Genomic DNA, 72089 nt, shown 5'->3' with positions numbered 1-72089 from the left:
TACTTTTGTCATTAGATATAAGGACGCCGTGTGCATGAATCCAGTGCAGCCCTAATTGATATTACTTTCAGTTGGCAGATACTGACCTGATTCATAATTTAAATATGCGTAGTTATATATGCCTTTTCTCCTCGCTAATGAAAAAGCAAAGCCGCTCTCATCTTCTGCAACGCATCGAACATCAAGGAAAAATATCTATCTAGCGCTGCTTTTTATATGCGCAAAAATCTAATTGAAAAGCGCTCGCTGGATCTCAACGTTTTATGATGCGATTGTCTATTAGCCCCTTTTAATTGAAGAATCTGCTGCACAGCTGAATTAATATTGTTATGTGGTTAGTTCCTCTGCATCATCTGTGAGATGAAATAGAACAAAAAAAAAATCATGCCAGAGACTTTAAAGTCGTGTTTGACACGAGTTCTAGTAATGTGAAGTATAGAGAGGGGATAACAACCCCTGGAAATGTATGCTTGGAGCGTGTTGTAATCCTAATACTATAGCCATAAGGCTTGCTAATTGCCACATCTGTGGAACAGCTGTCAGATGGAGGCCATATGTTGACGTGGATATTACAATGGAGTATGTCACAGGCCGTATTACAATTTGCGGCATCTACTAGTCGTGTGGTTACAGCCAACTGTGCCTCAGTGTGGACGGAGCACTCATAGATTTGGCTAAGTCTCAACTCTCTCTCGAAGGAAGATAGTACAAGATCCTATTTGTTACAGCTATGTAGTCTTGAATTATGACCACAATGGCTTAAAGGGACAGTAATCCTATAGTAAAAAGCATGTGATACAAAATACTAGGCTGTATAATTGTATTTAAATATACCATAGGAAGATTTATTAAGCGGAATGAACAAGAGTTAAAAAAAAACTGGCATACATGCTGTGTGCCAAATTGTATGTTTGAGACACTTATCTGACACAGTATTATACAAAGAAACAAAGTAAACAAGTTTGGATGAAGTCACAGGTCCATCAAGTCCTACCTATAACCCTATCGTGTTGATCCAGGGGAAGGCATAAAACCTTATGAGGTTGATGCCAATTGCCCCATGTCAGGGAGAAATTCCTTCCCAACTCAAACTCTAGTAATTTGTATAAAACCCTGGACCAACTTGTCTTTAAAATCTAAAACCTGTTACCTTTTTGGACTTGCACAATGAGTTCACCATTACAACATCATGTGAATTCCATAGCCTCACTGCTCTTAGGGTCCATTCACACGGGCGCGCTCATTTTGGCAAAATACACATGTAAAAATAAGACTCCCATTGACTTCAATAACATTTTTTTACACGTGTAAAAAAACACGCCAAAAAACACGTCAAAATACACATGTAAAATGTAATTGAAGTCAATGGGAGTCTTATTTTTACACATTTTTTTAAAATGTAGATTGTGAGCCCCATATAAGGATCACAGTGTACTTTTTTTTTTTTCCTATCAGTATGTCTTTGTAGAATGGGAGGAAATCCACACAAACACGGGGAGAACATGCAAACTCCTTGCAGTTGTTGCTCCTGGCAGGATTCGAGCCCAGGACTCCAGCGCTGCAAGGCTGCAGTGCTAACCACTGAGCCACCGTGTTGCCCCCTCATGTATTCTTTATATGTGTATTTTGCCAAAATGAGCGAGGCTTTACTCGGTGTTAATGGACCCTCACAGTAAAGAATCTATATTGCTGGTGACATGCTCTCTCTTCTAGACAACAGAGGATGTCCCTTGTCACTGTTACTGGCCTAGGAGTAAAAAGATCATTAGGAAGGACTTTGTACTTTCCCTTCATGTACATTGTGTAAATTAGATCTCCCTATAGTTGTCTTTTTTCTAAACTGAATAACCTCAAATTTAATCTGCCATTGAATTCCCATCCGCCCATTCCTCTATTTGTCTTGGCCGCCCTTCTCTGCACTCTTTCTAGTTCAGCTATGTCCTTCTAAACTACACAAGCTCTCTACACTGTACACATATCAGCTGATCAGTGGGGTTACCAGGTGTCAGATTCCCACTGATCTGATATTGATGATTTATCTTAATTGTAGGCTATTAATTTCTACTCTTCTAAAACCCCTTTAAGGCTGGGGCCACATGTCACGTAAACACTGTGGAAAAAATGTGGATGAGTGAACCCCATCTACACACTGCAGAAAAATATGTATAGCCATTGCGGTTTTGGAACTCACAGCATGTTAATCATATCTACGGAAACGCCGGTGGTTTCGCTATAGGTATAATGGAAGCAGAAAGTCTGCAGAAACCTCAATGCATTTCCGCTGCGTTTTTTTCCCACAGCAATTTTTCGCAGTGGCCGGCTGTACGTGAGGCCTTAGCCTAAAGGGAGTTTGTCACCAAGGTTGACCATATTAAACCAACAGTACAATTCTATAGAGTAGGGTCACCTTAATTCAATGCCTTCTCTCTTGCAAATCTGGGTCTCTGTTGCCGAGACATGCTTACAAATGTAAGTATTATTTAGATTTAGTCTGGAGTAATAAAGGTGTTTGTGGTACTCCAGGCTACAGGTACTCTGTAATTCACCTCCTTCCCTTCCTTGATTGGACGGACAAGGGAACGATGTTCAAGTCTCTGCGGACTTTCTGTGAAAAGCACTCTGGGAAAAACAGCAACACGTTGGCGCTGCAATTTTTGTAGCGGGGCATTTTGTTGTGGCCCCATGCAACAGTGTGGAAAAGACCACGGCGGAAACGCATTGCGTTTTTTTCCACAGCATTTTCACAGAAATTTTACAGCATTTACGGGAGAAATCTTTCTGCCTCTATTATATTTATACGGAAAACACCTGCGTTTCCGTAGATATAATTGAAATGTTGCAATTTTCAACATTTCTGCAATGTGTGTTTGGGATTAGCCAGAATCCCATCCACTTTGCAGTTAATGTAAAATGCTGTTTTTTTTGCTAAGCTGTTTCAGCCACGGCCAAAAGTGTTTGTCTAATTCATATTTTATTATTTAATACTGCTGCTACTGGGGATATAAACATAAACAAAAGAGTACTCAGCTTTCCTGGGCCTCTGCAGCTCTGTTGGTCTGCATACAAGTTCCCTGTCTCACGTCACCAGTGATGTCCCGTTTGTATTAGGGGACCACAGCAGGCAATCAGAGGTCTCACGGGTCACCCCTTGACAAATGTCAAGTAACTGTTGTGACATGCTGTTTGTCAAGACCGGTGGTTGACTGCAGAAGTCCCCTGGCACAAACAGCCAGCATATCCCTAGTCCCTAATACAAGACATTGTAGTGGAACAAAATACAAGATACAACAGTGAGTATTTCAATGGACTATCCATTACATAGGAAAGCTAGAAATACAACATACTACAGTGAGTATTTACATGGACTATTCATTGTCTTAGGAAAGATAACCATTACATTGCTAGGACACAGAACCCCATCTAGTGGTAGATACACAGAAGCACAGCTGGACACTATATCCAGGTTCACACGGTTACAAAATTACCTAATCGCATGGTTGTAACTCCTCAACCTCTATGCTTCTAATGAACTAATAGAACTCGTAGGTCTTATGCACACAACCGTAACAATTGCAGATAAAAGTACTGTACTTTTCATTGCTATGGGGCCACAAACACAACTGCAATTTTTGTGGCCGTGTCTCTGTGCTGCATTCAAGGACTGCAAATTATGAAGCATGAGCTATTTTTGGCCATATTTGCGGCAAAGACCAGTGTAGGGAATCATACAGGATCCATGATTGTGGATGAGATATTGATGCTTGCAGACAAGTTGTTGTGCAAATTTTGGATCAGTGTTTTCAGACCGTAAATCCACCATGGTTATGTGCAGGAGGCCATCATTTTTTTTACTTTTATATGTTTAAATATTAAGAAAATGTATAACTTATTATGATTTGTCTATATCCCATTATGCAACTGGTGCAAGACATCAAAAAACTATTTCAATTTTCAATTCTTTGTACAAAAAATCCTAACCCAAAACTATTTTATGAACATATTTATTTTTTAAGTAAAGTCAATAGAGACCAAAACAAAGTTTCAAAAACCCTAAAATCCTATTTGCCAAAAAGAACATCCCACATAATACTCATCTCCAACCCACTAACATGAGACCCAATTTTTTCTTGCTCAATATATACCCAGGTTGAACTTTTTTCTTGCTGACTATATTATAAAGCGAAGGCCACATGTTGCAGAAACGCAGCAAAAAACACAGTAAAAACTTAGCTCAAGAAAAGCAGCAAAAACCCTTGCAATTTTCACTGCATTTTCACTGTCTTTTTCATTTTTACCTTCACCACCCTAAGTCATTTTAAAGATGCTTATTTTTTGTAAAATATACATCCTGTGAACATAGGCAGTAGTCTAGATAGGGTGATAGTTCAGCACTTGCATCTGACACAGAAAACAGGGTAATGTGACTCATGAGACAAGAGAAGGGTGTACTGTGACACGATTAGAGCATGAACCGCTCTGAATGAGCCAGACCATAGTGGGTACACAGAGCATGGCCGATGATGATATGATCCAAATGTAAGAGGGCTAGGACTTCAGCATCACTCCCTGAGGGCCCCTTCACACGGAGTTTACGCTCCGTGTATTCTGTCTATGCGCTGTGTATTCTGTCCATTTTACCGTGTAAAAATACACGTGTACAATGTAGTTAGCCATTGAGTTCAATGGCTTTTTCGTATAATGTGCATATTTTTGCACGCATCTTTTTGCGCCCGCGTCTGCACGCACGCAAAAAAGACGCGTGCAAAAAGACGCGCTTTATACGAAAAAGCCATTGAACTCAATGTCTAACTACATTTTACACATGTATTTTTACACGTGTAAGGCTGGTCTTACACGACCGTAATTTAAGACCGCAAATGGTCCGCAATTGAGGGTTTTCAATTGCGGACCATTTGCGGACACATTATACTCAATGCGGACTCTTACACCACCGGATATTTTATCTGTGGTGTGCCGGGCCGCAACCGAGGTCCGCACTTTTTAGAACATGTCCGTAATGGCCGCAATTCACGGCACTGCACGGACTCGCCCATACAACTCTATGGGTGAGTGCGGCAGTTTACGGGCATCTGCGGAGTGTATGTTGATGATTAGCAACTAGTGTTGCGGACCGTAAAAGCATTACAGTCGTGTAGGACCAGCCTAAAATGGACAGAATACACAGCGCGTAGACAGAATACACGGCGCGTAAACTCCGTGTGAAGGGGCCCTGACTCTGTCAATCAAGGACCTAGATTTGTAAGAGAGCGAAGGCACTAACTTCAATCTATATAATTGTACTGTTGTTTCATATGGTCAACCTTGGTGACAAACTCCCTTTATGCTAGCCCCACATATAGCCGGTGTGGGGAACCGCTCAGGTATATGCTCAGTAGCAGTACAGGAAATAGGGACACAGACACTGGATTGCACACAAGTTCAGGCTTTATTCACTTGCAGTGCATTGATTGCCTTTGCAAAGGCACAAGTAACCAAAACAAAACCCTTCTCGGCAGAGAACTAAACTAAACACAAACAAACTTTTCCCTGTGTATACAGAAGCCTGGCTACCAGACTCCCACCTTGGCAACAACAACAGGTGGCACAGTACCTGCTTTATATGTTCAGTCTGACCAGGTCAGCTCTGTCAGTGTGGTGCCACACTTCCCAGTCCTCACACACAGACTATTATCAGGCCTTGATTAGTCAGCTGACATCCCTGGTGTGAGTCTTTACCAAACACCCTTTAGCTGCCTGGCTGGAATGTACCTGTCTTCCCAGACCACACCCTTCACTCTCTCACACCGGCCACATTGAAAAGGCGCTGCGAGACAAATTGCGGCAAAAATGCATAGCATTTTTTTCTGCAGCGCTTTTCACAGTTAGTCCGCAGAGATTTCCTCTGTGGGCTTTCTGTTTCCATTGTAACTATAGGGAAACCACCAATGTTTCTGTAGGTATAATGACTTGCTCCGATTTCCAAGACTGTGACAGTTTTGGATATCGCATCATTTCCATTGCAGGTATTTTTCTGCAATGTGTAGATGGGATTCACACATTGCCCTGGCCTTACAGTAGGCATGTGTCCGTGTAGTTTTAAACAACCATAACAATAAAGCTTGAGTGACAAACAATCCAGGGAAATTGATATTTCATTGAGTGCTCCAGGATTGCTCAAGCCAGGATCAGGGAGTTGGTTTGACACTCTTACATTGAAATTACCTTAGGATCCCCTTGAAGTTTTAGGACTTGGCTTGGTGCTGCTTCCATGGGAAACTGTATGAGAGACAACCTGAAGTGTAAAAGCTCTGAGGAGAGAGGTTGTCCCCAAGAGGAGTGTGGCAATGCACTGGCAAGCGTGGAGCACTTCTCACTTCATTAATACTGTAGTGTATAATAGGGTGGGTGTTTACAGTTGACGCCGGTTGACTGGTCTCTCTTATGTGGAGTGGGCCTATAAAGTATTCAGAAACCTGGGTGGTCAGGACCAATGCACATTATTATTATTATTACTTCTGTAGGTACTCTTGACTTTCGCTCAAAAAAGCACAGCAAAAACTGCAAACAGCTGAAGATATGTCAAGGTGAAAGTGACCAGATTTTGGACCAGATTCTGAGGCGGCCTCCGCATATTGAGGGATCTGTGGAAACGTAAAAAAATAATATATGAGCTACACTATACTACCAGTGCATGATGGTTAAACAGACTGTCAAACAGACAGTCAGAAATCTGGTCTTGCGAATAGCCCCCATTCACATACACTGAATTTAATGTCATGTGAATGTAGGCTAACCCCGCATTCACACGACTGAGTTTCACCCATGAAACTTGGTCCATGTTTTGGCTAGATTTACAGACCTGCACATTCTGCCGGGAGAGGAACTCCTAGGAATACAGTTATCTATGCTGCTAGGAGTCCCTGCCCCCCAGCGACATACTGTTCTGTACCGATTATAGTATAGGACAGTATATCACTAGGAGGCAGGGACAAACATAACTATTATGCTAGGAGTCCCTTTCCAGGGATACTGTTTAGGCCAGTAAATCCAGAAAACACAGTCGTGTGAATGTGGGATAACATAGAATAAAAAGTAAAGCTTGGATCATTATATTTTGGGAACATGAATGGGGTTTATTGGGTCCCGAGGTGCACCCTACGTAGCTCAATTGGTGATCAGAGTTTGGGTGAGTAACGGGAATGTATTTAATCTGTACTAAATAGCCAACCTAAACCTCTGCATAATGCGATACTACAGACAATCTGACTTCAGCCATAAATCCAAGTACACAGGGCATTTCCAAGCAGCTAACGAGTTGATGGTAAATTAGCTGCCAGGAAATAGCCAATTAATGCAATACCAAAAGAAATGCTCAGCATTTATATCTACACTTTTACATATGTGACCTGAATAGAAATCCAAGAAGTAACACAAAGAGAGAGATGGAAATTGTGGGCAGAGTTATTAAGGCAGGAATAGGCCTCTTAACCCCTTGTAGCTCCTTTTTCACTGCATGGTAGCGGATTGCATCAAGTCACCTTGACTCACTTTTGTGCAAAAAAAGTACCAGAAAGTACCCGGTTATGGGTTCTTTTTAACCCCTTAGCGACATGTGACGTAATAGTCAAGTCAGCAAACACACTGCTGTACTATTATGGCACAAGGCTTCCGCTTTACACACTAAGCAAGTGGCCTCTGGAGTGGGTGTTAGGGTGCATTCACACGATGTAATGCGGCACTGATTCTTGCATAGATTTCAATGTGCGTTAAACGGAACCCATTGAAGTCAATGGAATTCTGGTTTGCAGCACTGATTCTTACGCGAGTTATCGTGCAAGAATCAGTGCCGCATTACATGGTGTGAATGCACCCTTAGGGTGAGTTCACACTGAGTATACGCCAGCTTATTCTGAACGTAAAACACGTTCAGAATCAGCGGCGTATAAAGCAGTTCCATTCATTTCTATGGGAGCCGGCATACGAGCGCTCCCCTTAGAAATGAATGGGCTGCTTTTTTCACTACGAGCACTCCCATTGAAGTGAATGGAAAGTGCCCGCGTGTACGGCTAGCTCTGCTCATGCCGAGCCGTACACGCGAGCACATCCCATTCACTTCAATGGGAGTGCTCGTAGTGAAAAAAGCAGCCCATTCATTTCTATGGGGAGCGCTCGTATGCCGCCTCCCATAGAAATGAATGAGATCTGCTTTATACGCCGCTGATTCTGAACGTGTTTTACGTTCAGAATAAGCTGGCGTATACTCAGTGTGAACTCACCCTTAGCTGTAACTTACAGCTTGCACCCTGCTCCAGCACACTCAATCAAAGCTGTGCTCCGTTCATGGATGCCACATTCAAGCATGTCCACAATATCTAATGAGATTCCGTAGCTATACTGCCCTACAGGGACAAACAGGAAAAATTGTTTGAGGGGCAGCTTGTGAGACTGCCCTGGTTAGGACCGGAGCAAATGTGGATCAGTTTCAGTACTTTATTGGGGGGAAGTTAGGAAATTTCATGTGCCCAGATGAGCCTTTACACTCATGTCTCACACTTGGTTTTTTACTTCCGGGTAAGATCAAACTTAGTGTGCATGTTTTGTTTTGTTTTTTTACATGTGATTAACACTCAACAATTTTTGCTATATACCTCTAATGTTTTTTGAGTAGGCTTCAAATGTGATGTCGCGGAGACGGAGAATAGGCATACCGCAGCTTACAACCTTCCTGGACAAGTGCCCTGCTACTTCCCATTACGGCAGGGCAAAATCTGATCACCCAAATCCCACCCCTTGGCTACTACTATGCTGAGCGCTTAGCTACCTATGTGACCAGATATCAGGTGCCACCACTGCTCGCTCCCACAGACAATCCAGTACAGCAACCTCTTCCCCCCCCCCCCCCCTTAGCATAAAGGAGAGGGGATACAGAGCGCACACAAAATGTTCAGAGAGAGAGTGAGGGAGTTTGTTTAATACCCACTGCACGATCAATTGTGAATGTAAATAAGATAATCCTTTAATAGTCTCACAGTGGGGAAATTTCAGTATGTTACAGCAGCAAAGTAATACAGATACAGGATAATACACAGTAATATATTACGGAAGTAGACACACATATGCTGAGAAGAGAAGATGTACTAGGAGTCCATAGCAGCTAAGGAACAGAAGAAGAAAGAAGGAAGACTTCATAATCATAATCATTAGTTTTCTGTATGGAGTGATCTTCGCTTGGTCTGATGTAGATTATACAGCATGATCGCGGTTGGGAGGAAGGACTTGTGATAGCGCTCCTTCTCACACTTGGGGTGAAGCAGACGGTCACTTACAGTGCTGCTAAGTGCCATCAAGGTCTCATACATGGGGTGGGATTTGTTCTCCCGCACGGAGCTCACCACTGACAGTGTCCTTTTGTTACCCACCACCTGTACTGGGTCCAAGGGGCTCCCCAGGATAGAGCTGTCCCTTCTGATCAGCCTGTCAAGTCTATTTCTGTCCCTGGTTGATATACTGCTCCCCCAGCAGGCCACACTGAAAAAGATGGCTGAAGCAGCCACAGAGTTGAAAAAGGCCCTAAGAAGTTGCCCCTGGACTCCAAAGGCCATCAGCCTCCTGAGCAGGTAGAGCCTGCTGTGACCCTTTCTGTGCAGCGCCTCCAGGTGATAAACCCAGTATAGTTTATTATTGAGAAGCACACCCAGATACTTGGGTCCTGACTATCTCAATGCATGTCCCTTGGATCTCCACCGGGGTCGGAGCACTTCAGGTAGTCTAGGATCCAGTTGGACAGGTGATGGTCCACACCACCAAAGTTCAGCTTCTCCCTCAATAGCCCTGGCTGAATGGTGTTGAACGCACTGGAGAAATCAAAGAACATTATTCTCACAGTGTTTCCGGGTTTCTCCAGGTTAGAGAGAGCTCTATGAAGAAGGTGGATGATGGCATCATCTATCCCAATGCCCGGTCGATAGGCAAACTGGAGGGGGTCCAGAGCGCAGCAAACTAGAGGGCGTAGGTGTGTCAGGACCAGTCTCTCTCGGACCTTCATCAAGTGGGATGTCAGTGCTATAGGTCGGTAGTCATTGTAGTTCATCGGGTTGGGTTTCTTTGGGACTGGTACCACACAAGATGTTTTCCACAGTTGAGGTACTACTCCCAACTTTCGACTCACATTGTACATGTGCGTAATAACACCACACAACTGGTCTCCGCACATTTTAAGACCTCTTGTGCTCATCCCATCAGGTCTTCCGGCCTTGTCTGCTTTAATCCTCTTAATTTCCCTACACACTTGAGACTCCTTGAGGATCAGATAGTCAGATTGCAGTTGACTGCAGGTTGGTGGGGGTTGGGTCTTGTGTGTGACGGAGGGGGTTGACTGACATGCTGGTGAAGGGAGAGTTGGTTTGGAGTCAAATCTGTTGAAGAATAGATTAAGCTCATTAAGCCACTTCCTGTCACCTTCTATCTGGTGACCAGCCTTTTGTTTATGTCCAGATATCACCTTCAGACTATCCCACACCTTCGAGACTCTACCTTCCCCATCTGTATTTCCATCTTCTGCCTGTAGTTGGCTTTCCCCTTTCTGATCAGTTGTCTCAACTGTTTTTGCACCTGCCCCAGGCCATTTTTGTCACCAGACCTAAAGATTATCTTTTTCTGCTTGAGAAGAGCTTTAATCTCAGAGTTGATCCATGGTTTGTTATTGGAGAAACACCTCACCTTTCTAGTTGATACTGTGCTGTCCACACAGAAATTAATGTAGTCCGTTATGCAGTGTGTATGTCCCTCAATGTCACCTGGAAATGAGTCTTGAAACACTTCACGCTTGTTTATATTGGTCCCATTGTATTACCGCTTGTTTATATTGGTCCCATTGTATTACCGGAAGTAATGATTTTTCACAATCTCACCTCTCAAAATATGGTATAAATAGTGATCAAAAAGTCATATGTACCACAAAACAGTACAAATAAAAAGCCATCAACCAGCTCTGTCAACAGAAAAATATAAATGTTACAGCTGTCAGAAGATAACGATACAAAAATGATTGATTTCTTTTGCAAATGGATTTTTATTCTGCAAAATTAGTATGTGAATGTCAAAAAAATTAAAAGCTATAAAGTAATGCCAGAATTAATGTTTGTGGCTTTTTTTTTGTTTGTTTGTTTTTTAAATCTACCACAAAAAAGTTAATAAAATTTAGTCTATTAACTTATAGGCATCCAAAAATGGTGTAATTGCAAAATGCATCTCAGGGCTCGTTCACACGGTGTAACGTGCCGCGTGATGTGGCACGTGTACGCCGCGTGACCCTTTGCGTGTCGTACACACTCCCATTCATTTCAATGGGAGCGGGGATCGTATGCGCCGCGCTAGTTTGCGGCCGTGAATAAATGCACGGCCGCAAACTAGCGTGGCGCATACAATCCCCGCTCCCATTGAAATGAATGGGAGCGTGTACGGCACGCAAAGGGTCACGCGGCGTACACGTGCCACATCACGCGGCACGTTACACCGTGTGAATGCACCCTCATTCTGCAAAAAAAAAAAAACAAGCCCTCATATGGCTACATCACCAGAAAAAGGGCAGGTAACAAAGGGAATGTTTAAGCTGTGTGAGCACATATTAGGATAGACCCTAGATTTAGGGAGTCTGCACACAGAGTTTATGCTTGCTCATTCTGAACTTAAAACTCATTCAGAGTGAGCGGCGTAAAAAACAGATCCCATTGACTTCAATGGCTGCAGGCATACGCACGCTTCCCATTGAAATCATAGGTAGAAAAAGCCTCCAATTGATTTCAATTGGGGAGCGTGCGTATGCCGGCACCCATTGAAGTCAATGGGATCTGTTTTTTACGCCGCTCACTCTGAACGAGTTTTACGTTCAGAATGAGCAAGCGTAAACTCCGTGTGCAGGCTCCCTTAAAGCATATGAGGGAAAAGACACCAGAACCCACACAGTTTGTTTTTTTGGACATCATGCCACTTTTGTCGAGCCCCTGAAATGCCACGACACATGACCTCATTTTGTAAACTATACCTTGTGAAACAAGATTCATTAATGCTGTTTTGAATTATTTGAGGAGTGAAGGTATTAAAATGGGGTGCTTTATGGAGGGTTTCTAATATATAAGCCTGTAAAATTCCCTTCAGAGCTGAAGTGGTCCCTAAAAAATGGGTTTGAGAAATGTTCTTGTAAATCTGGAAAATGTCAGTTACATTTGCCTTCTAACTTCCAAAATAAATTGAAAGACAATTAAAAGACGATGCCAATAAAGGTAGATAATATTAATGCATTTGTATGGCATGACTGTCTGAAAATCAGAGCGTTTCATATTTTGAAAATCAAATTTCCTATTTTTTTGTAAATTAATGCAAAAAATATTAATCAGTGTTTACCACTAACATGAAGTGCAATGTTTTAAAAAAAAATAATCTAAAACCGGAAATATTGGACCGTTCGACCCTGACGCTGCTTAAACAATGGGGTGGTATGGGGCTTCCCGACCCTCATAGATACTACGAAGCCTCCATGCTCCAAAGAGTACTGGTTTGGTGATACACCTCCCCTTCAAGCAATGGATCTCCCTGGAACGCATCTTCGTAACTCCATTCCCCTCCATTTGCTCCCTGGCTAGTGTTAGGATAGCAGGTGCAGTTCTGAGCCAATAGTGAGAACCATTACTCGACACACTGAGCAAAATGGTTAATACAGTGCTAAGTGTCCAGCACCCCCCTGGGCCACACCAACTCCAACCCCACAGTGGTGTTCACCAGAGTCCCAGATGATGGGGATGGACTTGGCAGCACTGCTAGGCAGAACGGTATGGGTCGGGAAACGCCAGACACACAGCACATCACAAATCACAGCAGAATCAGAAACTAGGAACTGTTACCAGTAGATCTACAGGGTGATGTGCAGGTCCAAGGAACCAGAAGGCAGCGGCAGGTTGTGATCAGCAAGTGGCAGCAGAGAGTCAAAGCGTAGTTGTTCAGTCCGAGTCGTCAACAAGTGGGCAGCGCAGTACAGAGGGTGATCCAAAGGGAAGGTCAGGCAGGCCGGGTCGGTAACAGGAGAGACAGCGCAGTACAAAAACAGATTCAGGAAGCAGAGGTCGAAAGACAAGTTAAGGTCATAAACAGGAGCAGGCACAGTACACAAATCAGGAGGCAAGCGTCAGATGTCAAGGCAAGGGGTCAGAAACACAGGCAATCAGAACAGGAGAATAACCAGCGGCAGCCTGGAGCAAGAGCCCATCCTTAAATAGGCTCCGGCCCACCACTAGGCCTAAAAAAAACCCCAGAAGTACCCTGTCAGGCTCAGGAGGAGACCGGCAACCCCCGCATGTCACTGCAGAGGTTCCGGCCTGCCTCCTGAGACCTTGAAGCAGGTGACTCGGGAGAGCAGAGAGGAGAGGGCCTGCAGCCTCTGCACAATGTTGCAGAGGCTCCGGCCCTGCTCCTAACAGCTGGACTCACAACATACCGCGGCTCGGAGATGCCACCACACCATAGGACCTACACTTCAAGTGTGTAAGAAGCTTTTCCCTAAGGAGCAGATCTCCCCCTCCCCTTATGTTGGCTATACTGGGTAATCCTGCCTTTCTGGCAGGCCTGGCTTTTGGTCCATTCAGGCAGTGGCGTGAGGCGGGCAAACAGAGAGCAGTGCACTTCCAATCTCACGGTCACTAGCTGTCCCATCAGAAACTACTTGTGGAACTGAGTCTCCCCTTGCTGGGTCAGTGGCGAGTTTTCCAGCCCACTCACTTTCTTAACTCGTTGCCCGATTCCCTGGGATATGACAGATCGCTTTCACAGTTTGAAAAGGCCAGTTCCTGGTCAGGCATGCCCTCTCTGAATTTTACTTGCTGCTTATCTCCCTTTCTTCGGGCCACAGACCTTCCTGCTTGACTAAGTGGGAAGCTGATTTGGATATCGCCTTCTTCGTATCACAATGCTCTAGGATTCTTGAATTTGCTCAGAAGAGTTCATTAGCAAGTGAATACCAAGAAACAGAGTACAAACTCCTAAACAGATGGTACCGTATTCTGGCCAAGTTGCCCAAATTCAAGTTGCTTCTTCAAGGTGTTGGTGCTGTGGCATGGAGAAAGTGACGCTAAACAAAGGAACTGGGTTTTTCACTGAGGCTGCTGATTGTAGTCACGTGTATTTGTGGATTTTCACCAGTTTAATTAGGAAAAAAAAAAAAAAATTAATCGGGGACCACCTATTTAAGTACCTGCTATAGAGTAAGCCATGTGTTCAAACACTGCATTTATTTGTTGCAGTAGAAGACAAACTACGTAGTACTCAAACTGAGCTTAGTGGATATATCTATCTACTGTCTCTCTATATTATAAAAATGAATTCTTGTCTGTCTGTCTGTCCGAATGTCTGTCTGTTCTCTAATGCGAACCAAACGACTGGACCGATCTTCACCAAATTTGGTACAGAGATACTTCAGATATCCGGGAAGGTTTAAGACGAGACTCCAACTCGCTCAGACGTACCGTTGCTGAGATACGGCATTCCAAACACAGTCCCCCCCCCCTTAGCCAATACAAACCTGCAAGACTTTCACTCATATTCCAACTGCAATACACACGGTCACTCCACATGCACAATACAACAATGATATCCAAACTGAGATACACGCATCAGAGGATTAGATACACAGATCAGCACACAGTATCACACGCCAGAGGATTAGATACACGGGTCTGCACACAGTCCCACACACCAGAGGATTAAATACGCACTTCTGCACACAGTTCCACACACTGAAGGATTTGATACGTGCGTCTGCACACGGTTCCACATGACAAAGGATTAGATACAGGCGTCTGCACACAGTTCCACACGCCAGAGGATTAGATACGCGCGTCTGCACACATTTGTACACTCCATAGGATTAGATACATGCGTCTGCACAGAGTACCACATGCCGTAGGATTAGATACATGCATCTACACACAGTTCCACACTCCAGAGGATTAGATACGCATGTCTGCACACAGTTGTACACACCATAGGATTAGATACACGCATCTGCACACAGTACCACATGCAGTAGGATTAGATACGCACGTCTACACATAGTTCCACACGCCGAAGGATTAGATACGCGCCTCTTCACACAATACCACACAGGGGAGGATTGGATACGTGTGTGTGCACACAGTACCACACTTTGGAGGATTAGATACATGCCTCTGCACACAGTACCACAAGCCAGAGAAATAGATACGCGTCTCAGCACACAGTATCACACGGGGGAGGATTAGATACGCGCGTCTGCACACAGTACCACACGAGGGAGGATTAGATATGCACGTCTACACATAGTACCACATGCCATAGGATTAGATACGCGCATCTGCACACAGTACCACATGTCGGGGGATTGGATACGCGCGTCTACACACAGTACCACATGCCGTAGAATTAGATATACGGGTCTGCACACAGTCCCACACACCAGAGGATTAAATACGCACTTCTGCACACAGTTCCACACACTGAAGGATTTGATACGTGCGTCTGCACACAGTTCCACATGCCGAAGGATTAGATACAGGCGTCTACACACAGTTCCACACTCCAGAGGATTAGATACGCGCGTCTGCACACATTTGTACACGCCATAGGATTAGATACATGCATCTGCACAGAGTACCACATGCCGTAGGATTAGATAAACGCGTCTACACACAGTTCCACACTCCAGAGGATTAGATACGCGCGTCTGCACACAGTTGTACACGCCATAGGATTAGATACACGCGTCTGCACACAGAACCACATGCAGTAGGATTAGATACGCGCGTCTACACATAGTTCCACACGCCGAAGGATTAAATACGCGCCTCTTCACACAATACCACACAGGGGAGGATTAGATACGTGTGTGTGCACACAGTACCACACTTTGCAGGATTAGATACATGCCTCTGCACACAGTACCACAAGCCAGAGAATTAGATACGCGTCTCAGCACACAGTATCACACGGGGGAGGATTAGATACGCGCGTCTGCACACAGTACCACATGCCGGGGGATTGGATACGCGCGTCTACACACAGTTCCACACGCCGTAGGATTAGACACGCGCCTCTTCACACAATACCACACAGGGGAGGATTAGATACACGTGTCTTCACACTGTTGTATACGCCATAGGATTAGATACACGCGTCTGCACACAGTACCACATGCCATAGGATTAGATACGCGTGTCTGCACACAGTACCACATACCGTAGGATTAGATACACGCGTCTACACACAGTACCACATGCCGTAGGATTAGATACGCGTGTCTGCACACAGTACCACATGCCGTAGGATTAGATACGCACGTCTACACACAGTTCCACATGCCGTAGGATTAGATACGCACGTCTACACACAGTTCCACACTCCAGAGGATTAGATATGCGCGTCTGCACACATTTGTACACCCCATAGGATTAGATACACACGTCTGCACAGAGTACCACATGCCGTAGGATTAGATACACGCGTCTGCACACAGTTGTACACACCATAGGATTAGATACATGCATCTGCACACAGTATCACATGCAGTAGGATTAGATACGCGCGTCTACGCATAGTTCCACACGCTAAAGGATTAGATACGCGCCTCTTCACACAATACCACACAGCGGAGGATTAGATACGTGTGTGTGCACACAGTATCACACTTTGGAGGATTAGATACATGCCTCTGCACACAGTACCTCAAGCCAGAGAATTAGATACGCATCTCAGCACACAGTATCACACGGGGGAGGATTAGATATGCGCCTCTTCACACAATACCACACAGGGGAGGATTAGATATGTGCATCTGAACACAGTACCACACTTTGGAAGATTAGATACAGGCCTCTGCACACAGTACCACATGCCAGAGAATTAGATACGCGTCTCAGCACACAGCTCCACATGGGGGAGGATTAGATACGCGCATCTGCACACAGTACCACACACCAGAGTATTAAATATGCGCATCTGCACACAGTACCACACGCCAGAGTCATGAGATACGCGCGTCTGCACACAGTTTCACTTACTGGAGGATTAGATACGCGCCTCTTCACACAATACCACACGGGGAGGATTAGATATGTGCATCTGCACAAAGTACCACACCAACAAGGATTGGATACTTGCATCTAAACACAGTACTACACGGGGAAGGATTAGATACAGCTTTACTCCAGGTATTCATAACAACTGATCACAGGTTTTTCACTGACATCCAAAATGAGATACACATAATCACATGACGCTTATGGACATACACACAAACCACATACAAAATACATCAGTTCAAAATTGGACAATTCTTATGGGGCCACTACACAAACATAAAATGTAATATACCCGTGCGAAGCCGGGTCCTCCCTCTAGTATATTATAAAAATGAATTCTTGTCTGTCTGTCTGTCTATCTGTCTGTTTGTTCTCTATGCGCGACCAAACGACTGGATCAATCTTCACCAAATTTGGCACACAGATACTTCAGGCATCCGGGAAGGTTTAAGATGAGGCCCCAACTCACTCGGACACACCGTTCCGGAGATACAGCTTTCCCAACACCCTGACCCCCCCCATTAGCCAATACAAACCTGCAAGTCTTTCACTCATATTCCAACTGCAATACACACGGTCACTCCACATGCGCAATCCAACACTGATATCCAAGCTGAGATACACACATCAGAGGATTAGATACACAGGTCAGCACCCAGTATCACATGCCAGAGGATTAGATACGTGCATCTGCACACAGTTCCACACGCCAGAGGATTAAATATGCGCGTCTGCACACAGTTCCAAAAGCCAAAGGATTAGAAACACACGTCTTAACACAATACCACACGCCAGAGGATTAGATATGCATGTCTGCACACAGTTCCACATGCCGCAGGATTAGATACGTGCCACTGCACACAACACCACACGCCGGAGAATTGGATACACGCTAATGCACACAATTACACACGCCGCAGGATTAGATATGCACATCTACACACAGTTCCACATGCCACAGGATTAGATACGCACGTCTGCACACAGTACCACACGCTGGAGGATTAGATACACAGGTCAGCACACAGTATCACACGCCGGAGGATTGGATACACGCCAATGCACACAGGTATACACGCCGCAGGATTAGATACGCGCATCTACACACATTTCCACACACCGGAGGATTAGATACATGCATCTATACACAGTTACACACGCCACAGGATTAAAAACGCACGTCTGCGCACAGTCCCACACGCTGGAGGATTAGATACGCACGTCTTTACACAATAACACATTTTGGAGAATTAGATACGCATGTCTGCACACAGTTCCACATTCCGGAGGATTAGATACATGCGTCTACACATAGTTCACACGCCGCAGGATTAGATATGCATGTCTGCGCACAGTTCCACACGCCAGAGGATTAGATACGCACGTCTTTACACAACACCACTAGATGGAGGATCAGATACGCGCCATTGCACACAATACCACACGCCAGAGGATTAGATACGCGCTACTGCACACAATACCACATGGGCAGGGTTAGATTCAAGCATCTGCACACAATACCATATACCAGAAGATTAGATATGCAAGTCAGCACACAGCATCACACGCCGCAGGATAAGATACGCGCGTCTGCACACAGTTCCACGCACCAGAGGATTAGATACGTGCCTCAGCAAAAGAACCACACACTGGAGGATTAAATATGGAGACCCATACAGAGTATCACACATTAGAGTTTCACTCCAGGTTTCCATAGCAACCCAGCCATTTTTCTGCACTGTATTACGTCAACTTTAAAGGGGCAGGGCGCTGTGGATGACACTGCTACACAAGATCACAATTACACAGCTTTACTCTACGTATCCATAAAAACCGATCGCAGGTTTTCACTGATATGCAAACTGAGATACACATGATCACATGACGCTTATGGACACACACAAATGATATACAAAATACACCAGTGCAAAACTGGACAATTCTTATGGGGTCTCTACACAAATAAAAAATTAAATATACCCATGAAAAGCTGGGTCCTCCTGCTAGTTTATGTATATTTATGGCCTATCCTATGTTTCAAACTGTATGGTGCCTCAAATTTTCACTGACGCTTCATTTTTTAAAATTTTATGCTCAATGTCCTGCTTTCCAAAGAAGGCTTTTGCAGACCTTCAGGTCTGCCATGTAACATGGCTCCGGTTGTAGGGTCAGGTTATATACAGATGCGCATTGTGGGTACTTTCTGGTGCATTTCCTTAGGATAAAACCTCTGGCGCTTTATCTGTTCATGCCATGTAGATACACTGTACGGTGCTTTAGGCAGTTTGTCCCTGAGTACTAGTCTCTTTGCCCTCTATTTGGTGACATGGCCTGAAGAACTGGACCTGACCCTACATCTCTGGCTGGATGCCAGAATGCTCCACAGGTGCTCTGACCCCCAAGCATGCAGGAACAGCAAGACCTCTTCCCTTGCCTTCCTCCACCATCTTGTTCATTGGGCAACTGATTACGCCAGGATATACAGACATCCTGCTGACACCACCAACAAAGATTTAAGGTGGGTCTCCCTCATCTGGAAGCCAAACAGGATTGACAAACCAAAGGTGCTAACTCAGCCAGGTCCCCGCTACTCTATTGGTCTGATTGTCTCCAGTACTTTACTGAGTAGTTGTTTGGCACAGGAAAGGTTTGACGCAGTTTCTCAGACACAGCAGGAGTAGAGATGGACATACCTTGTGAGAGTTGGTTCATGAATATTTGCAAGGTTTGAAGGCCATTTTTGTTTCAAGCTTGTCCAAACTGAACACACTATTATTATACCATGGAGTCTCTTCAGAGCCCCGAGTATAATAAGCAGAGGCCCAAGGGAGGTGCAGAAAAATACGATAAGATAATCCTTTAATAGTGCAACCATGCGGAAATTCAGTATGTTACAGAAGCATGGATAGTACAGTAATATATTACAAGAAAGAACACATACAAGCTCAGAATTGCAGATAGAAAAGATAATAGGAGTCATAGCAACTAAAAGAAAAAGAAAGGCTTCAGGATCATTTAGTTCTCTGTGAGGAGTGATCTCCACTTAGCCTGATGTTGATTATACAGCCTGACTACGGTTGGGAGGAAGGATCTTCGATAATGCTCCTTCTCTCACTTGGGGTGAAGTAGTCAGTCACTGGCAGAACTGCCCAGTGCTGTCACGGTGTCATACATATAATTGGAGTTGTTCTCCCGCATGGAGCTCACCACGTTTCCTTCTGTCACCCACCACCTGTACTGGGTCCAGGGGGATCCCCAGGACAGAGCTGGCCCTTCTAACCAGCCTGTCAAGTCTATTTCTGTCCCTGGCTGGTATGCTACTCCCCCAGCAGGCCACTCCGAAGAAGACTGATGCTACCACAGAGTTGAAAAAGGACCAATACTCACCTTCCCTCACCTCTACTGGGCTCCCACATCTGGCACTCCTTTGTGGGTGTCTTTAGTCCTCTTCTGACTTCCTGGGTGATATCTGAGGTCCCAGGTGACCACTGTGACCTATGATTCTACCCCCTAGGCCTCTGCTTATTATACCCTAGGGTCAGAAAAGACACCAGGATATAATAATGATTTATGGATGGTGAACCCCCCCCCCAAAAAAAAAATTTTACTGAACCCAATATTTCTGAAAAATTTGTAATGAACCTAGCTTGATATGAACTGGTTCGCTCATCTCCAAGCAGGAGTTAATGACAGTTGCTTGAACACAGTGCAAGTTAACAATAATTTCTCAATGCTCAGCAATCTTCTAAGAGTACAAGGGAAGTGATCCCATGGCAATACACAGCAGTCTCTGTGTTCACGCAGTTGTTGCACTTCATTCACACAGGTCCCACTTCTCAGACACATGCCCATGTTAGCTTTCAGGCAAAACTTGGACTCCAACCCAGGAGTGACATGAACACTTTGGCCTGATGAAAATTGCAATGGTTGCAATGGAGGCCCAGCCAGAACTGGAATGTGTTAGAAAACTTAATTTCATAGGAGACTTTCACACTTGGCATGACATGTGGCACATGTGAATGTGAATGCTGTACCTTGAGCATCGCAAAAACGACATTGCCCGCTGTACAGCCAATAGGACCAATCAGGTTTCACCTTCCAGAAAATACCCAATTGAAGATGGCGTGATGAATCAGCAACACAATAGTTAATGTGGCAATGGAACAAAATACAAAGCGCAGTCATTAAATTCACAGCAAGGCATACAAATATACAGTATGGCTGAGGCCCCACATTGTGGAAACACAGCTTTTTTTGTTGTAAGTTTTGTTGCGGTTTTTTGAGCCAAAGCCAAGAATGGCTAAAAAAGGAATAGGAAATTTATATGAAGCTCTTATACTTCTTAGACTTCTCCCTTCTACTCATTCCACTCCTGGCTTTGGCTCAAAAATCTGCAAAAAAAAAAAAAGCTGTGTTTCCGCAATGTGGGGCTTTAGCCTAAAGTAACTCATGGTTACCATGCACAACCAAAACACATGCACATAACCAGTACACGTAAGATGGTTAGATAACAGGCATAGCCTCCTGCCTAAGGCCATACTCATGGGAAGTGGTGGCTTCCACCACCTGACAGACAGCAACATGACTTATCCAAGTTCTATGGATCTGTCAACAAATATGTAATGTCTACGGACAGCTTAACCCTTCCAGCTTATTTAACAGAAGTCATTTGGGGGTCAAAAACTTGTGCCCTGGAGAGTCTCACATGACTGACAGGAGCAGATTGCTTTAGGTCTTATCTAAATAGACTGAACTATCTTGGCTGATACTATACTGTGGTGCTGCTGAATCACTTGGGTTGTTTGTTCCTTGGATTGATGGACTGGGGGGTAAACTGCGGAGCGAACATTCATCAGTGCAGCCAGGAACAGGATATCCACGAAAGGTGAGAGGTTAATGGAAGAGTGTAAAACAAGTTGTAATGTACGCTAAGTGCTAATAACGAAGATGTTATCGGCATCATAAAAGTGGAATTAATCATAACTCCCAACACCAGTGACATAAATCACAACGCTGATGTCACTCACTTGGCACTCACCGGCGGCTGCAAGGTTTGGATCAAGGCTTCAACAGACAAGCAGACAAGGTTTGTGGAAGAAAACGACTCCATGATGACAAGTATAGTTTGATACAGAAAAGTTATGTACAGTATATGCCTGCAAAAACTGCAGACTGGGAATGTCTCAAAATCTCAAGAAAGCCCTTACTCCTGTGCATGCAGCTAAGGGCCCTGGAAGTTGGAAAGTCGTAATGTAGGAAAATTTGGAATAGTGGCAAGCAGGGATATCACCAGAACTTTGTTTTGTACCACATTGTGTGGTGCACCAGGAAGCCATCTTTGTCAGATGTGATATTAGTGAAATGGGAAGCCCTTGTGTAAATAGCCGCAGGAATCCATTCTAGGAAATGTGTTTGGAAAGTCATCTCAAAGAGAATTTGCCTTTTACATAGAGTTTCACCACTTATTTCAGTAAAACTTCAGATCCCACAAAAAAGTGTAATCTGCTGGCAATTAACTAATGTATATGCATACATACAAAAAAAACTTGATAGTCTTCAGTAGTTGATACCGTTTTAATGGCTAACTAATAACGATGACAGATTACAACGTTTCGGAACTCTAGGCTCCTTTCTTAAATAAATTTACTTGAGAAAGGAGCCTAGAGTTCCGAAACGTTGTAATCTGTCATTATTATTAGTTAGCCATGAAAAAGGTATCAACTACTGAAGACTATCAAGTTTTTAGGTTTTTTTTATATTGCCTACCCACTGGCTAACACGGTACGAGAACAAACATTTTCCTTATGCATACATACAGTAAGGCTTATGTTTTGTTTTTTTTGTGGGGAGGGGGGGGTTGCAGTTTTTTGAATCCTATGGCTTTGGTGCAGAACATCTCCAGCAAAAGATGCCACAAAAAGACTACGTGTGACTCTGGTATAAAAGACATTTCCTTCCGATTAGATCATGAAACCCTCTAGTAACACATAGGAGACCTCTAGTGGCCAAAATATGAATTGCATGAAATTGGTAAGAAAGGTATTTCCTGTGTGATACCTGTCTGTCAGATGTCTGTCAAAATATTACAGTGGCATTTATCAGAGCATTAGAACCTTTCCTGAGTGCCCAGTAAATATAAATGGTGATTTCTTATTATTTTAACAAAAATATATATTTAAGCCAGATTTGTCAGATTTTTGGGTGTGTGGTAATCCTTATAGATAATGTACAATGTCATCTCATGTTTAGGACCATGTTGGCGAACCTATGGCAGATGAAGCACTCAGAGCCCTCTCTGTTGGCATGCGTGCGGTCACTCTGATCGCTTACTAACATGGAATCCAATACAGTATTACCTGTTCGTGAGAGAGTACCGTATTTTTCGGACCATAAGACGCACTAAGGTTTTAGAGGAGGAAAATAAGGAAAAAAAAAATTGTAAGGAAAAAAAATTGGTGAAATATTTAATAACCTAATAATATAATATTTCACCAATGTAAATAGAACCGGGGGCTTTCGGACACAGGGATACCAAATGTGTATGTGTTTCACAGTAATGTTTTTGTTTTATATGTATTGTAGGGCTATGGGGGTGATTTGAACTGTCTGTCTGTCTGTCTGTCTATCTAATCTCATCCATGGATTGAAAGAGACACCCTGCAGTGAAGCTATGTAAGAAGAGAAAAAGGGGCGGGCCAGACGGGTGAAGGAGGTGTGGTTTTCTAAGCAAACTTGAAAACACACCTCTTTCACCCATCTGGCTCGTCCCTCCTTCACTGCCTCTCAGATCTTGCTCCTGCAATGAAGCCACACAGGCAGTGAAGTAGGGGCGGGCCAGACGGGTGAAGGAGGCGTGGTTTCAAGCTTGCCGAGAAAACCACGCCTCCTCCTCCCGTTTGGCCCGCCCCTCCTTCCCTGTCTGTGTGGCGTGTTTGCAGGAGCCAGATCTGAGAGGCAGTGAAGGAGGGGCGGGCCAGACGGGAGAAGGAGGCGTGGTTTTCTCGGCAAGCTTGAAACCACGCTTCCTTCACCTGTCTGGCCCGCCCCTACTTCCCTGCCTCTCATATCTCGCTCCTGCAAACACGCGACACAGACAGGGAAGGAGGGGCAGAGCAGGCAGGCACCGTGCTGCTCTCCTTTTGATTCTCATAGACAGGACAAAGACGCTGCACACGCTGCATTCGGACTATAAGACGCACACACATTTTCCTCCCATATTGGGAGGAAAAAAAGTGTGTCTTATAGTCCGAAAAATACGGTACTTCTTTTAGCTGTATGTGCTAATGCATATACAGGTGAAAACTGTCAGTGTTGGCCGTGGGGCCATGGCTTACACTGACAGCAGTATGTGACCTCTGCCCCGGTGTAGGCGCAATGACATAGTTCAACAGCGCCAGCAGTCAGAAGGAGGATGCCCGGCTGCTATAGCAAATAGCATCTAATACTGTGTGGGGGCTACTGTGGGCATATAATACTGTGTAGGGGTCACTGTGGAGTGTATAATACTGTGTGTGGGACATTGTGGAGCATATAATACTGTGTGAGGGCCACTGTGGAGCATATAATACTTTGTGGGGCCCATTGTAGAGTGTGTAGTACTGTGTGGTGGCCACTGTGGAGTGTATAATACTGTGTGAGGGCCACTGTGGAGCATATAATACTTTGTGGGGGCCCATTGTAGAGTGTGTAATACTGTGTGGGGGCCACTATGGAGATTATACTACTGTCTGGAGCAGGGCCGCCACCAGGAATTTTGGGGCCCCATACACCCTAAGTGTCTGCCCCCCCCCCATTTTAACACCACTTTATTTTGTCACATACCAATTATGTATTACGTCCCAACTTTAGAAGAGTAGAAAGAGGGAGAAAATGTGCTCTGCGCGCCGCAACAAGTTGAGCTCCGCCCACTTTTCTGTTGACTCCACCCATTCTCATTCATTTTCATGTGCTCCCACACAGTATAATCCTCCTACAGTCACCTGTAAATTATATGCCTCCCCTCCATCTCTCCCCAGTTTCATATACACCCTTCCTCTGCCCCCAGTTTCATGTCCCCCCCTCCATCTCTGTCCCCAGTTTCATGCTGTTCTCCCCCTTTCAACTGCCCACAGTTTCATGTCCCCCCATCTCTGCCCCAGTGTCATGCTGTCATGCGTCCGACGGACGCCGATGAGCTGAAATCGGGACAGGCAAGTGCCGGGGGGCCCCAAGAGGCCCTGTGGGCCCCGGCACTTGCCCGACTATACTATAGTGACGTCGGCCCAGGGCACAATTGCTGCTGCGGGCGCCAGGGGCCAAAACCGGGCCCCCCCATTTTTCAATTTGGCCGGGCCCCTGACACCAGTAGCGGTAATACTGTCCTATCGGCGGCCCTGGTCTGGAGGCCACTGTGGAGTGCTTTGCACAGTCAGGGAGCCCCTTCACTATTTATATCACGCAGTATCTGTTTTATAGCAGACATGATATTAGAACAGGGTGTAATAACATGGCAAGGCCACTATAAAACAAATACCGTGTGATGTATATAGTACATAGTTACATAGTAGATGAGGTTGGATAAAGACATGAGTCCATCAAGTCCAACCTATAACCCTACAATCCCTACAGTGTTGATCCAGGGGAAGGCAAAAAACCCCATGAGGCTCATGCCAATTGCCCTATTTCAGGGGAAAAAATTCCTTCCCGACTCCAAATCTGGCAGTCAGTATAAAACCCTGGATCAACGTGTCCTTAAAATCTAGAGACCATAACCCATTATATTTTTCTCTTCAAGAAAGGCATCCAGGCCCACTTTGAACTTGTTCAGTGAATCCACCATCACCACTTCCTGGGGCAGAGAGTTCCAGAGCCTCGTTGTTCTTACTGTAAAGAATCCCCTTCTATGTTTCTGGTGAAACCTTCTCTCCTCCAGACGTAGAGGATGTCCTCTTGTCACTGTCACTGGCCTAGGAGTAAAAATATCCTTAGAAAGTTCTTTGTATTGTCCCTTCATGTATTTGTACATTGTTATTAGATCTCCCCGTAGACGTCTTTTCTCTAAACTGAATAACGCCAAGTTTGTTAATCTATCGTTGTACTCCAGTCCACCCATTCCCCTAATCATTTTGGTTGCCCGTCTTTGCACTTTTTCAAGTTCACTTATGTCTTTCTTGTATATCGGGGCCCAAAATTGTGCACAATATTCTAAGTGTGGCCGTACCAGATACCAAATAATGAACATTAATTGTTCAAAATTTTACCAAATGCAAAGTATTATCTTTTAGTACAAATTTGTTGGTATCATTGAAAGCTCTGTAAAGCCCCATTTACATGACTATATTTTGCAGGTCCATAACTGTCCACAATTGTGGATCTGCACAGTATTAAGGTTAAATTGCCGTGTTGGCATTTTGCAATAATTTAGTGGATTTTGGTTTGCCGTTTGGGCACTCTAAAAGATTTGCCATCACTGGTTTAGGATCTTTAGCTTCTTTACCTTCTTATCATTCTCTCTCTCTCTTCAGCAACCTCTTCCATTGCAGACCAGACACAACCAACCAATCTGTGTATCAAACTTTATTTAAGTGTAGCCAAGTAGGACCCAACAGGGAAGCCATTACTACAAGACAACGGGCCGTTTTGTGCACCGGCACTTCCTCAAGCCTGACTGCCACCTGGCCTCCAACTTCTTCATGTATGACTGGAGCAAGAAGATTTTTTTTTTTTTTAATAAGATATACCATAAACGTTCATAAATTCACCTGTTTTATAATTGGAGGTACAAATTAACACAATTAATTTTTGGTGTGTAAAAACATCTAAAATGCCTGCAGCTTTTTTAACTAGTATGGGTTTTAGTGGTATTTTTGTATTGGCCGCTTTTCGGGTGGAATGAAAAAAATATATTGAAGTCTAAGAAGCAAAACACCATAAAAAATTCTATACCATAAAAAAATGAAAATGCCCCATACCAATGCACTGTAGGTGTAGATACATATGTTCAGGGAGATTAGTAGCAATTTAACAAAATATTTGGCTTTGAAAAATTCCTTATCCCTGTCTGTAACTTTTTGTAATGCCAGTAATTTAGCTACAGCTGCCATCTATATGAAGACATGGATTTGTATACAATGCTGTGGCCTGTAGCCGCCACTCAAATCCGTAGCGCTACAGAAAGTCGCAGTGTAGCTCTGGCTAAAAGGGTCCATGCTCTTCTCCCTGTTTTGTTTCTATCCCTCTGATGCGATTTAGGGAAATCGCTCAATACAACAAACATTTGCCTTCTGTCTCGGTGAAGCAGAATGGTGGTGGTGAGCTGCGCACCTTGTCACTCCTTGTTGAAACATGCCGTGTGGCTTTGAAGTTCAGTTTTCACATTCAAATACAGCGTGTTTGTGCTCCTGCTTGTGAATTATAGATCACTCTCCAAGCATCACCTGCTTTCCAGGGAAGATGTAAATGGGGCCGACTAAGGGACTGCGCAATGACAATAGATTACCTACAAAGCTAATTCCACTCTACAAACTCTTGTGTTCACTGCGACTAATAGAAACCTGCAGGGAACACAAAGCTCCATTTCTCTGCAGTGACATTTCTTCCTCTACATTCCTGGCTGTGTTTCAGCTCCTAAAGACGTCTTGTGTTTGCAGATCTCCCCGGAGCCCCATAAATGCTGCTGTGTTAGTGGTTCCCATTGTAGCAGCTCACTTATGACAGTTTATCAAACTAACGAGTCATTGACTGATGGGGTTTTTTTTGGGTTTAGTTCCACAAGGGGAAGAATTCAGAGAACAGAACTGAGGTTTAGCGACAGCAATTTCCTTCTCAGCCCAGGAATCTATAATTTATTAATGTGAGAACGCTCAGCTTTAGTGTTTAGGGTAGAAGAATGTAACACTAATCTGGAAACCAATCCTCTCGCTCCCTGTCTCCTTATAGATTTATCACTGAGGTTTTCGGAAGTCGTAAGACACTGAAGAGTGCATTTACTTCATTGTGCTGCCCCTATAAGAATACAGGACATATTCGACTGATGGAGAAGATATTTATTGCAATGTGATAGCGACATACAGATAACTGTTAAGACTGCGTGGGCTTATGATTAAGCTACTTATTGGGAACTAAGGTTACATTGCCTGTGCATAGCTACATGCTGGGTTGTACTTGTACTTTCACATTTAATGCAATAACTAGTACAGGTCCTAGAATTAGTGGGCACGTGTGTTTGCCATTAATAGATAGGAATCATCTGCACTTGCTATTGCTTTAAATGTGAACATACAGTTGTGTTTTCCACCAATTAGCACTTAGGGAATCCAGCCAGGACACACTCTGCATGGGTGCACTTTAGGTACTGCCAAACAATGTCACTGTTGTTTTCAATGACATTTATTGATAACTAGCCTCTGCCCGCGACTTTGTCTGCGTTTTATTGGCGTTGATGATCCACCTATATTCAGCAAATTGTTGCCGTCGATGGTTTGCCTGCTCCAGCGTTTCGGCAGCTCTCAAGCTGTCCTGATGCTGAACTTGTTCCTCACACCATGCCTGTGATTGTTCCAGCATCTCACAGGGACGCCATATAATGAGTGTGTTGTTGGCGTTGATGATCCGCCTGCTCCGCCGTTTTGAAAGCTGTCAAGCTGGCCTGCCGCTGAACGTGTTTCTTACACTGTGCCTGTGATTGTTCTGGCATCTCAGCAGCTCGATGGAATGCCATATAATGAGTGCGTTGTTGGCGTCAATGATTCCCCTCAGCTCCGCTTGAGGAGAACTCTGTTGATTTCTGGCTTCCTTCATAGCCCTCGTTGTTTGCGACATATTAGATTTTCTTTTTCCCGGCATGTTTAGAATTGGCAAACTGACAATCTGGATTAAAGATGTTTTCCCATGTCAGTCTGTCAGCACTGCCTGGAGCAGATCAGATAATATGCAAATGCAAGTACACAATCCACTGAGGGTTAGCTGAGTGTTTACACAGAGAGATAACCTGGTTTTATCAGAACCTGAGATAAAGCTGCTGCAAGAGCAGTTTAATATAGTATGTGAACATAAATTCATAACAGTTGTGAAGCCATGTCATTTACCAGGATAAAAAGTAGCCTATGTTTTAATCGAGGTTACAAACTATTTATGTGCCAAATTTCTATGTGCTGAAGAAAAAAAAAACATTTCCTAATTCCTGAAGCGAATTTTTTCCTCGCCAAAAAACTCCGTGTGAATGGACCCTTTAAAGGGGATGAACTGTTGCATTAGTGATCACTGCTTCCCTCTATCATTTTTATTGGCCAATACAAACACTGATCAATGACCTGCCTATGATTTTTTACTGCGCAGGATTTTTGCCAATTGTCTTTCTCTGTCCACAGTGGCATTTGTTGCAGTTATCAGACATGATTCCTGGGGAGCTGGGGGGAACATTACAATAAATACAATGCAGTAATACTCACAGGAGACGTCTCTCCACATTTCCCGTCTCTTCCCTTTGGACCGCCATGACCACTTCTTTCAGCTGTGATTTGACTCTATAAAGTCTGAAACACAGACATCTTTGACTCCTCACTTCTCCACGCACCCAACCCCTATATATATCCCACAGCAGCCCCTGCAGCCTATATTATGCCCCACAGTGGCACAATAGACTGTGGGGTATAATAGAGGTTGCAGTGGGGACGCTGTGGGCATAATAGAGGTTACAGGGGCCTCAGTGGACCCTTCAAGCTCTATTATTATACTCAGGGGTCTTTTCAGACCCCTGAGTATAATAATCGGAGCCCCAGGGGAGATGAGAGAACATAATAAACACTGTTACTAACCTCTCTGGGATCCGATGTTAAAGAGGACCTTTCATGGGTTTGGGCAAAGGCAGGTCTATATACTGCTGGAAAGTTGACAGCGCGCTGAATTCAGCGCACAGTCGGCTTTCCCGATCTGTGCCCCGGGTGAAGAGCTATCGGTGCTGGTACCGTGGCTCTTTAAAGTCAGAAGGGCGTTCCTGATAGTCTGTCAGGAACGTCCTTCCTCCCAGCAGCGCCTATAGTGCTGTACTATGTGAGTGAGGAGGAACGCCCCCTCCTTCTGCTCAGAGTACTCGTCCATAGACGAGAATTATCAGGAGGGGAGGGGGCATTCCTCCCCGCTCTCACAGCACAGCGTGATAGGCTGCTGGGAAGAAGGACGTTCCTGACAGACTATCAGGAACGCCCTTCTGACTGTGAAGAGCTACGGTACCGGCACCGATAGCTCTTCACCCGGGGCACAGATCGGGAAAGCCAACGTATTTCCAGCAGTATATAAAACTGTCTGTGCCCCAAACCCTTGAAAGGTCCTCTTTAATCCTAGCAGGCTTTGGGCCTATATGCTAATATCCCTGCCCGAAGCCTGCTAGGATTAACATCGGATCCCGGAGAGGTAAGTAACATTGTTTATTATGTTCCCTCACTTCCCCTGGGGCTCCGATTATTATACTCTGGGGTCTGAAAAGACCTCCAAGTATAATAATAGCGGCAGTGGGATTGCGGCCTGGCCCAGGCCTATTCACTGCCGGCCTCCGCGGCCTATAGTACAAGGGGAAGCGGGGGTGGCAGTGATCAGGTCCGGGGAGGTTGGTAAATAGGCCGCTACCTGTTGGAGATACTGTACCTATTATAAAACAAAAAAATTGTTATTATACTTACCGATCGCGTTGCTGCTGCTCCCGCTGTCTCCGCGATCCTCTTCTCTTGGCAGATGTCTACGTATCAGCGTAGACACCGCCTACGCTGATATGTAGACGTCTGAACCAGCGCAAGGAGAGTGGCAGCTCTCTTGCGCTGGTTCACAGAAAAAAAAAAGGAAAAAAAGAATAAAAAAAATGCCTGGGTTGCCGCCCCCCTCCCGTGCGCCGCCCCATCAGAGGTGCGGCGCTGTGTACAAGTCTGTAATAAAATGTAAAACACCCTACAATAATATTTTGTTTGTGGTGTTTTGTTTGTGTGCATATTTGAGTACTTGGCAATTTTTAAAATGTATGTATCTACATTTCTCCTCACACACTCAGCTCTGGTACATCCAACTCTCTCCATCACAGATTCAGCCATGCTAGATCCACATTCCACTAATACAAACTCAGCCTGCTCCATCCACCTCTCCCTGACACACACACTCACCTCTGCTACCTCAAACCATCTCCCTGCACTTAGCACTCCTACCTCCATGTTCTTCCCTTACAAGCAGCCCTGGGAAGCTTCCATACAAAAAGCTATTCTGCAAGCTACACCCTAGCATGTGACTGGTCACATGACTGTGATATTATCAAAAGTCCTTTTGCAGGACTGCAAAATACCGGCTCTTAGTATTAATGGCAGTCTGCAGTGCTGAAGACATTTCTCAACTTTGCTTGTGCCCCCCCAGAAGTGTTTATACGACCCCACAGGGGTTGTGACTCACAGTTTGAGAAACAGTGCTCTAAAGGAGTAAAGATTTCCTAAATAGAAAACATGCCACTGTTACAGGCTTATTATGAACAGAGCGTCTCTGTTTCCCATGACAACACTTCTAACTCAGACAACCTGCTGTTATCATAGGGACAGCATGCCTTATAGCGATTAGATCTATTCTTACAAGTACTAGAAACAGTTATTCAGCATCCGTATAATGAATAAACCCAATGGAGCACATTTATTATGCCTTGTACGCCAGTTTTCTTGTATACAAGCTATAGAAATCGCACTATTTGTGCCAGTTGGAATTTTTGGACATATAACTGCAACTTTTTAATTTCTGCACAGTCTTCACCAATTTTCAAGAAAGAGGGAGTGGCAAAGACGGGCAGAGAGCACAAATTTACCATCATTTACACCAATGCTATCCATAGCTGGGAATCTGTTCCTTTTGGAATAGAAATACTAATTTGGCAATTAAATCCGCATCATGATAGTAGACTTATTAAATGAGTCATGCATGATGTTAAGGATGCTGCCCTCTAGAGGGCGGCGTACAGAGTGCATTGTTCTCCTAATTACATCCTAGAGAATAGATTTGCATATCATCATATATGAGGAGCATATATTTTTACCCAGAATCAGCAGGAAGCAGGAATGACTTGTAAGTCTCCGTACTGCCTATGTAGGCACATACTCTCCCTGATATGTACCATTATCCTCTGGCCCTGGTCTATAGTCTCTCACTCTGCCAAATCAGTATCCCTGTGCTATGCTGAGGAGGTCCAAAAGACTGAAACAGCACTGTCCATAGCTAGGAATCTGTTCCTTTTGGAATAGAAATACTAATTTGGCATTTAAATCTGCATCATGATAGAAGACTTATTAACTGAGTCATGCATGATGTTAAGGAGGCTGCCTTCTAGAGGGCGGCGTACAGAGTGCACTGTTCTCCTAATTACATCCTAGAGAATAGATTTGCATATCATCATATATGAGGAGCATATATTTTTACCCAGAATCAGCAGGAAGCAGGAATGACTTGTAAGTCTCCGTACTGCCTATGTAGGCACATACTCTCCCTGATATGTACCATTATCCTCTGGCCCTGGTCTATAGTCTCTCACTCTGCCAAATCAGTATCCCTGTGCTATGCTGAGGAGGTCCAAAAGACTGAAACAGCACTGTCCATAGCTAGGAATCTGTTCCTTTTGGAATAGAAATACTAATTTGGCATTTAAATCTGCATCATGATAGAAGACTTATTAACTGAGTCATGCATGATGTTAAGGAGGCTGCCTTCTAGAGGGCGGCGTACAGAGTGCACTGTTCTCCTACATACATCCTGGAGAATAGATTTGCATATCATCATATATGAGGCGCATCCTCCACTGCATTAATAATACCAGACTTCATAAATGTACCCTACTAGGTCTTCCAAATCTGCAACTAACAGGAGAAGGTCCTTAAAGGAGTTTTCCAGGCTAAAACTATTTCTGAGCTATCCTGAGGACCCAGTGACTCAGTTCCATCACTACAGAGTACAGAGCTGTTGCTTCCTGCTCCATTCTCATTCAGCTCCTGCGAACAGCTGATCGGTGGAAGTGCCTGGCGTCAGGCCTTCACAAAACTGATCTTTAGGCCGGGGCCTAACGGGACGGAAACGCCTCAGTTTGCCAGCAGTGCAAAAGCCGTGGGAAAAATTGCAGCATTTTACAGTAAGTGCATAGTGGATGGGATTCTAGCGAATCCCATGTCCACTTTGTGGTAGAAACCGTGGTGCGGACACGCCACGATTTCCAAAACTGGTGCAGAAATCGCAGCATGTCAATTATATCAGTGGAAACGGCAGCGATTTCCCATAGATATAATTGGAACAGAAAGTCAGCGACGGGAAACTCTGAAAGCTTTCTGTTTAAAGTGCTGCGGGAAGAACCGCAATGTGTTGCTGCCGCGTTTTTCCCCGCAATGCTTTATTGCTGCAGGATGTCCCATGGGGCCTTAGGATAGATCATTAATATTTGTAGACTGGAAAGATTTAATCCATACACTCTAGTAAGGAATATGTAAAGGCCTTTAACAATACAGACATCTAAGTGTCATTGAGGATTTTTCCATTAGTAATTATACGATTTTCACTGTTAAGAATTCCTCCTCCCACATCATAATATGCAATACAATAAAAAAAATGCAGCTTATTAAAGGTGTAATTTATCTTCTCAGAGAGTAGTGTGGGCCGTGTGTGGCAGCGTAATATCAGTTATTAATATCAGCTAATCATTCTAACACCCGAACGGAAGAAACAAGAGGGGATGTATTTATTACAGCAGACCTCACAGCTTAGCTAAGTAATCTTTCTATAAATGAAAGCTGATTTGGTTTGGCTATGGCAGCGCTGCCATGCCTTACAGTTTTCATGGTGCCCTTAAACTCGACAATAACACTGCAGAAATTTCAGGGCAACAGTTTTGGGGGGTTTTGGCTAGAATTTGAAAAAGTGTCTTCTGTCTCTTGCATCATACTTTGATTTTTGACCAAAGCTGCTTCTGTTTGTAAATGTTTTGCTGGTCTTTCCACATACCTATCCAGGGTCATAGCTGGGTGAGGTGCAATCGGAGCATGTGCCCTGGGTGCTGTCAAGAGAAAAACCATAAGCCACTTTTATGCATTAAGATACAGAGCAAGGACAATAAATTTAACCTTTAACCCAGGTGAGCAAAAATTTTTAGTACAACATAAATAATAAAGTTAACCAACAAGAATGTAAATAACGTGACTTAAAAAAAGGGGACAATGGTAGGTGTGCCAGGAAGAATTCAACTCCACTATGTAAAAGTAGAGTTCATGTTATTTTGTCCTGTTCCAGTATTTGTTGCTGCAATAAGCTCTCTGTTGCTCTGGTCTGTAAGAGGGGACCACTTAAATAGCAGTCACACGTTGAGTCTGGCGGACTTCATTGACTATAATGGGGTCTGTCGGCTGTCCCTTCATTTCAAAACTGAAAACAGCGTACAAAAAAGTCCTCTGTGCAGGACTTTTTCCTCCGCTCTTTGGACACTGCAATAGCCTTAGGGTAAGTTCACATGGGGTTTTTTGGTCAGGGTTTTGAGGCCGTATCCACCTCAAAACCCTGACCAAAAAGAAGGCTCCCATTGAAATCAATGGGAGCCGCTCAGGTCTTTTTTCCGGGAGCCAGAAGAAGCGAGATGTTCATTCTTCAGGCCGAGTCGCCTCGTGATTCGGCCTGAAGAAACTCCCTCCTCCGGACTAGGACCATTCATTGGGTCTAATCCAGTACGGAGTGCACGACTGGATGCCGGCGCACTGCACTGGCTTTCAGTCGCAGCTACCCGGTTTTTGGATCAGAACCTGAGGCAGCCTCCGCCTCAGGTTCCGATCCAAAAAACCCTGTGTGAACTTACCCTTAGACTCACAAGCAACTGCCTACACTAATACATTGCAAGGAAATGTATATCAGGCCACATTTTAATTCTCTCAATGTTTCCATATACTGACAGCCAGCAAAAAATATGAAAATGGTGGAACAAAAGATCCACTTAGCCATAACAAAGTTTGGGACCCTCTTCACTATGCAAAAGATTGAGCTTTATATTCCCAATCTTTTCAGCAACACTGCTTGAGACATGCACAAGTAAAATATTCTCCCATCACCCCCCTTCCCCGTATATTATAATATAATAAAGCTTCTATTCCTTAGAAATGTTAGAGCCTCCTCCTCTCAGAACTTATGATTCATAAATATATATACACAAATGCATAAGATAATTGCCTGTAAATAGTGTCTGAGACATTAAAAGGATTTCAGAGATGTGCAGCACAGCCATAATAACTGAAAATACTACAATAAGGAAACAACTACAACCCCCTTTACTACAGACACTCGTTCCACTGTTTTATATGCTGTTCCAGACTAAACAACTTTGCAGTCTGGTCATCATACACAGCTCATAATGACTGGCACTAAACTGTGAATCCTTGGGGTACAGTAGAAACTTAGTGTGCTAATGTATCTCTGAATTGGAAAGTGACTTTATGGGCTCCTGTCTATGACCATATTGTAGTTCATTTAGTACAGTACATAATTGCCTTTTGGCAAATAAACTCAAATTCCCATTCATGTTATTTTTGTGTAAATAGAAAGTTGATGTTTATTGAAATCAAAATAACAAAAAAGGAGCCACTCGTGCTGTTCTTCTAAAAGCTAGAACTGTGCCACAAAACAGCCATAGAGATATATTTCAACATCAAAGATCTGTTATACTAGAAATAGGAGGTAAAAGGTTGTTATAAGCGCTACTGGCGCCTAAACCAGAAGATCAGCTAGGTTTCTCACTAGTCAACCTGGTTACATGAGAAAAAACTTCTGAAAAAGGCTGAAAAGATGATATAAGTAAAGCCTGCAGTAAACCCATATACATAGTGAAAGACAATAGAGTGCTCACTAACCCTCCTAACATGTTTCGCCACAAACAAGGTGTCCTCGGGTGTAGCCTGTCATAAGATGAGAGCGACAGACATTAAGTTCAAGAAAACAAAAAAAAATAGAAGGTTTTTTTTTTTGTTTTTTTTTTGGGGGGGGGGGTTGTTGTTTTTTTACTTTATCGACAGAAGAAAAAGTCCTGCATTTCATACCTCTACTATCAATGTCTATTGCTCTCATCCTGTTATAGCCTAACTCCATCATGTCCTAGGTCTTTAGTCTTTCACCACAGTATGCAGGGAGCTTGTGGAGCCCAGACCTTGATGTGTGAGAGTTGCTTTGGTGACGCAAAGGGGGTTTAAATATATTGCTAATTACTATAGTTCCCAGGTAAAGTTACACCCATACAAAAGGTTCCCTGGTAAAGAGAATTGTGGAACAGGTCAGCTGTACATTTCAGTGTGTTAGGATCTCTGAATCAGGCATTTGATGGTAAGGAATGTATGTGGAAACGGCATAGATGCATTCCACCATTCCCTTATTCATTCTTAGTCTACCATCAGAGATTAAAAGGCTCACACGATATCCCTAATGCTTTAGAACCTCATAAGCGGCAAATGTATAAAGCAGTTCCGTTCTGTGTCACTCCTAGATAGCCATATACTGTGGTAATGCTGTTTATATCACATATCAGGAGATGTGTAACAGCTTAGCTGACTTTTTCTCCGAATGACAATTGTGTCTCAGGAGACTAGCATATCATCCGCTGACTTAGCCTCTCCCTAAAGCCTTCAACTAGCTACAGCCTCCCACATTGGGGGGACCAGATGGAAACTAAGATCAATGTAAAACGTTCAACGCGTTTCTCCCACTATTAAAACCTTAGTGGGAGTCATCAGGAGATCATTTAATCAGTTTATAGTTGCTTCATCTATGACTATGGTGCCTAGGTCTATTTAGGTCTCTGCACAGACAAAAATGACCAGCGTGAAAGAATACATTAACTGCAGCCCCCGGAGCTCTGATGGTGAGCTCCGATACTTAGAATAACTGACACTCACACTGGGTTTTTACGGCCACAAAACTTGTCTTGACCATCTCACATCTTGCTTCATCTAAAAAGCTTGCTCCATCTATAAATGAAAAAAAAAAAAGATTTATTTGACAATTTACTTCAAATAACATGTTAAAGGGGTTGGCCACTTTCAGACCAATATTGACAAACAAATGTACAATAGAAAGATATACAATTTTCCAATATACTTTCTGTATCAATTCCTCACGGTTTTCTAGATTTCGGCTTGCTGTCATTCATTCTGTTACTTCTAGAGGTTAAAACTCTGACCATGGTCATGTGATTTACTGTCCATGGTCATGTGATGAGCACACAGGTGCACAGCTGATTACCAGGCAGATGTCTGATTACTATGCTGTGTCTATAACGAGCGGCACCTGTGTGCTCATCACATGACCATGGACCGTAAATCACATGACCAAAGTCAGACTTTTATCCTCTAGAAGTAACAGACTGAATGACAGCAAGAAGAGATCTAGAAAACTGTGAGGAATTGATACAGAAAGTATATTGGAAAATTGTATATCCTTTTATTGTACATTTGTTTGTCAATATTGGTCTGAGAGTGGCCAACCCCTTTAACCCCTTAGCGACCTTTGACGTACTATTACGTCATGGACGCGAGGTACTTCGCGCACCATGAAGTAATATTACGTCATGGTGATTCCGCCCGCTCACTAGCTGAGCGGGCGGAATCGGAACTGAGTGATAGCTGTTACTGACAGCTATCACCCTTTTCCATAACCTCCGGTCGGTACTTTTACCGATCGGAGGTTTTAACCCTTTGATTGCGATGGTCAAACATGACCACCGCAAACAAAGGGTGCCGCGATCTCCCCCCCCCCCCCCCCCCCGCCGGCACCCCCCGGACCGAGATCGGGGGGTGCCGGTATCTGTAATACGTAGTCTGGGGTCTGGTTAGTGACCCCAGACAGCCCTGAGCACTCACTTACCTGGTGATGCTCCCGGCGTCTTCTGGAAGTGAGCTGTCCCGTCCGCACAGCTCACTTCCTGTGTCTAGAGTGAGACACGTGCAGGCTGTCACTGCAGCCTGTGTCTCAGTCTAGAGTAGAGAATCAGTGATGCAATCTTCACTGATCCATGTGTCCCATAGGGACACAAGAACAAGTAAAAAAAAAAAGTGTAAAAAAAAAAAAAAAAAGTATTTGAAAACAATTAATAAAGTTATAAAGTCCCAAAAATCCCTTTTTTCTATAAAAAATGAATTATGTAAAAAAAACACAAAAAATTAATAAAAACAATACATATTTGGTATTGTCGCGTCCATAACAACCTGTACAACAAAACTGAAACAATATTTAATGTACACAGTGAACGGCGGTAAAAAATAACAGAAAAAACCCGCCGGAAGTAGTGATTTTTCGCCATCTCACCTTACAAAATGTGCTATAAAAAGTGATCAAAAAGTCATATGCACCCCAAAATAGTACCAATAAAATGCACAGGTTGTCCCGCAAAAAATAAGCCCTCAACCAACACTGTCAAGCGAAAAATAAAAATGTTACGCCTCTCAGAAGATGGCGATGCAAAAATCACTGATTTATGTCCCCAAATGTGTTTTTGTTCTGCAGACTTAGTATCGCATAAAAAAATAACAAAAATGAGGTATCGCCGTAACCGTACCAACCCGCAGAATAAAGGTCACATGTTACTTATACTGTACGCTGCATGGCGAAAAATGTAAAAGGTAAAACTCAATACCAGAATTGATTTTTTCTCTTTTAAATCCAGCAAAAAAAGAGTTCATAAAATGTAATCAGTAAGTTTTAGGCACCCCAAGATGGTGTCATTACAAAATACATCGCATCCCGCAAACAACAAGCCCTTATATGGCCACGTCAGCAGAAAAATAAAGAAAATATAGCCTCTACCAATGTGAAGACAAAATCACGCAAAATCGCCAAATCATTAGAACACAACTGGGTGCGGCAGGCAGGGAATGTATAAGCTGTGCAAGCGAATATCAGGGGACACCCTATATTTACAGCTTATGAACGAAAAGACACCAGAAGTGACCCCCAAAGTGACCCCAGTGTGACTCCCCCAATCATAGGAACTACTGGGGGTACAGTAGGGAATTTAGTGTCTGCAATGTCCTCCGACCCGCTTATATATTCCCTCTTCGCCATCCGCTGTGCAGTCACGTCCGGGATACTAATACTACACTACACCCCCTGATAAATTCTTTTAGGGGTGCAGTTTTCAAACTGCGGTCACTCCTTTGGGGAATCCACTTTTCTGGTACCTTACAGGCTCTACAAACATGACATGGCGTCTAGATACCAAACATCTGAATCTGTACTCCAAAAGCCGCATCGCGCTCCTTCCCTTCTGCCCCCTGCTGTGTGCCCAAACTGCAGTTTATGCCACATGTATGACACTGGTGTAACCGGGGTAATGTCATATGTGAGTATAAACTGATATTAGGGCACATATATGACACTGGTGTACCCCGGATAACGTACGTAATGTCATATGTGGGTATAAACTGATATTAGGGCCCAGCCAGACACAGAAGGGAAGAAGGTTATTTGGTTTTTGGAGCACAGACTTAGACGGTTTGGTTTTTGGATGCCATGGCACTTTTGCAGAGACTCTAAAATTTCCCCTACAAAATGGGGTCACTTCTTGGGGAATTCCAGTTTACTGGCACCTCCAGGGCTCTGCAAAAACAACATGGCGCCCAGGAAGTCCCTCTAAATCTGTACCCCAAAAGCTAAAAAGCGCAGTGCTCCTTCCCTTCTGAGCCCTGCTGTGCGCCCAAGCAGCAGTTTATACCCACATATATAATTTTTTTGCCCCTCGGGAAGGCCCACTTAATAGTTTTAGGAGTGCAGGTCTCTGACAACACAAAGTGGGTGCAATGCATTGGATACCAAAATGGCATATTTCTTTAAAAATTTCAATTTTTGGGAAGCATTTTTAGTCTCAAAATCATAATACCACTTGATACATTCCTTGACGGGTGTAGTTTCTAAAATGGGGTCACTTTTGAGGGGTTTCTATTGTATTGATACTTTAGGGGCTCAGCAAATGCGACATGGCACCTCAAAACTATTCCAGCAATATATGCCCTCCAAAATCCAAATAGCGCTCTTTCCATTCTGAGCCCCAACATGTACCCATACAGCAGATTATGATCCCATATGGGGTATTGCCGTGTTCAGGGGAAATTGTGTAACAAACTGTGGGGGGCTCTTAATTCTCTAACTACTTGCAAAAATTAAAAATACGGCGCTAAATGGACGATTTATTGGAAAAAAAGTAATTTTTCATTTTCACATCTCAATGGTAAAAAAATCTGTGAAACACCTGTAGGGTCCAAGTGCTCACTAAACCCCTTGATAAATTCCTTGAGGGGTCTAGTTTTCAAAATGGGGTCGTTTGGGGGGGAAGGGGGGGGGGTTTCCACTGTTCTAGCACTTCAGGGGCTCTCCAAATGCAACATGGTGCCTGAAACAGATTTCAGCTAAATTTGCCCTCCAAAATCCCAATAGCGATCCTTCAGCTCTGGACTTTACAGTGTGCCCATACATCACTTTACATCCACATGTGGGGCATTTCTGTAGTTGGGGCAAAGTGCTTGACAATTTGTGGGGTGCATTTTCTTTTTTAACCCCTTGTGGAAATGCATAATTTGGGGTTAAAGCTACATTTTATAGCAAAAAATGTCACTTTTCCTTTTGTTGGGCCAATTCTGTTAGGGCTAGTTCACACGTGGGCAAAGGGGAGGTTTTTGACAGCGGAATTCGCTTCAAAAACCGCTCCTTTAACATGGTGGTCTATGTAGACCACTAGCTTTTTTTTTTCCTCCTAGCGTTTTCCGCCTGAAGAAGCAACATGACCTTTCTTCAGGCGGAAAACGCTTGAAGAATTGCATAGAAGTGAATGGGAGGCGAAAACCGCGCGGTAAAAAACCGCGCGGTTTTTTGCAAAAAAACGCGCGGTTTTCGCCTGCAGTTTCTATAGCACATATAGGAAAAAAAAAACCTAGCGAAAACCGCGTCAAAAACCGCGTCAAAAACCGCGTGGAATGCAAAAAACAGCGTCAAAAAAACTCCCCGAGGTTTTTTACCTCGCACAAATAAGCTAGGCGGTTTTCACGTGTGAACTGACCCTTACACTCCTGTAGGGTCAAAGGGCTCACTAAACCCCTTGGTAAATTCCTTGAGGGGTATAGTTTCCAAAATGGGGTGACATTTTGGGGGTTTCCACTGTTTTGGCACATTGGGGGCTCTGCAAAAGGGACATGGTGCCTGAAAAGTATTCTAGTAAAATCTGGCCTACAAAATCCAATTAGCGCTCCATCCGTTCTGAGAGCGACCGTGTGCCCGTACATTAGGGTACCAGCACATACGGGGTATTGTCGTGTTCAGGAGAAATTGTGTAACAAAATGTGGGGTGCAGTTTCTCCTTTAACCCTTTGTGAAGATGAAAAATTTGGGGCTACATTGACATTTTATTATAAAAAAAGTAATTTTTCATTTTCACATCTCAATGGTAAAAAAATCTGTGAAACACCTGTAGGGTCCAAGTGCTCACTATACCCCTTGATAAATTCCTTGAGGGGTCTAGTTTCCAAAATGGGGTGACATTTTGGGGTTTTCCAATGTTTTGGCACCTTGGGGGCTTTGCAATCGGGGCATGGCGCCTGAAAAATATTCTAGCAAAATCTGGCCTACAAAATCCAATTAGTGCTCCATCCGCTCTGAGAGCGACCGTGTGCCCGTACATTAGGGTACCAGCACATATGGGGTATTGTCGTGTTCGGGAGAAATTGTGTAACAAAATGTGGGGTGCAGTTTCTCCTTTAAACCTTAGTAAATGTGTAAATTCTAGGGCTAAATGAATATATTAGTGACAGAAATTGAAAAATGTAAATTTGACCTCCATTTTGTTTTAATTGTTGTGAAATGCTGAAAGGGTTAAGAAACTTTCTAACTGCTGTTTTAGATTCTTTCAGGAGTGCAGTTTTTAGAATGGGGTGACTTTTGGGGGGTTTTATTAGAGAGGCCTTTCAAGTTCCCTTCAGAACTGAACTGGTCCCTTGAAAAATGTGTTTTGGAAATTTTCTTGAAAATTTGGAAAATTACTGCTTGACTTGTAAGCCTTATAATATCTGAAAAAAATGAAAGGGTGCTTAAAATTTGATTGCTACATAAATCAGAGACATGGTTAATTATATTTATGAAAAAATTCGGGTAGTATGACTTTCTATTTGAAAGGCTTGCAATTTCAAAGTTTGAAAACTGCATTTTTTTTCAAAATTTTCACCAAATTTCCTATTTTTTCATAATTAAAGACAAAACATATCAACGAAAATTTACTACTGACATGAAGTACAATGTGTTACGAAAAAACAATCTCAGAATCACTTGTGTAAGTTAAAGCGTCTCAAAGTTATCGCCATTTAAAGTGACACATGTCAGATTTGAAAAAAGAGGCCTGGTCCTTAAGTCACTTTTGGGCTGTGTCTCTAAGGGGTTAAAGTAAAACTATTAACCATTTAATCTTCAGATTCATTCTGCATTATAGTACAATTATTAAACCCTTTCCACCAGTCGCATGTAAATTAACAGGTCAGTGGTGGAGACCATGTGCCATTACGCACAGTGCCATCAGTAGATTTGGGCTGTCCCGCAGACTGCTCCATTCTGTACTGTGAGAAGATACTGGTATTATCAATCTTTTGTCACTATAGGCTCTCAAAATGAGTGCCATGTTCCCCAAAGCAGAAGCTGCTGGTAATGATATTGTTAACAGGGATACCCTCTGCCGATGGGGCTTAAAGACTTATGGAGGAGAGACAGTCTACATTTCTCCTGCATGTCTTTGCACATTGATCCACACTGTGGTTGTGCAGCAATGAGGAAAGGGGACATCCCTGTTCTAATGATTTGCACCAAGACTAATATCTGTTTATTGCGCTCATGTGTCATGTAATTCTTTCCTGCAGGAACACCAAAATTGCAGCAAAGGAACGTAATTAGATTACTGTAAGCAACATCAAAACCTGTAATAGTGATCATGTTATGTGCAAATAAAGAGCCCTGACATATCTCCATCAACAGTACAGTAAAAAAAAATTTATTTGTAAAAGCGGTACAACATAATAAACCCAATATAAATATGTCATCAGTGTATTCGTAATGACCTGTCAGACAATATAATTTTTAATGTAATTTAATGTAAAAACAAAATGAAAAAAATTAAGATCAAATAGTTTTATTCACGTGTCCCCAAATAATGTTAATAGAAGCCAATCAAAACAATATATGTGCCCCAAAATTAAAGTACAACTCATCGCACAAAGAATAAGCCTTATGTGCTTCCAGTGTAGCTTCACCCTGCTAGCAAGAATTCCACTGTTCCACATGTCTCTTGTGCTAGCTTTACTCTAGTGCTTTGGACTCCATCTTTCAGGTCCACTGAGGGACTCAAATTATGGAGCGCAAGACCGCCAAAATACACGGACCCCACAGACTATAATGGAGTCCGCCATATAAAAACGGAAAGCAGCTGAAAGAAAAGTTCTCCGTAGAGGGCTTTTTTTTGGGGCATTTTCTGTGACGCATTCTCCAGTACAGATGTGATCTCAACCTTAGGGGGAGTTCACACGGAGTTACGTGCCGCGAGATTTGGCACGTGTACGCCGCGTGACCCTTTGCGTGCCGTACACGCTCCCATTCATTTCAATGGGAGCGGGGAGCGTATGCGCCGCGCTAGTTTGCGGCCGTGCATTTATTCACGGCCGCAAACTAGCGCGGCGCATACGCTCCCCGCTCCCATTGAAATGAATGGGAGCGTGTACGGCACGCAAAGGGTCATGCGGCGTCTACGTGCCAAATCTCGCGGCACGTAACTCCGTGTGAACCCGGCCTTATGCTTCGTTCACACTTGTGCCCGGTATCCGGTGTGTGCATTCCACCAGGGTTCCGTACTCAGCCCTGGTGAAACTGGACAGGGGATCAGCTTTAAAACCCTTTCACTTGAATGGGTTTGTACAGGTGACTGCCCGCATCCGCCTGTCTGCAGGGAAACCTTTTTTTTTTTAGCCGGACATACAGGACTTCGAGTCCAGCTAATAACCTCCCAAAAAAACGGTTTCCCAGCAGACAGGCCGCAGGTGGACGTGGGTGGTCACCTTTACAAACCCTTTGAAGTGAATGGGTTTTAAAACTGACTGCCGGGTTAATGTCCCCTGTCCAGTTTCGCCGGGGCTGAAACCCAGCGGAATGTACACACCGGGCGCAAGTGTGAACCAAGCATTATAGGGTTTGCCTGACAAAACAAGTAACCCCATATTCACAGTGCTGTGCTTCAGCTGTCCATGGCGATCTGCAATCATTGAAATGGATGGCACAATAGCACACTCACTCAATTCACACTGAGGTACAAAGCACCCCAATTCTCCTTTGCAAGATAGGCAGTAACTTATGATTGTACAATCCCTTTAAATACACCCCTATAGTCCTAGCAATGTTCCTAGCATCCCTTATGTATTCCCTATTCTGCATCTCTCTAGTGTACCCACTGCCCAACAAGTTTCCCACAGCTTGTGCCTTTTACAGCATCCCCCCCCCAAGTTCCCATGTGCGCCCCCCACCTGCCCCTCACGTTTGGCTCCCTATAACCCTCCAGTATACGAGCAGCAATTTCTAATCGCGTGGAAGGTCTTCACACAAGCAAGGCCACGCCTCCCTGTCACATGACTTAGAGCTAGTCATGTGGCCTTGTGTCGTCAGAAGGTCCTTACCGAGTATAGTCTTTATCCTTTACCATTAATAAGAGCTATGAGTGGCCTCAGAGAGCCCTGAAAGTCACCTATACTGTCCCTGAGTCAGCAGCAGGGGGTCCCGGGGGCGGCCATGAACCCCAGCACAGCCGCCGAGGGATTCCCCACTGTACAGTGTGAGTAACGGCAGACCGTGCAGGTTCCGGGGCGCCGCTCTGGGCAGAAAGTGTTGAGTGGGTAACCCTGGAACGTGCCTTCACTTATAAGGCTGAGCCCCTGAACTGTACTGGAGTGATACAATGTAGCAGCTCCCAGGGTGCAGCGCGGTAACGCGGCAGTCCCAGGCTCTTCTATATAGGGAGGCGGTGTGTGAAGTGCGGTAGGGCCAATGCGGAGAGACGAGTGTGAATACACACTATACGGTGTATATGCGTTTCATTTTACGTCAACAGTTCCATTGAAAATTTTGTCAGTAGGTTCGAGAACGATCAAACTATGTAGAAGGGACACAATAACCTTACACACAGATATATAGAAATGCCGCTACGATTTTATTTGTCTACGCACCTCAAAATCCATAACTTTTGTTATTATCAGTGGAGCCCTATAAGGACTTGTTTAATGTGGGAGCAGTTGTACTTTTTAATGGTGAAATTTTGGGCTGTGTGTAGTTTACCTTCTACTGTCTGGGGGTGGGAAAACTAGTTTTGCCCTTTTTTTTTGCAATGAAAACACTTGAAGACACAAAAAAATATTGTTTTGCGCCGCTATATTCGGAGCGCTATAACGTTTAGCTTTTTCTGTCAGTAGAGCTGTGTTAGGACTTTTTCAGCAGAAAAGCTGCAGTTTACATTGGTGTCATTTCATCGGAGGTGATGTAACAAAAAATCTGCAATATCTGTAGTGCGTTAGTTTCGTAGGAAAGTTACAGATGCGCGGATACCAAATATGTATGTTTTTATGGGGTATTGTATCACATTAAGGAGCGACAGTACAGGGACTTATAAGACCACTAGCCTCTGCCCGCTCTTCGTCTGCTTGTTGTCGGCGTAGATGATTTGCCTATATTCAGCAAATTGCTGCTATCCATGGTTCGCCTGCTTCTGCATTTTGGCAGTTCTCAAACTGTTCTGCTGCTGAACTTGTTCCTTGCGTCATGCCTGTGACACTGGGACGCCATATAATGAGTGTGTTGTTGACGTTGATGATTGACTTCTGGCTACCTTCATAGCTCTTGTTTTAGAATTTTGCGACAAATTTTATTTTTTTTCCCCGGCATGTTTAAAATTGGCAAACTGCCAATTTGGATTAAAGGGGCTGCCTGGAGCAGATCAAGTATTATGCAGATGCTTGTACAGAATGGACTCCGTGCTATCTGTGTTTACATAGTGAGATAACAGACCTGGCTTTATCAAAAACCTGCAATTAGCTGAGATAAGCTGCTGGCAAGAGTAGAATAATATAGTATATGAACATAAAGTCATAACAGTTGTGAAGCCATATCATTTACCTGGATAAAAGTATCATAAGTGTTAATCGAGGTTACAAACTTGTGCCAAATTTCATCCAAATCCGTTCAGCTGTTTTTCCGTGATCGAGTAACAAACTTTCCAAACTTTCATATTTATAATATTAGTAGGATAGGATGCATGCCCTACTAAGAAATCTGGGTAAAGGAAATGTAAAAAAGGTTCACATCCACACCCGATCTGTGTCTGGGGATTATGTTGCCCATTCTGTTTTAAAAATGCAGAAAGAAAAGTCCTGCAAGCAGCGCTTTTCTCTCCAGATTCTCTACCCATTATAGACTATGGGGTCCCCTGGTTTTCGAAGAGGACCACGTTTTTAAGCGGATTAGGTTTTCATTTGGGAAGTCCCCAAGTAGACCCTACTATCACAGGTGTGAACCTAGAGTAAGACCTCATTGGTGAAAAAGAGGTATTTGCTTCTAGTACCACCTTTTGGAGGTTAGCTCCATATAGATTAATGCATGGTTTTCCAAAGAAACCTAAAAGTATAGTCGGGTAATAATATCAAAGCTAGAAAAACTCATAAAATTAAAGTCCCATCCACAGACCGCTGTTTCATGGTAGTTGCCTCTCATCAGGGTACTGGCTGGCTGTAAGAGAAGTCTCAATGTGTATCAGAAGGGGTAATGTATCTGATTAAGGAGAAGACAGTACAAGGACTTGGTCAGGCTCACCTGAATGTAACACCTTTTTCCCCTATTCATTTCTATGGGAGCCGGCATGCGAGCGCTCCCCATAGAAATGAATGGACAGACACTTCCCATTCATTTCTATGGGAGCCGGCATGCGAGCGCTCCCCATAGAAATGAATGGAAAAAAGCAGTCCATTCATTTCTATGGGGAGCGCTCGCATGCCGGCTCCCATAGAAATGAATGGGAAGTGTCCGGCAGCCCTGCTGTCACGCCGGCGTGAAACAGAACCCTGAAACAGAACGTGAAACTTACCGAGCGGTGCAGGGCGGGCGGGCGGGCATTCAGGCCTCCTCTTCCTCCGATGTCCTGACCACTTCCTCCGGCACTCGCGAACTGATAATGGCCTGGGCGCATGCGCAATATCATAATGCTTCTACTATGGCTACTGTGCATGCGCCCAGGCCATTATCAGTTAGCGAGCGCCGGAGGAGGAGGACGGAACATCGGAGGAAGAGGAGGCCTGAATGCCCGCCCACCCTGCACCGCTCGGTAAGTTTCACATTCTGTTTCAGGGTTTTATTTTAAAACGGGGGGGTAGTTTAATATAACTTTTACGGTTGGGCTCTATCAGCATGATTTTGCTGATAGAGCCCCTCCTCGCCTGCCGAGCGCTTCCAATAGAAGCGGCTGGCACGCGGGGGGTTAAGTGGCCGCTGGCAAAGTCTGCCTGCCGCCGCTTTCAATAACATATAATGCGCACCGGACTGCGCCTTATAGTCCGGTGCGCCTTATATATGAATCGAGATGGACTATAAGGCGCTCATGGGCAATGCGCCTTATAGTCCAGTGCGCCTTATAGTCCGTAAAATACGGTACTATGAAATAAATGAATATCTTGGCAAAGGAGGAATGAATTTTGATTTGGGAAAAGGCGTTACATTCAGGTGAGCCTGACCTCTATTCAGAGAGATTATAATGTATGGTAAATGGGTGGTTGCCCCAGCCTGAGGCTGCAAGAGGGACTAGTGGCAAGTAACTGCCCGTTTTGCCTCCATTATAATTCATTCGTGTAATAATAATAATACATTTTATTTATATAGCGCCAACGTATTCTGCAGCACTTTACAAAAAATAATCAACTGTATAAGCATCGGTGATTGAGCACACTACTGGGAGTCTACTGGAGGCGAGTATTTGTCATGCAAAACTTGTAAAAATTGTCTTGCAAAGTTTGCCTGGAGATTTAATTTGGACTAAACACTTCCAAACCTGAACTGTAATTATTATACTTTGGGGAGGTGGAGTCAAAAATGGCTGAATGGATTTGGCGATGAAATTTGGCACATAGATATTTATTTTTCCGTATTTTTCGGACTATAAGACGCACCTAGGTTTTAGAGGAGGAAAATAGGGAAAAAAAATTTTGAAGCAAAAACTGGTAAAATATTTAATATATGGGAGTTGTAGTTTTGCAACAGCTGCAAGGCCACATTGACAGGTGACCCTGCAGCTGTATGGGGATACATAGAGCGTTTTTTTTGCGGGGCCAGCTGTAATTTTTAGTTATACCATTTTGGGGGATATCTATTGCTTAGATCACCTTGTATTGAAAAAAAAACAGGAGGTGATTTAGAACTTTTATTTATGTCATATTTTTAAAGCTTTTTTTTTTTTTTTACTATTTTATTCCCCCCCCAGGGGCTTGAACCTGCGGTCACTTGATCGCAAGTCCCATAGACGGCAATACAACTGTATTGCCGTCTATGGGACATTCTGTCTATTAGTATTACGGCTGGTCATAGAGACCAGCCGCAATACTAATACAGCAGTGACAGGCCTGGGAGCTTCATTAGGCTCCCGGCTGTCACCCGAACAGGTTGGCTCCTGCGATATCGCCGCGCAGGAGCCGGCCTGCAACTTTACAGGTACGGGGCCGGTGGGGACCGGCCCCGGGGGAGAAGGGCCCGCTGATACTGACCCGGCATCCGCTGTACTAGAGAGGCGGATGCCGGGGCCTGAGACATCGCTACGATCCTCTGCCCTGGATGAAGCCAGCGGCGGGGGCACGGAGGAGCCCCTGCCGCTGCTGGCTTCATGCAGGGCAGAGGATCGTAGCGATGTCTCAGGCCCCGGCACCTGTAATGGCGTCTATCACTTGCCGGCTTCCGCCTCTCTATTACAGCGGATGCCAGGCGCCACCTTCAGACTATAAGACGCACCCTTCTTTTCCCCCAAAATTTTGGGGAAAAAAAGTGCGTCTTATAGTCCGAAAAATACGGTAGTTTGTAACCTCGATTAACACATAGGCTACCTTTTATCCTGGTAAATGACATGGCTTCACAACTGTTATGAATTTATGTTCATATACTATATTAAACTGCTCTTGCCAGCAGCAGTATCTCAGCTAATTGTAGTTTGCTGATAAAGCCTGGTCTGTTATCTCTCTATGTAAGCACACAGATAACACTGAGTCCATTGTGTAAAAGCATCACATTGAAAGCAATAGGTTAAAAAGCCTCCCATTGAGTTCAATGGGTAGCGCACGTAAGACCGAACCCATTGAACTCAGTAGGATTCTGTTTTACATTATGCATTCTGACAAGTGTTTATGTGTCAGAATGAGCGGAGTGTTTACTCCGTGTGAAAGCAGCCTTAGACAGTCAAGCAAAGATTTTTCATTGGTTCCTGTCTTTACTGTCAAATCATATCTAGTTAGTAGATGTTTTCATTGCCTTTCTCTTGTGTCTAGTTTCAGGAGGGGCCGCAGTGCTGGTAGAGCTTACAGCTGACATACACATCTGTGGCCTTTGCAAGACCCAGTTCAATAATTTGGATGCTTTTGTGGGACACAAGCAGACTGGCTGCCACCTTACTGGCGCCACCACGGGAGGAGGGAGCACCGTCCAGTTTGTATCAGCGGAAACGGTTGCTCCATCTCAGACGGCAGCACGGACAATAACCTCAGAGACGCAGACTATTACTGGTAAGCCTTCATGTATACCTACAGACTCGTCCAAGAAGACAAATGGCTCATTTCTACAATATCAAATCTTTCCATTACAACTGCAGGTAAAAGTTCTGAAACGTTTCAACATCTGCTTGTGAATGGAAACTTTCTCATTGAAGCTCCCTGACCTAGTCCTGCTCACTGAGCTGTAGGTGTCATAACTTTCTACTAGTGTACTGAATGCTGTGTAGAGTGGAGTCTAGTCTTCAGACTGATACATTTTATGTGTACCTCACAGAGGATTGACTACACCAGTGTTTCTGCCCAGGAAAATGTGTACCCATAGGGGGTACATGCCATAAGAACAAGGCATACTCCAGGAGTTTAAAAAAAAATGGAATGCCCTAGTAAGCACTGATATGCGAGCCATCACAACATGCTTAGCATGTCAGCTATTAAAGAACGCCTTCCCTGTACCTCCTGCATTAAGTGTCTCCTACCACGCCTGCTGCTGTTTCCTGCCACCAGTAGCAATGACGCTGTGCTGCTCTGACTCCTGGGCCAGTAGTTTCTGTCATCAGGTGAAAGGTTAGTAACAGGAACGCTGGACAAGTGAGAGACACCATGGGGATAGGCAGATAAGTCTGGGACAGGTAGCTGTTGACCTGTAGCTGATAAAGTCAACTGGGAATCATAGGGATACTTTTGTGGCAAGGAGTGATTGGGTACAGGAATAGACGGACAGTCTAGGGGACCACCACATTGGAATCTGGAGTTTTACTGATAGTTATACTAATGCGTATAAATGATGTTGTTCTTATTTTTCAGTTTCCGCTCCTGAATTTGTATTTGAACATGGATACCAAACATTTTTGCCAAGTGAAGGGTCTGGACCTCAGAGTATATCCATATCCTCAAAATGTCGCTCCAGAAAGTTGTCTGCTTCCTTATCGCAGAAGAAGCAAAGTTGCCACTACCCAGGTTACGTAGGCTGATATTAAGAACACTGTGTTCATATATTATTACCTGAATGGGAAATCAGCAGCAGTCATTTATCTCTATGATGGAAGGTTTCCTTTGCTAAGACCCCCTCCATATATGCCTGGGGAGAGGTATATGCAAAGTATACAGCATATAACCTTCCAGGGGTCATATCATATCAAAACGTGGATGGATTTTAAAGGGCAAAACACCAAATTAACTGAGAATCAAATGATGTATGTTATTTAAAATTTTCTACTTGGTGACAGGTCCTTTTTTAAGGGTTACCCAGCGCTCTTTGAAATCAGTCTGCACAGAAAAGGTGCTTTTTCTCTACCCTTTTGTTACATTTGTTCATATTACAAGGCCATATAGAAAGCAGATAGTATAATATAAGTAACTAAGCCAGAGAACTGCCTATAGGAAAAACAGTAAAGTATAACATTTTTTTTTCCACTTTAATCTCTGACTCTAGGCTGTCCGTTCAAGACTGCTTATGGAATGAAAGACATGGAGCGCCATTTGAGGACCCATACAGGTATTTGTGGAAGATGGGGTCAAGCAAACCTTCATTTTATCTATTTCCTGTAAAAACTGTTGTCACATATTGTGGTTGTCTTTAAAATTGTTTGCTACTGCTTTGTGATACAACCACAATAGGGGTTAAAGGTGTTGTCCGGAGAGTTTTATTAATTAAAGCGTAACTAAACTTTCGGACAGCGTTTGATTTTCTGGTAGTATTTGTCATCAATAAATTTTGTAATATATTTTATTAACACATTTTGTCTCTTTTTTGTAAAATCCTGCCTCTCTTTATTCTTCCCCTGTGTTCTGTGTAGTTACATAGTAGATGAGGTTGGTTGAAAACACAGGTCTATCAAGTGTAGCCTATAACCCTACAATTGTTGATCCAGAGGAAGGCAATAACTGCCAAATACCCATGTCAGGTGAATAAAATTCCTTCCTGAGTCTGGCAATCAGTATAAAGCCCTGGATCAACTTGTTCTTACCAAAATCTAAAACCCATAACCTGTATTGCTTTTCTGTTTGAGAAAGACATCCAGGCCCTCTTTGAATTTGCACAATTAATCCAGCATTACCACTTCGTGGGGCAGTGAATTCAATAGCCTTTCTGTTTTTACAGTAAAGAATCCCCATCTATGTTGTTGGTGAAATTTTCTCTCCTCCAGACGTAGAGGATGTCACGCTCACTGATCTAGGAGTATTTTATTATTCTTTATTCTCCCCTTAATATCCACCTGTAACAACTCCACTTATTTATTTTCCTCCCAGATGTCATCACGCAGGACTGGCTTAACCAGGATCTCTGAGGAGATGTCCTCAAGATGTATATTACATACCTTTAGAAAGATGACAGTGCTGGCGCATTCCTATTTTGCGATCCTGTGCTGGCGATATCCGTGCTGTTAGTTTTGCCACCAGTATCTCTCCACTGCCATAAAGATGGGCCTCACATAGATTGTAAGTTATTGCGAGCAGGGCCCTCAGTCCCATTGTGTAAAGTGACTATTTCTCTGTAATGTATCTTTTTGTCTGTATTTGAACCCTACAAATTGTACAGTGCTGCGGAATATGTTGGCACTATATAAATAAAATGTATTATTATTATTATCACAGCATAGCCTCATCACAGGACTGTAAGGAATGCCCACATTCCCCTGGCAGTATTCTTCCATAGCCTTGCACTGTTAGTGGGGAGGCATTCCTCACTGCCCAGCAATGATACAAGGCTGCAAGGCCCACCTTTCTGACAGTGGCGAAAGATAGGTGGTGAAACTAACGGCAGCTTTATCGCCCGCACTGGGGCACATACTGGGAAAACTGAAAGGTCCTCTTTAATGTAGGATTTTACATATGAGCAAACGCCCTGCCTTCCTATTGGTACGCTCCTTTCTAAGCATACTGCACCCCTGTATATTTACAGCCTAGTCATAGCTAAAGTCCAGCCATGTCTCATTTATTTCCTCTATGACATATATTTTTCTTCTAACATTATCACCTCTAGTTCATCCAGTTAGTTAGACTTCTGACTCTTCTAAAACAACCCCCCCACTCCACTCCCATTTACATTATTTATTTAGCACTAGTTCCATATCTCCAATTTCTAGTTTAAACTCTCCCCCATCTAGCCATGTTCTCCCACAGCACAGAATGTATTGATAGCTGTTCCTGACTCTGTCTGAATGTTACTATGTATGGAGTACAGGGTGTGAAAAATGTAGAGAAAATTATGGTAGTGGAGGTTCACTTCAGTTATAGCTCGGACATTATAAAATGTAGAAACTTGCTTTTGGTGTCATATGAAAAAGAGAGTCACTTCTTTCTTCAGACATTAAAGATGCAGTGGCTATCTATAGTATTTCCAGAAATATTACTGGTTGTGTGATTTTCGATTTTGACTCCCTACATTCTAAACCTCATAACTTTTTTTTAATTTTCTGTTCCTAAAGCCATATGAGAGCTTAATATTTGCAGGACAAATTGTACTTAATGGTGCCTTGTAATATTCTGAACAATGTACTGGGAAACTGGAAAAAAAAATCAGAGTGGGGTGTAATTGGAGGAAAACTCCATTTATGTGACTTTCCTAAGGTCTTTACAGGTTCACTGTGCAGCCAAAGTGACATGTCCCCTGTATTATGCATAAGGCATTTTTTGTGTTGCCAGATGTACTTTTTGGTTATACGAATTTGGGAAATGTCTATTGCTTTGATTGCTTTTTAATCAAATTTTTATGCTAGGTGAAACAGCGAACAAAGAGTGGTTCTCCTCTTTTTGATTTTTTTTATCTCGCTGTGGTGTGAAAAATATCTTTATCAATTTGAATACTATGCATTTTTGGACACACGGATAGGTAACGTGTATGTGTTTCAGTTTATTTTTCACTTATATATGTGTACTAGGGAAAGGGGAGTGATTAGAATTTTTTTATTCATTTTATTTATTTTTTATTGTAATTATTAGAGCCCCTAGGGGTCTTGAACCCCAGGATGTGTGATCACTAATACAATGCATTCCAATGCATTGTAAAATTGTGGAATAGAGCAGCTTTGTAATATAAATGTATGCCAAACAAGCCTGGGAGCCTTCAATAGGCTGGTAAGCTGTCATGGCAACAGATTTCTGGCTCTAGATCTTGTACTGGGGGCTGATGATCCTCCCCAAAATGGTGGTACCTATGCACCATCAGGACAATGATACTTAAATCAGCTCTAACCAAGGTGACAGGGATATAATGTCTGCGATCATTGAGGGCACTGATTGTGGATATTGCCACCAGGTCTCCACTGTAAAATTCAGCAGAGACCCAGCAGCTATGGTGATCACTTTGCTTGTATTGTACGGCAGATACCGGGAAAGGGTTCCAAATTTTTTTACGGGATAAATGTTCCTTTTATACAGCACACCTACTGCTGTGACAATTACTAATATGCTTCTTGTACCCACATCCTGCTGTTCCTCCGTAGCCGGAAGTGGTGGCAGGACCTTCTTTAACATGATTTTCGGGTTTCTGCTTACATTTTGTCCCCCCTTAGAGCTCTGCTATTCTGACTGTAATGGAAACATTGACGTCTGCTGGGAGAAAGGTGACCAAACCCACTAGAGGCTTTCACTCTGCTGTCTGCCCACCCCCTTTGCACTAACATCACTGTTCTCTGCTCTTGCACATTCACAGTGAAGTAGACAGTGAAATTGGGTGTCATCAGACATCAGCAAAAAAAATGAATGGAATAGGTATGTGGGGTATATTTAGTACTAATACTTGCAGCATCATTGTTAAAATGTAATTTTTGTCTTGGGAACCCTTTTTAAAGCATGCCTCCAATTTTCAAATAATATTTCTTAAATTAATAATATCTTATTACAGAAATGTGTTTCCCTCTTATCAGGCTACCAGTTACTTTTTAAATAGAAGTCTATGGAGAGAGGAGGGGGGAGAGGAGTGAATCACACAGCTCAGTTTAAATTTCTGCAATAATTCAAACAACTTCCTTATTCCTCATCACACCTCTCCTCTCCATAGACTTCTGTGTGTGAGATACATACAGGAAGATAAGTTGGAGAGCAGCCTAATAAATGGAGAAGGAAACATGTTCCTTTTCCTAACACCTTCCCAATGTCACTAATCAGGAGAAGGAATCCCCGCCTCCTACAGGGACAGGAAACAGCATGGAATCTGTAAAGATATAGCCCCTCCTCCATTAGTTTTCCAGTTACCTGTCCCTAGTGGAAAGCATGGAATCCTTTCTAGGACACACCTTCCATATCGCCCAGCCTTTACCTTGGGATCCTGGTCTTCTGTTGGGGGTTCTGGAGTGCTGTGGTAGAGTGCGTTATACTGGGAGTTGGTCTGGCCTCCCCTTCTCATACTTTGGCTTAAAGGGGTATTCCCATGATCATAACTATTTTTACATTTTTTAGATAATTAAAAGTTAAACATATTTGCAAATAGAAGTAATTAAAAATTCTGCAGAGTTTTAAAGATTTTCTCTAATTACCTTGTGGTCACAGTCTTGTGGTCTTGATCGGTTGCCAGTGGATTTGACCATGAATGCAGAACCTTTCTAAGGTCAGAAAATCCGTTATGATTTCCTTATTATGGCCGGGATATCTTCTGATACTTGTAGTGTCCCTGCCTGATAACCCGGCTACAATAAGAAAATCATAGCTGGGTTCCTGACAAGTTCCAGACCATAAAAGTTTCTGCATTTGTGGTCTTATCCATGGCAACCGATCAAGACAAAACACTGTCATCACTAAGATACAGAAAAGGTTTAAAACTCTGCAGAATTTTTAACTACTTATATTTGCAAAAATGTTTAACTTTTAATTATCTACAAATATAAATATGATTATGTTCATGGGAATACCCCTTTAAGTCTCCATTGTAGCATGGCCCCAGGTCATGCACCCCCTTTCAGGTGCAGAAACCCGCCATTAGATTTTTGGCTGCAGACAGGGAAGCCTGGGGCATGTTTCCCTTCAACTTCCGATGTGCGTACAGTTGTGCCATCAACAGTGAAGAACTTCCTTTGTTGGTGAAAGACTAGAAGGAACCTACAAAGAGCTGTTTTTGGAGACCCTCTCCTCAGATTCAGCTCGCCACCAATGCCAGCAGCTGGGGATGGGTAGACCCCACAACTTGCTCTTTTATCTAGGATATCTGGAATTCTCTGCAGGGAGAACAGTCCTCAAATGTCAGAGCACTAATGGCCATAAAGGAGACACTTCTAGCTCTGGAACCTCAGCTGAGAGGGGACTGTATCAAAGTTCTATAGGACAATGTATCCACAGTCACTTACCTGAACAAACAGCAAAGCTGTGGAGAATTTCAGATCAGATTCTGACTTAGGCAGAAAATAACTCCTTTTCTTTGGTGGTGGTATACCTGAAAGGTGAAAGCTGGGTCCAAGTATGGGGAATACCAAAAACAGACCTCTTTCCCTCAAGAGTGAATCAACAGATCCCAGCAATTTATTCTCTGCCTCAACTGGATGATCCATTGAAGGTGGACACTTTCTCTTAACCATGGAGTCAAGGTCTAATGCAGGGGTCTCAAACTCAACTCAGCATGTGGGCCGCAGAGCAAGATCCCAGCCAGTCGGCGGGCCGCACCGCGGCAAATTTAGCTCCACCCACTTTTATGTTGACTCCGCCCATTCATTTTCCATGTGGCCCCCACACTGTATAATCCTCCTACAGTCACCCGTAAACTATATGTCCCCCCTCCATCTTTCCCCCAGTTACATATACACCCATCATCTGCCCCCAGATTCATGTCCCCTCCATCTCTGCCCCCAGATTCATGTCCTCCCCATCTCTGCCCCCAGATTCATGTCCCCTCCATGTCTGCCCCCAGATTCATGTCCTCCCCATCTCTGCCCCCAGATTCATGTCCCCCCCATCTCTGCCCCCAGATTCATGTCCCCCATCTTGCTGACACACAGCCTGAACCTCCTATCATGCTCACACACAGCCTGCTTCCCCTCCTATCATACTCACACACTGCTTGCATCCACGTCCCACCCCTTGCTGCCTCCTCCCTCCATCTTACCTTCCAGTCTCCACTCACTGCAGCCTTCCCTTCCTGTGTAACTCGGCACTGTACTGAATAGCTCCGCCCACACCAGAGTCCGATCACATGGTCCCGACGTCATCACAGGTCCTTTACCCCACTAGGATTTACCCTGCTGCAAAGGCAGCGCGGCTTCTCAGCGGCTAAAGCCATCGGAAATATGTATTTTCCGATGGCTTTAGGCGACCCCTGTGTTTTGGTCGTTCGACCCCCGCCAGGGTCGCGACCCACAGGTTGAGAACCGCTGACGTAGGACCTAAACTGTATTATGCGTCGTAGGATGCTTCTGCGGGCCGCACAAAACTGTTTGCCGGGCCGCGAGTTTGAGACCCCTGGTCTAATGTATGCTTTTCCTCCTTTTCTGTAGTTCCTAGAGTATTGGCAAAGCTTTAGAAAGAAAACGCATGGATAATTCTGTATGGCTTCAATAGTCCCAAAAAAAGCATGATTTCTTCTCTTCTTCATCTTGCAGCTATTAGTACTTGACTCCACTGCTTTTTGGGATCTTCTTCTTCAGGGCCCGCTTATCCATCCAAGAACTCCTTAGCTCCACCTCACGGCCTGGAGATTGACTGCAGTTAAAAAATAAGGGGTTATTGGACGTTGTGATTTTCACTATTCCTAATAATAGGAAATCTATAACTTCAAAAACTTACTTGCATGTTTGGAACACCTTTCTCTCCTTTGTAAGAAATTCTTTGGCCTCTTCTTCAGGACCACATATTTCTTTAATCCTGAAGCTTCTTCAAAACAGCCTTGACAAGGGGATTTAAGTTAGCACCCTAAAAATACAGGTGTCAGCATTAAGTGCTTTTATGGATCAGAAGCTAGCGACTACCGTAATTCCTTTATGAAAAGATTCTTAAAAAGAGCCAGAAGTCTCATTCTGCCTTCTAGTCATCAACGCCTATAGAACCTTAACCTGGTCTTTTTGCTTTGTCTTGTGCCCGCTTCGAGCCTACCACAGATAGGCCACTTAAACTGTTATCTTTTAACCCCTTATGGACACAGCCTAAAAGCATCTTAAAGGGGTTGTCCGGGATAAATAAAAATTCTTCCTATGAGCTAAACCCCCTCCTCCCGCCTAACTTCTAAATCACTTGTATTAAAAAAAAATTATAATTACCTATATCCCTGTGACTGCCCCAGGCACACGTTCTGATAATCTGGTGATGTTCCGTTACAACGCTTCCGAAACAGAATGTTACCAGTCCTCCCCCCTTCCCCTTCAATACTTGCGTGTCTTCCTCTGTCCAGAACGGGTCCTCCTCTCCTCTCCTCTTCTCTTCCAGCGCCTGCACAGTCTGGAGGATGAGTTCAAGACATGTGCCGTAGAGATGGCAATCCATCTCTACTGCGCATGTCTCACAGCTACTTTCGGTCTGTGCGCAGCTTCTCCAGGCTGCACACAGTGAAGAGGATATGAGGAGCTGGCTCCAACATTGGAAGCTAAGTAAGTATGATGCTATGGGACTGGGGGAAGGGGGGGGGGGCTCTCAGTGGGCAAGATAGTCTAGCTTTGTGTAGCTAGGGTGGGATATCTTAGTGTAGTTTAGGTAGGGAGGGAGGTGTAACACAGTGAGAGAGGAGGGGGGGCAGTGACAGGGAGGTGGTGTGACAGGTACACAGGAAGTTACATAGTAAGAAGCTACACACGTACCAAAAGCAGAACATACCACAGACTCCTAGAAATCACTCAAAACATTGCTAAAAGTATATAGGTGCACTTTTAACCCATTAATAACCCTAAAAAAGATCTTTAAAAATATTTTTTTTTTTTTTGCCCGTAAAACCCCTTTAGGCCGGGGCCCCATGGGTCAGAAACACTGCGGGAAAAATCACGGCGTTTTACAGTAACTGCAAAGTGGATGGGATTCTTGCGAAACCCATGTTGGTAAAACCCCACCCAGTAAAAACCACAGCGCGGACACGCTGCGAGTTCCAAAACTGGCGCAGCGTGAAAAAGACTTTGAAAGGCTCGGGTTACATAGCGTAAACACTAAAACAATAGCGTTTTACAGTACCTGCAAAGTGCCTGGAATTTAGGCTAATCCCATTCACACATTGCAGTAAAATATCCGCAGTGGACATGCGATGATTTCAAAAACTGTTGTGTTTTTGTAAGTCCTAGCATGTCAATGATAGTATTTCCATATAGGTATGATTGAAGCAGAAAGTCTGCAGAGGAAAGTTCGCTACATGGGGCCTTAGCCAAAAAGTCAGTTTCTGTGAAGCCTTTAGTCTCAAATTGAATGCCTGACCTGCCCACAAAGTCAGGAAGCTGAGGCTGATAATTTTCAGGAGGTGAAGCCCACACATTCAGCAATTACAGAAGTGCGAAGCAATTGTTCTTGGGTGCCTCCTTTGGGGTTGCTCATCACTGGATGATGATGAAGAGGAGATATAAGAAAAATAGAGGAATTGGGTATCTGCTTCTTCTTTAGTGTCAGGGGCCACTAATGCATACGCTTCTTCTGCTGAATACATTTTTTGGCATGTTTGGAAGCTTTGGTACGTTTTGTATTGGTGTTGTGCTTTTATACATGTATAGAAACTTTATTTATTAAACCTTTAGGATGCATGTTATACTGACATGAGTAAAAAAATGTAGGATTAGAAAAAAAAAAGCGAAAAGTACAATAAACTTACCTACGGTATATAGAAAATACTGTCCTAAATCCATCTAAAATGTTTCAATAGATAGAGACTTCCATCCATATTTATAGCAATTCTAACTAAAGCTAACTAGAATTTAGATTGCAAAAAAACCTATGGCAAAAAATTGAGGAGATGCCAGTCAGTAATGTATGTTCAACGCCTCAGGACATGCATAAGGAGACTGCATGTGTGTGTACTGCAGAAAAAAAAAAAAGCTAAAAAAAAACCCTTGTCCTAAAATCTATTTACAGGTTTTCCATAGATATCTATCTATATTTATAGCAGTTCTAAATACTTTTACTAGAAATGAGATTATTAGGAAAAAAAAACCTGAACCCCCCCCAAAAAAAATTGAGCAGACTTATGATCGGTAACATATTTCACTGAACGTGGCAGCTGGTGGCATAGGCATGTAACAAAAAAGGAGGACGAAACAAAAACCACAAAAAGAATTCAAAAAAATAAATATACTTCCAAAAAAGTTAGTCCTGATTGGGGGCTTATTCCCTAATAAGCAGCCAGCAGAGGGGGGTAGACAGTACCAAAATAGAATAAGGAGTTCACAGAAAATGGAAAGAAAGAGGAGGATGGAGACAGCAAGGGATAAAGTCAGATGCTGGGAGATACTGTTGAAGATGCCAGGAGGCCCAACTGAGGATCCTGTGTTAAAAAGCACACAGGAGCAGCACAGGCACTATCCTGCCTGCAACCCCAGGGGGAATGAAGTGTGCAGGGTAGTGACCATTGGTTTGAACTGCCTGCAATGGCTGCAATTGGTTACTCTGTACAGACTGACCAATTCCAGCAATCAGTTGTGGCACCACTACACACCTCCCGAACCTCATTGTGCCAATCACTGCCAGATGCCAACTTAAATACAGGTATAGATCATTGGATCAGATTTGACTGGCTAGTAGCAGCGATTTCCATTACAGGAAGGAAGGGCACAGGTCCCCCAAGTCATGGTGTCTGGATTGTCTTCTGTCTTAGACAACAGTAATCCTTTGCTCCTTAAAAACTGCACCGTACTATTTTGGGGCAGTACCTCTGGTATTAACTGGGGAACTGATAGAGGAGGAACTATATATTTCCAGATTCCATACTGTTTCCAGTCAATGTGGGAGGTGGGGAATTCTTCTCATTAGTGCCAACTACTAGTAAGAGTAATCTTCATGTTGTAGGGGGCAATACACGCTACTGTTGGATGTCTATTTTGATGGACGCCTATCATAACAGACATTAACGGACACTAACTGATGTGTCTGTTTTTTTTAACTGATTCTTTTAGCATCAGATTGCGCCATTTTTATACTGTTTGTTTTTTTTTGTTTCTGCTTTCTGAGCATGTGCAGAAAAAAAAGACAGTAATAACGGACAGCCATCCGTTACTGTCCGTTAGCCATAGACGTGAATGTTATAAAATAGCAGACCATCATAAGTCCATTATTTTAAACGGACACAAAAGTCTTGCACCCCACATATAATGTCCATTAAAAAAAAAAAAAAAAAAAAAGGGACCTGATGGATTTGTTGTAAACAGACACTAACGGCCAACAGATAAAGTTGCATTGAAATCAATGCAATTTATAACGGATTTATGACGGTTCTGTTAGTGTCTGTTGTTAACATTTTGCAACGGATGCTAGCAGCGGACACTATTAGCGGTAGTGTGGGTGCCCCCTAATAAGATACAGTATATTAAAATTTCTTAAAACAACATGCAATATTAATTCATGAAAAGTTTTACTATAATTTACTATAAATTACTTTAATGTAGAATTTTTAGAACTTTTAATATTGTTACTATGTTTAGTACTATTAATGGCAGCTCCTAGCATATCTTATAGGCTTGTAGGTCTGTATTGCAATAAGTAAATGACATAGGTATCTCATGGAAATACACTGTTGTCTTCTTAAGTACCATATTCCCATCATCAACTGCAAGTTCTATCTTTCTGCTATCTGCTTATGATACCTGCAGACACAATACTCCAGCTCTCTATTATACACGTAATGCAGATTGATATATAGTCTCTCACATACGTGTGCTATCAGAAGCTCTCCTTGTGTGTGCAGGAATAGCAGCAGGAAATTCTAGTTCCCCACAATCTCTAAATGAGTCTAGTTTATGCTAGACAGCATGTTGTGTCACTTATTCCACTGACCAATTTACAGATTATGATAAAAGATTAGATGTCCTTGCTATTGCCTTCTTTCACAAAGACTGCTTACAGACAAAGCAAGAAAGTTATGTTATTGGGGAAATGCTCTAAGATTAATCTGCATTTATTCAAGAGTTCTTTTTAATCATCCTCAGGAGACAAACCTCACAAGTGTGAGACATGTGGGAAGTGTTTCAGTCGGAAGGATAAGTTAAAAACGCACATGCGCTCCCACACCGGAGAGAAGCCTTATAAATGTAAGGAGTGTGACTACAGTGCGGCAGACAGTAGCAGCCTCTGCAAACATCAGCGCATTCACACGGATGAGCGCCCCTTCAAGTGTCAGATCTGCCCATATGCCAGCCGCAACTCCAGCCAGCTGACTGTGCATCTGCGTTCACACACCGGTAAGAGGCTCTGGGTAAACTATCAAACACCATTACCAGACATCACTATTTTAAAATGTTTTTTTTTCCCACAAATAAAACTATATTTATATGGGTAGAGATTTGAAAGTTAAACATTTTTGCAAATATATGTAATTAAAAAATTTGCAGCCTTTAAAGATTTTCTCTAAGCATCTTAGGCTTTCTAGCGGTATATAAAACCACATGTGCAGAATAAATTGTAAAGAAATAAGTAGTAGTAGTAATGGATAATTGTACACATCCCCCGCCTGAAAGTGAAATGTAAGGGTAAGTTCAGACTGTGTTTTTTTACAGGCAAATTTTTGAAGCGGAATCCACCTCAAAAAACACTTCCCAACGCTCCCATTCATTTCTACTTGACTCTCAAACATTTTTTTCCCCTCCCACTCATTTCAATGAGCTTTGTGAGGAGGAATCTTTCTGTAGATCAGGGGTGCTCACATTTTTTCAGCATGCGAGCTACTTATAAAATGACCTAGTCAAAAGATCTACTACCCACTTCTTGTGGGCGGGGCCTTGAGCGAGGCCTGGGACGCAGCATTGTCAGATTGACATCGGATCCTGGAGAGGTAAGTAACATTGTTTATTATGTTCTCTCACCTCCCCTGGGGCTCCGATTATTATACTCGGGGGGGGGGGGGGGGGGGTCTGAAAGACTCCGAATATAATAATAACGGTAGTGGGATCGCGGGCCTATTCACTACCGCCCGCCACGGCCTATAGTACAAGGGGAAGCAGGGGCGGCAGTGAACAGGTCTGGGAGGTTGGTAAATAGGCCGCTACCTATTTATACTCCAGCAGGTAGCGGCCTATTATAAAACAAACAAACATACTTACCGACTTCGATGCTGCTCCCGCTGCCGCGTCCTTTTCTCCTGGCAGGCGTCTGCATATCTGCGTAGGCGACGTGATGATGCCGCCTACGCTGAAACGTAGACGTCTGAACCAGCGCAAAGAGAGCGGCAGCTTTCCTGAGCTGGTTCAAACAAAAAAAGTAAAATTAAAAATTTTAAAAATAAAATATGTCAGGTGATCGACCCATTCTTCCTTTGCGATCGACCAGTAGATCGCGATCAATGTTTTGGGCACCCCTGCTGTAGATGTTTTCTTTTTTTCTCTAGTTGAAAAATGTTCTACTTACTCACTTTGAAATGAATGAGATAGTTGTGAGGCATTTTTTTAGGTGAATTTCAGCATAAAATCCACAACATAAAATCTGTGTGAACATACTCTAAAATGTGCTGCAGCCAAAATGGGACCATTACTGTGTTACTCCGAAAATAAGAGCTAGCCCAAAAATAAGCCCTAGCATGATTTTTCAGTTTTGGAGTATGCTTGAAATATAAGAACTACTCCGAAAATAAGCCCTAGCTTCAATTCATTAAAAAAAAAAAAAAAAAGTGTCCAGACAACTATACATGTAAAAAAAGTAAATACCGTATATACTCGAGTATAAGCCGACCCAAATATAAGCCGACCCCCCTAATTTTATCACAAAAAACAGGGAAATCTTATTGACTCGAGTATAAGCCGAGGAGGGAAAATGCATGACGTTCTGTTTGTGCTCATGTTAATCCTAGCCGGCTTCAGGCCTATATGGTAATATCTCAGCTGTCACGCGGTCTGGGATATTACCATATAGGCCCAAAGCCTGTGGTAGTAGTAATAGCCTGTTACTGCTATCACAGGCTTTGGGCCTGTATGGCAACAGGCTGCTACTGCTACCATAATGCTTTGGGCCTGTATGATAATGCCCCAGACTTTTTTTTGCGCGTTTTTTTTACACGTGTAAAAAATGTCATTGAAGTCAATGGGAGTTTGATTTTTACACGTGTATTCTTTACACGTGCATTATGCAAAAATGAGCATGCGTTTACTCCATGTGCACGGGCCCTTACAGGTATCTACTTTCAGAAAATATATAGGTATGGGGAATTAGTAAGTGTTTTTTTTTTTTTTTTTTTTTTTTTTTTTTTTTAAATGCTGTAATTTTAGGTTTTATTTGTACATCTCAAAACTGTGAAAATTGTCCTGGCCACCAGAGGTGTAATAATGTCTGACTACCCCTGGCAGTGGAAGCGTTAAACAATATGTCAACCTATTCCCATTTAACTCTGTGCATATTCCACATGTGCAGGATGCTGTTTGTGTCTTGCGGAGTTATTACTCTTATTGCTTTGTAACTATTCACATATGACACTCATAAAAAAATGATCTTCTTATCATACACTATCAACATACATCTTTATTTACAGTCCTATGAAAAAGTTTGGGCACCCCTATTAATCTTAATCATTTTTTGTTCTAAATATTTTGGTGTTTGCAACAGCCATTTCAGTTTGATATATCTAATAACTGATGGACACAGTAATATTTCAGGATTGAAATGAGGTTTATTGTACTAACAGAAAATGTGCAATATGCATTAAACCAAAATTTGACCGGTGCAAAAGTATGGGCACCCTTATCATTTTATTGATTTGAATTCCCCTAACTACTTTTTACTGACTTACTGAAGCACAAAATTGGTTTTGTTACCTCAGTGAGCTTTGAACTTCATAGCCAGATGTATCCAATCATAAGAAAAGGTATTTAAGGTGGCCAATTGCAAGTTGATCTCCTATTTGAATCTCCTCTGAAGAGTGGCATCATGGGCTACTCAAAACAACTCTCAAATGATCTGAAAACAAAGATTGTTCAATATAGTTGTTCAGGGGAAGGATACAAAAAGTTGTCTCAGAGATTTAACCTGTCAGTTTCCACTGTGAGGAACATAGTAAGGAAATGGAAGACCACAGGGACAGTTCTTGTTAAGCCCAGAAGTGGCAGGCCAAGAAAAATATCAGAAAGGCAGAGAAGAAGAATGGTGAGAACAGTCAAGGACAATCCACAGACCACCTCCAAAGAGCTGCAGCATCATCTTGCTGCAGATGGTGTCACTGTGCATCGGTCAACTATACAGCGCACTTTGCACAAATAGAAGCTGTATGGGAGAGTGATGAGAAAGAAGCCGTTTCTGCACGTACGCCACAAATAGAGTTGCCTGAGGTATGAAAAAGCACATTTGGACAAGGCAGCTTCATTTTGGAAACAAAAATTGAGTTGTTTGGTTATAAAAAAAAAGGCGTTATGCATGGCGTCCAAAAAGAAACAGCATTCCAAGAAAAACACATGCTACCCACTGTAAAATTTGGTGGAGGTTCCATCATGCTTTGGGGCTGTGTGGCCAATGCCGGCATCGGGAATCTTGTTAAAGTTGAGAGTCTCATGGATTCCACTCAGTATCAGCAGATTCTTGAGAATAATGTTCAAGAATCAGTGACGAAGTTGAAGTTACGCCGGGGATGGATATTTCAGCAAGACAATGATCCAAAACACCGCTCCAAATCCTCAGGCATTCATGCAGAGGAACAATTACAATGTTCTGGAATGGCCATCCCAGTCCCCAGACCTGAATATCATTGAACATCTGTGGGATGATTGGAAGCGGGCTGTCCATGCTCGGCGACCATCTAACTTAACTGAACTTGAATTGTTTGTCCAAAATACCTTTATCCAGGATCCAGGAACTGATTAAAAGCTACAGGAAGCGACTAGAGGATGTTATCTTTGCAAAAGGAGGATCTACTAAATATTAATGTCACTTTTCTGTTGAGGTGCCCATACTTTTGCACCGGTCAAATTTTGGTTTAATGCATATTGCACATTTTCTGTTAGTACAATAAACCTCATTTCAATCCTGAAATATTACTGTGTCCATCAGTTATTAGATATATCAAACTGAAATGGCTGTTATAAGCACCAAAATATTTAGAACTAAAAATGATTAAGATTAATAGGGGTGCCCAAACTTTTTCATAGGACTGTATAGTTTAGAAGATGCGGCTACTGTGTACACGAATCCAAGTGGAGTCAACGGCGGTTATCTGTTGAGATTCTAAAATAGCCGACAACATTCTTGTTAATGTCACGTATTCCACCTGCACTAAACTAAAACTCATATACTTGTCCCTAGAACTTTAGAGTTGTATTTTACAAATTCATTAATATAAAAGCATCATTCAGGGAAGAGTTAAACTGTTTAGAGAAATTGCATTTGCAATTGTAGAAACTGTTACTCCAAATTTTGTTGTTTTTAGGGGGAAGTAAACCACTTAAATAGTACGTATGTACACTTATATCTAGCCCCCCAATCTGAGGATAATAATCTAAATGCATATTGATGTGCATTTGATCTGCATACTAAAGCTTTTAGTGCGATTAAGTGTGAAATTCAGCTGAACATCCCCCGACTGCAGAACATTGTTTACAGAACTGAGATATTCCTTATTATTAGATGAATAAATTTCAGGAAAAAAAGTTAAAATATAAAGGAAAACAGCAAATTGGTTTCATGCTGATATTGTAATTAAATGCACTCTGAATGTATATAGAGGGGTGCGCGGGCTGAAAGCAGCCATCAGTTACACAGCAGCGGAGCCTGCGGCGAGGTTAAGAGTTTACCAAATATAGCAGAAATCTGCTTTACTATAAGATTTCTCAACTTCTTAACATACCAATGGATGTAAGATGGATACCCCATCTTCCTGAGAACATTCAACAAGGTCACTGCGGTCACAGTCTTTGGTCATGAGTGTTGTGGAGAGCTTATAGATAATGTTCCTCATTCTAGCGCCCTCCAAAAAAAGACTGAAGCTCTCTGGCAGTCTCAGAGTGTCCATGTTTTATACACGTTATTACTTACAATAAAAACTTCTGTTTCCCTGCGCCGAGATGCCAAACTCAGCTGACCTGTAGGGAGAAACAGCCAATGCATGCAGGTTGTGCAAATTAAAATGGCCCTTTTTAAATGGTTGTCCCACCAATAAATATCGTATTCATTGTATAGATTATAAACAATAATATGGTTTGGCATTTTCATGCTGTTAGAAAAAAACATTCCGTAAAGAGTAGTGACATTTACTTCCATAGTATGGTGTCCAAAGTGTATAGCATTGTACACGTCTCAGCCAGGATTCTGCATAATGGTGTCTCTTTACTGGATAGGTCAGCTTTGCAAAATATCTTTAACTGCATTGTAAACACATGTCTAGTAGTACACTAAGTAGGCTATGCAGAATTAGCATGAACGTCCTTCTGTAGAGCAGTAAGGGAAGTACAGTCTTGTGGGAGTCTTTTTTTCTGTCTTTTTTTCATCCCATGAGTGTATTTGGTAGGAGAATTAGCTATTCAGTGATTAACCCGTTTACCTTAAAGCTTACTGAACCTTTCAACAAACATGAGGAGTAATACTCTCTCTCTGAGCTGATGGGTGGAGACTAGCTGCCTCACACCGCACACAGAAAGAAGAGACATGTCTGTTCTATAACTGTCTCTCTTTCACAACCCCAGTACCATGCAGGACATATAGAGAGAAGTACTCAATTATACTAATGTGCTTTGGTTGTGAAAGCTCCTATTTAGCTCAAGCACGTGACAAAGCCTGAGGTAAGCCCTTTGCTCCTGCTCATTCTTTCCATAGATTCCTTTAGACTTGTGTAATCTGATTTATGTGACCTGCAGTCCATCTTTAGACAGCTGTGGATTTTTACAGTGAAAGTATTTTTTAGCAGTGGGAGGGGAAGAAGAGAAAAAGCCTGAGCAAAAAGAAACATTTTCCTCTGATATATTACGATGTTTCTTATAACCACCTGTGGTATACATTTATGCAAAGTTAACTAGGGGGGTCAACTTCAGCTTCTATAAGATATCCAAGGGCTTTTATGTTTTTGAGGGAGCACAGTGAGGTGAGTCAGGCTGGGTTCACATCTGCGTTCAGATTTCCATTCGGGGGAGGAAGTCTGCTTGGGGACCCCCTGAACGGAAACCTAATCTGCTTAAAAAAGTGGTTAACAGCGGACCCCATAGAGTATAATGGGTCCGTGTGGTTTTCACCTGATAACGGCAAAAAATGCAGATAGGGGAACGGAATCCCCGAACATAGTACAAGTGCTGGTGTGAACCCAGTGTTACACAGATTACTGATTACCAAGCCTTAGTAACAAGCCTATAATAATTACACTGAAGACCACATGATAGAGCACTCTGGGCTTAGTCAAATAGTCAGGAAAGCAAGGCTACTAAGCATCACCTGTGTGTCCATAAGATATAAAACACAAAGATCACACACTTAGTGTAGTGCCTAAATAGGATTGGGGAGCATGTAATGCATAAAAAATGATGTGAAATCCATATAACACCATGCATGCAGTAACTAAGCTATCCCCTCCTATTAGCTCTATTTGATTATGTTTACACGCCAGAAAATGTAGAGGAATTCCTTATCATTTTCCACCGCCGGCATTTTCGCCACAGTCTAGGCCAGGTGTTTTCTGGCAGTTCCTTTGTTTTAAAACCAGTAGAAGCCATTAGGGACCCAATACATGTCAGAATGGAAGCCGTGGAGAATTGATGATGTGAGTATTGCTTTTTTTTTTTTTTTTATTTAATTAACCAATTCTGAGCTATTTGCCACCAATATTCTCCTGAGAGGTAAGGTTAAGTTTACATCTCCATTGGAAGCTTCATTCAGAGACTCTATTATAGCGTGCATCCAAAATCACTGGATGAAAAAGTCCTACAAGTCCAACTTTTTTGTCCTTCTGTTTCAGTTTTAAAGAACGAACACCCGATAGACTCCTTCATACTTAATGGGGTACGTTGGGCTCCCTATGTGTCTATGTTGTAATGATCCGCCTAGACGTTGCTCTGGTCCTCCGACAGATGAGAACAATGGGAAGGCCAATCCTTGTGTGAGCCTAGCGTCAGTCTATACAACTCGAATGAAGGGGGATTCAGGGCTCCATTGAGTGCTTGCAGCCCAATTAATGTTTATGAAGCCACATTGGCTCCTTTACTCTTCTGTGTCACCATTACCTAAGGATAACCAATCAATGTATAATCAAACAAAATACTTTATTGGTTGCGAATTTTACACATTTTCAACCGTCTTTCTCTCTTTCAGGAGATGCGCCTTTCCATTGTATCCTGTGTAACTCCAAGTTTAAGATCAATTCTGACTTGAAGAGACACATGCGAGTCCACACAGGGGAGAAGCCATACCGTTGCGAGTTCTGTGATTTCTATTGTGCGATGAAGGGGAATTTGAAGTCACATATACGGATGAAGCATAATGCTGAGAGCACATATAAGTGTAACCAGTGTGAGTTTCAGTGCGGCAGCAAAGCCAATCTGCGGCAGCATTTACGCTCCCACTTACCCGAGCAACCAGTTAAATGCCTTGAGTGTAGCTATTCCTGTGCCAATAGAGCAGCCCTGAAAGTTCATGAGCGGATCCACTCAAATGACCGGCCATTTAAATGCCATTTCTGCAAATTTGACACAAAGCAGCGCAGCAATCTGACTACCCACATCAAAAAGGTTCATGGAGACCAAGTCAAAGAGAAGACTGATCCACAGAAGACAGAAGGCAATTTTCAAAGACAGTCCATGGCACGGAAAAATAACAAAGTGGAAGCCAAAAAAACTTTCAAGTGTGACCTTTGTGAGGCTTCGTTTGTTAGGGAGGACTCTTTACGCAGTCACAAGAAGCAGCACAATGAGTACATTATACATAAGAACCAAACATTGTCAGTGCTACAACTTTCAATCAATACACCCAGAGAAAATGATGATCAGACACAAGAGAGCCTTTCCAAGGCCAATCCAGAAACTACATTCATTACAGGGAAAATGAAAGTTGGGCAAAAGCTTCAAGACAAAGATGAGACAGAGGCTTCTTTGGTGAATTCATCAAATCCAGACAGCAAGGTGGCTAACCAGCTCCACATGTTGAGCCATGTCAATTTAATGGCCTCTCCTCAAACAAGGGCCTCTCAAAGCAATGAAGTACAAATGGTTATACCTGTTTCACCAGCACAGGCAGATAGTGACACTATAAATGAGGGACTAATAGGTAATGATGTGGACCAGAGCCAGGGATCCCCTACCCACCCAACCTTCATCAATGCTGCTGGCATGACTTGTTCAGACCTGGAGGGCCTTAATGTCTTAATTCAAGAGGAGTCAGATGATGTGACTGTGGTTAGGGTGGGAGATGATGACTCTGGTGCACCCACTTCTCCGTCCTCTCCAGATTACTCTTCTCCACCCGGTGATTCCCCCAAAGAAAAGTTCATCATTATCCAGGAAGATGAAAGTCATGAACTTCTGTGCCCTGCAGATGCCATACCTGATTAACTGGGCATATCTTTAACAATAGAGACTGACTCTTCTTAAATAAATAAAGAAAAATCTATGCACTAGCACTTAACATTGTACATACAAAGTTATCAGCATGCTACTCACACTCTTCTCAGTTGTGCTGGTTACAGAAGAATGCATTTTTAAGACCGCCAAATATCCGTTTAATGACATCATAGAGGCATATAATTCAGTTCAGTTTATAACTGGTAAACCATGCCTTTTTTTTTTTCTTATCGGTATGTTTTTGTAGAATGGGAGGAAATCCACGCAAACACGGGGAGAACATACAAACTCCTTGCCGATGTTGTTCCTGGATGGATTCGAACCCAGGACTCTAACCACAGAGCCACCGTGTTGCCCCCATGTCTTCATTTCTTTACCCTTTAGGCAGTCCTGTTATTGGGCAAATTATTAGGAAAAAATTTCCTATAAATTGTCTTATTGTCCTGTTTACAAGTTCTGCTGATCAGACAGCCATCGAGAAAATTCTTGTATGCTGCCCAAAGCATACCAGATTATCAACAGCACATCCCCCTGTGTAGCAAGATAGGGGAGGAGTATAACATAGTAGATCCAAAGAGTGCCGATCAGTATCAATGCGTAATTTCAAGAAAAAATCCAAAAGTAATCCAGCAACCAGTTTTGCATTAGATTAAAACATTATGTTTTATTAGTCCATTTAAAAAAAGGGAGTAATTCCTTTGCTTTGACAGAAAACCAGTGACAATAATTGTGAAAAAAGACACAGCACTTACATGAAAAAACGTGTTCGGATTACATAGGACAATAGACACACGATGCTTAACCGCCTACGCGTTTCAGGGTCCAAGCCCCTTCCCCATGAGGAAGGGGCTTGGACCCTGAAACGCGTAGGCGGTTAAGCATCGTGTGTCTATTGTCCTATGTAATCCGAACACGTTTTTTCATGTAAGTGCTGTGTCTTTTTTCACAATTATTGTCACTGGTTTTCTGTCAAAGCAAAGGAATTACTCCCTTTTTTTAAATGGACTAATAAAACATAATGTTTTAATCTAATGCAAAACTGGTTGCTGGATTACTTTTGGATTTTTTCTTGAAATTTGTATTGGTACCTGCACCGGCAGGATTCCATGGTTATCCGTGCACTTGTAGTAGCACAGAAAAGAATATTTTGTCGCACTCAGACCACGAGAAAAACCACAGGGCTGTGAACGCTCTTTTTTACACATCAATGCGTAATCTCATCGAGTGGCACTTATCAGACCCTACTTGTTGTGCTAAAGGGGCTCTTACTGTGGTGGACAGCAGATTTTTTATTTATTTATTTATACAAGCAGTTTCCGCTTCATTTGTGTTTTGTTACATGACGCATAAGGGCTAGTTCACACGTGAACAAAGGGGCGGATTTTGACAGCGGATTTCGCTTCAAAATCCGCCCCTTTACAATGGTGGTCTATGTAGACCACCGGGCTTTGTTTTTCCCGCCGCTAGCGGAGAAAAGAAAGGACATGCCCTTTCTTCAGGCGGAAGCCGCGCGGCTTCCGCCCCCGGCAGCTCCCTCCTATGTCGGCTCATTCATTTGAGCTGACAGCAGAGGGGAAAGCCGCGATGGTCGCGGCAGGTGGGTTTTGACAAGAGAGAGACGCAGCTCACCGCGT

The 72089-nt window shown here is 43.2% G+C and overlaps 1 protein-coding gene across 1 annotated transcript; it reads left to right on the top strand.

Annotated features, from left to right (window-relative positions):
- The first annotated feature begins 44810 nt into the window (after positions 1 to 44810).
- Positions 44811 to 70500, top strand: ZFP64 (ZFP64 zinc finger protein). The gene is made up of 6 exons (XM_075278609.1): positions 44811 to 44949; positions 49685 to 49918; positions 50711 to 50863; positions 51339 to 51401; positions 61936 to 62187; positions 69212 to 70500. Exons 1-6 carry the CDS (start codon positions 44907 to 44909, stop codon positions 70444 to 70446), a joined length of 1980 nt encoding a protein of 659 aa, XP_075134710.1. The 5' UTR covers positions 44811 to 44906; the 3' UTR covers positions 70447 to 70500.
- Positions 70501 to 72089: the final 1589 nt, after the last annotated feature.

Source organism: Leptodactylus fuscus, chromosome 6 (assembly GCF_031893055.1).
Source record: "Leptodactylus fuscus isolate aLepFus1 chromosome 6, aLepFus1.hap2, whole genome shotgun sequence".
NCBI classification, from domain to species: Eukaryota; Metazoa; Chordata; class Amphibia; order Anura; family Leptodactylidae; genus Leptodactylus; species Leptodactylus fuscus.
The sequence above is the reverse complement of the archived record's forward strand: the minus strand, read 5'-3'. Positions and strand labels throughout refer to the sequence as shown.

Bases quoted from the DNA above. Each gene is read 5' to 3' on its own strand.
- ZFP64 (XM_075278609.1), top strand. From the start codon at position 44,907: ATGAACCCCAGCACAGCCGCCGAGGGATTCCCCACTGTACAGT. The intron at 44,950-49,684 runs GTGAGTAACGGC...TCTTGTGTCTAG, and splicing joins GGGATTCCCCACTGTACAGT to TTTCAGGAGGGGCCGCAGTG. The intron at 49,919-50,710 runs GTAAGCCTTCAT...CTTATTTTTCAG, and splicing joins AGAGACGCAGACTATTACTG to TTTCCGCTCCTGAATTTGTA.